This window comes from Phyllopteryx taeniolatus, unplaced genomic scaffold (genome assembly GCF_024500385.1).
Source record: "Phyllopteryx taeniolatus isolate TA_2022b unplaced genomic scaffold, UOR_Ptae_1.2 contig_39, whole genome shotgun sequence".
In the NCBI taxonomy this organism is placed as follows: Eukaryota; Metazoa; Chordata; class Actinopteri; order Syngnathiformes; family Syngnathidae; genus Phyllopteryx; species Phyllopteryx taeniolatus.
The window spans coordinates 115,755-187,843 of NW_026903327.1; the positions used below are offsets into that span (position 1 = coordinate 115,755).

The 72,089-nt window shown below is 44.3% G+C and overlaps 1 long non-coding RNA gene and 6 other non-coding genes across 9 annotated transcripts; 4 read left to right on the forward strand and 3 right to left on the reverse strand.

The window, feature by feature from the left end:
• Positions 1-569: 569 nt before the first annotated feature.
• LOC133473720 (uncharacterized) lies at positions 570-20,782 on the reverse strand. 3 transcript variants are annotated; one of them, XR_009787207.1, is made up of 5 exons: positions 20,587-20,782; positions 5,067-5,213; positions 3,144-3,243; positions 2,919-3,061; positions 570-2,311 (listed from the first exon to the last, which is right to left on the reverse strand). It is a non-coding gene; the product is annotated as an uncharacterized LOC133473720 (long non-coding RNA). The 3 variants fall into 3 exon arrangements; XR_009787206.1 differs by lacking the exon at positions 20,587-20,782 and adding an exon at positions 15,590-16,472; XR_009787208.1 differs by lacking the exons at positions 570-2,311; positions 20,587-20,782 and adding exons at positions 2,813-2,840; positions 15,590-16,477.
• On the reverse strand, positions 10,117-10,307 carry LOC133473722 (U2 spliceosomal RNA). Its single transcript, XR_009787210.1, has one exon. It is a non-coding gene; the product is annotated as a U2 spliceosomal RNA (small nuclear RNA).
• On the reverse strand, positions 11,908-12,063 carry LOC133473728 (U1 spliceosomal RNA). The gene has a single exon (XR_009787215.1). It is a non-coding gene; the product is annotated as a U1 spliceosomal RNA (small nuclear RNA).
• A 42,288-nt stretch (positions 20,783-63,070) lies between the features above and the next one.
• Positions 63,071-63,143, forward strand: trnak-uuu (transfer RNA lysine (anticodon UUU)). The gene has a single exon. It is a non-coding gene; the product is annotated as a tRNA-Lys (tRNA).
• A 1,220-nt stretch (positions 63,144-64,363) lies between these two features.
• On the forward strand, positions 64,364-64,436 carry trnak-uuu (transfer RNA lysine (anticodon UUU)). The gene has a single exon. It is a non-coding gene; the product is annotated as a tRNA-Lys (tRNA).
• Positions 64,437-64,931: 495 nt separating this feature from the next.
• Positions 64,932-65,004, forward strand: trnak-cuu (transfer RNA lysine (anticodon CUU)). The gene has a single exon. It is a non-coding gene; the product is annotated as a tRNA-Lys (tRNA).
• A 1,948-nt stretch (positions 65,005-66,952) lies between these two features.
• Positions 66,953-67,025, forward strand: trnak-cuu (transfer RNA lysine (anticodon CUU)). Its single transcript has one exon. It is a non-coding gene; the product is annotated as a tRNA-Lys (tRNA).
• The last annotated feature ends 5,064 nt before the right edge of the window (positions 67,026-72,089 follow it).

Genomic DNA, 72,089 nt, shown 5'->3' on the forward strand with positions numbered 1-72,089 from the left:
TAAGTGGAAGTTAGGTCATTTTCTTTACCCAGATTCCTTCATGCTATTTTGTTTCAAACAATAATATTCAGCGGTGGTACGCACAGGAGTCATGTCCACAGTGGTTTGGAGGCGTAAAGCGATGCAAGGGGGGTATTGGCACTTATGGATGAAACAACTCCCCTTACTGTGTCTGCTCCAGCTCTGTGGACATGACTGCCCTCCATATGTTGCCATCCATCCATCCATTTTCTGAGCCGCTTCTCCTCACTAGGGTCGCGGGCGTGCTGGAGCCTATCCCAGCTGTCATCGGGCAGGAGGCGGGGTACACCCTGAACTGGTTGCCAGCCAATCGCAGGGCACATAGAAACTAACAACCATTCGCACTCACAGTCATGCCTACGGGCAATTTAGAGTCTCCAATTAATGCATGTTTTTGGGATGTGGGAGGAAACCGGAGTGCCCGGAGAAAACCCACGCAGGCACGGGGAGAACATGCAAACTCCACACAGGCGGGGACGAGGATTGAACCCCGCACCTCAGAACTGTGAGGCTGACGCTCTAACCAGTCGGCCACCGTGCCGCTCCATATGTTGCATTGTTAGATATCCATTTGACAATTTGTTATATTATGTTTGATTTTGTTGCAAAATATTGGCAGATGTTTTTGTTTTTCCAGGAGTGTTCTGGAGCTGTTTGGGGTCCCGCTTGTATAAACCTGGATTCTGGGACTTGTTCATGTACTGTGATTGTGGACAGCGGGACCTGGGCGGAAGGGTTCTGAATTTCTTCGTTAATGTCACGAACTGTAGACCATATGGAGGGAGACCACCTTTATGAGTTTTTCTATTTTCATTTGTGTGTATTTTGATATGTTTGCTTCCACAGTTGTATTTTTGTGGTTTACTCTGTTTTTGTTCATTTATTTCAATAATTGTATTATTCTGTTGTGGATGTTTTGTCATCCGTGTCAGGGTCCCCTTGGGCGATTTGCTACAAGGGGCTCTGAAGGAGGCTTGCTATGGCTCTCTCTCTTTTCCTCGTCTCTGAAGAGAGAGGTTTTTCGACTGAGAGCCGCGAATCCTTGGCGCTCCGACGAGGCTGCACGTACAAATGCCTACATTTAGGATTGGCGAGCGTCGTGTCGTTATTCTTCGCGGGAAGGAGATTTGGTTTATTTGGCTGTTTGGTACTCACGTATGACCTCAGGAGGCGACAAGGGGACGCAGGGAGTGATTTGGCCTTATTAGGATAATTGTTTTTCCAAGTTAATGGTTAACCTTAAGTATATGCCTTGGCGCATGATAGGCTTTCTTGACCAAGTAGATTTGTCCAAATTGTAGATAATAGGTTATCTTTTTGGGCTAACGCTGGTTTGTTGTTTCTTGCCAGGTGTTAGTTGCTGCTTCTATGTCTTGTAATGAGTTTGGAGATCTCATTAAAGCGGGGAATATGTAGTTTAGCTTTGAGCTTTGATTTCTTGGCCTTTCTCTGCTGCCCAAGAGAGCCACACTGGAACAATCATTGAAGTGCAATCACTGTTGCCCACTCTCACACTGCATGAAACGGTTGAATCACTTTCCTCTTGTGGTGGTGTGTTGTATATTTCAATAGTGCCATAGTCAGAGTTCCTTTGAGAGGGCCAAATGTTTGGAGATCTGTATTCAAGCCAACCATCTTTTCTTTGTAGTTCTACATCAAAGGACTTTCTTCAACCATTTGTATGTTTATTAGGGGTTTCCTTCTCCGCCCAGACAGTAACAGGTCTTGGGTTCACAACAGGTGTCCTGGTCTGCAAAGAGGACTGTTTTGCATCTTCTAAGATAAGGGTACCGGATGTGAGTTTAGCTAGACTGTGAAGCACCAGCAGGCGGGTGTGGTTCCAAATATGGTCATGAGGAACGACCATCTTCCGGGTGCACCCAGGGAGGGGCTAATTCCACGCCCAGAGAATTAAACCTTGATAAACTGAGATCCAGGGGTTTTCGGGGGCTTTTTCGTTGTCCTGGCTTTGTACGCAGCTGCTATGACACTAAGGCTTGTTCAATAAATCAAATTAGCCCAAACGGTAAGTGTCTCGAAGTCTTCATTCATTCCTGCCCAACGGAAGCCGGAGTTCTCCCGGGTGACCTCCGACTCGGAACCACAGGCGAAAAAAAATCCACCTCAGTATCTCAAAACTTTCCAAGTCTTTCACCACCAGTGGGAGCCTCTCTCCATCCTTAATCTCAGCATCACCCATTTCCATCAAGTTGCCCTGCTGTATTTGACGGTGCTAGGCCCAAATCTTCCCGCTGGTGTCCATTGACATGGCCGGCTCCTCGCGGCCCACCTGAAGAGAAAACAAACAACAGATGAGCTCGGCAATGTTTTTTTTTGTATGCATGAAAGGAATGTGAAGACTGCTCTTATATCACCTACACGATATTGAAGAGTACTTACACTATAGTAACAAGGTACAGTGCTATCTTGATGAGTGCCCCAAATGACACGTTTTTCGAGTTACAAAGTCATGCTTGATCAACTTTTTGCTTTTAAGGTACTGTAATGCCCTTGCAAGTGAGCAAGGAGAGCCACAATTGATGATGCACTTTCAGATGTTAATTTAATATGAAAAACAGCCAAACACAAACACAAAATGAGAGCATCCATAAGGAGCTGTTGTAGGCCCCAACTCACGCCTAGAGGATCACACGCAGCGTAATCTAACCTCTAAGTCCACCCGCATTCACCATCTTGACACCAGTCACGAAGCCACGCTCCTTAAAGGCACACTTCCAACACATACTACAGTACGTACAGTAATACACTTTATAAAACCAGTTTATTTCTTCGGATGAACCTCGTACGCCAAGGTATGACTGTAACTCACATTAAGAAAATTTTACTTCCAGGAGCTGTGTGACTTCAATGATTAAAAATACTGTTCTTGGACTTACTTTGACAATGATGCTGCCGTCATCATAGCCCAGCGCTACATTGTTGTACCCCCTGAGGACGCACGCACACCACACTCGCTCCATACCGTAGTTGAGGGTGCGCTCCAGGCGGTATGTGCTCGAGTGCCAAATACGTACCGTACCTTCAGTGGGAGATAATGTTGTGCGAAGCAAAGATTAATATAGCCGTTGGAAGAGAACGGAACACGAGATATTGCAGCTCACCATCCTCTGACCCGGTGATTATGATTGGCAGCTCTGGGTGGAAGCTCACGCATGAGACATTCTGAGCATGGCCCTCCAGTGTCTGAACACAGGTCTTATTCTAGAACAGAAGTAAATTCCAGATAAATTATTTGTAGGGATGTCCTAATCACATTTTTTTTTTGCACTCAAGTCAGAGTCTTTAATGTTAAATATCTCCCAATTCTGAGTCCCGATCCGATACATAAAATTAATAATAAATCAAAATTATATATATATATATATATATATTACCAAATAGATATAATTTTGGTAATCCTAATTGACCTAAAACAGGAACATGTTTGTCTGTTTGATAAAACATTAACTCGTTCACTGCTATTGCCTGCTGTTAAATTCAAATATCCATGTTAACATGGAGGACTGGCAGTGAATTAATTTAAGTTTTCGCAGATTAATACTGTGTGTATTGTTACATTACCTATCTGTATGTGTTACTATGGAGTTTGTGTATAAATATTTGTTACTTGAAGGTAAATCCCCAGTGATGTAATGGTAACTCTACCTGGCCCTTCAATGGGGTTTTCCATTGAGTGTTGGCATTAAATTGGCAATTTCGAAAACAATCATGGGTGTCTTGTATTTAAGTATATAGTGCGTTTAATTCTTTTTGTTTCATTTAGTTTTATAGTAAACTACACTTGGGGTATCATTAAACAGTTTAAAGCACGCTCAGGGAGTCTGCCTGTCTCTTTCAGTCACTTATATTATACCAGTACTAAAAAACTGCAATTGGCTGGCGACCAGTTCAGGGTTTACACGATCAGGATTTTTGGGGCCGATCACCGATCAGCGAGTTAAAAAAACGATAACCGATCACTGATCCGATCACAAGATGGAGCAATGTGTCTATTTAAATGACTTGTTCATTTACTGTATATACTTGTGTACTTAAATGCTCAAACAATTCTATTTACAATAAATAATGCATCTTTGTTCATCTATTTATGCCAGTGAGGCATTGTGACAGACAGAACAAATGAATGGTCTTCTATTAGATGGCAGGAAGTCCATACAGTCATTAATGTATCCACTTTTTGTGACATTTTTGTTTGTTGGTGTGCCGTGAGACTTTCCAATTGTAAAATATGTTCCTTGGCTCCATAAAGGTTGGAAAGCACCGCTCTCGTCATATCATGTATTCTCATCAGTCAGGTCAAACCAACATTACAACATGACAGAAATAATGGGTGCTAACTTACTGAAGTTCAATTAGTGTATTGTAATGAAATTACTTCACCCACACCGAAACTTTAGAGCATGTTCGCTTACAACCGTTACTGCTCGCACTAGCTTGCTCGGTTACATAACGTTTTGTTGCCAGCTTGCGAGCCGTATCGTATTAAAAGTACGGGAACATACCTCAAGCAAACCTTAAACGAACGTCTTCTCCTGAGCTTCGGTGCCCACCAACAGACGTTGCAATCGTGAAAGAGCAAATTTGTCTTGTAGTCTGATCCGGGCATTACGTGTTGTCTGTGGGACAGACACGCCGACATGTTTTTTGAAAGTTTTATTTGAAATACCTTTATTGGCCGTCAGATATTTTCAGTACTACATCAAAAGACACGCGACAAGGCTAAAAATAAACTAGCTTTTGGATTCAAATATACTGTGCACGATGGCGACGCAGAGTAAATGTCTTTTCCGGAGTCGATCAATGACGTCATTGTTCGGATCGACAAATTATGACAAAGCAGCATAAAATGCTAAATCTCGGCCTATACCAATAAGATTGGTGTGAAATCTAATTATTTGTTGAGGCAATAAGATGGGACAGTCATTAGAAATGTATCGTTTAGATAGAAAAGCCTGTATCATGCTAAAGCACGTCTTACATTTTTGGTTAGCAGGACAAAAACAATAACAAAAAAGATGCTCTACCTGGTAGTCCCAGATTTTGACCTGACGGTCATCAGTCCCTGATATCAGGTAGGGCTTGTCTCCGCCACTGTAATTGTCGAGGCAACTGACCCCTTTCTCATGGCCTTCCAAAGTGAAGTTGGGAGAGGATGAGCCCAGCTGCCAAACCTGAAACAACAAAAGGACACGACTAAATAATTTCTTTCAATATTTTGATAGAACAATATGGAACAATATACATTTTGCATATATATGTATATATATATCCGCTTGACTGACTGACGGAGCATTTCCTGCCGACACGCTGCTTATATAGAGGAAAGGTGGACGTGACTAAGGACAGCATGCGGACGTTAAAGGGGGGAGGGTGCGCGTGAAAGAGGACGCTAAAGGCACACCCCCAGTCGGTATATAGCGCCGGTATGTGCATTGTGCAAAACATCGGTTTGGCTAAGAACCCCCAAAAATGGCATCTACGAAGAGACATGCTTACGAAGCACAGTTTAAACTGCAACCTATCACTACGCGGAGGAACATGGGAATCGAGCAACCGCGAGAGAATTCAAGATCAACGAATCCATGTTTCACACGTGGAGGAAGCAGGAAAACGAGCTTCGCCAAGTCAAGAAGACGAAGCTGAGTTTCCACGGAAACAAGGCGAGGTGGCCCGAGTTGGAAGACCAACTCGAGCAATGGATTAATGAGCAAAGAACAGCCGGGAGAAGCGTCTCTACAGTCACCATTCGACTTTCGGCAATAACGCTTGCAGAAGAAATGAAAATCGAACATTTTCAAGGAGGTCCGTCTTGGTGCTTTTGTTTTATGAAATGGCGTCATCTATCCATCCGGGCAAGGACTACCGTGGCGCAATCCGGCGGATTGCAAGGAAGAGCTTGCCATCTTCCGCTCCTACTGCAGTAAAAAGATTGCCGACAAACACATCCAGCGCAACCACATCAACATGGACGAGGTGTCGCTCACTTTCGACATCCCGGTGAACCACACTGTAGAGAAGAAGGGGACCAGCACGCTAGCGATACGCACAACGGGGCACGAGAAGTCGGCTTTTACTGTTGTGCTTGGTTGCCATGTTAATGGACAACCTGCCACCTATGGTGATATTTAAGAGGAAGACGCTGCCAAAAGAAAAGTTTCCAGCCGAAGTCATCGTTAAGGCCAATCAAAAGGGCTGGATGGACGAGGAGAAAATGACAGAGTGGCTGAGTGAGGTGTACGTAAAGAGGCCGGCTGTTTTTTTCCACGCGTCACCGTCCCCGTTGATCTGTGACTCCATGTGCGCCCATCTCACAGCTGCTGTGAAAAATCAAGTGCAACTAAGACTGGGAGGCAACGCTGGGTGAGTTACGCCACCATATGTGAATGGATTGTGGATGCCTGGGCTAAGGTATCTGCTTTGACTATTGTCCGAGCTTTCGCAAAAGCCGACATCATTGCTGAACAGCCCCCCCGGCAACGAGACTGAGTGTGACAATGACGAGAGGGAACCCGGCGTGTTTGTTGGAGAACTTGCCCAGCTGTTCATTTCGGATACAGAAGATGAGAACTTTGATGGATTTGTGGATGAGGATTGATCAAAAAATAACGTGAGTCCATTGTCAAATACTTAAATAAAGTACAACCGCACTCAGTTTGGCTCCCGCTGCCTTTTTAAAAACATAGTTTTAGAGTGTAATGCATGCTACCGTATGTTTTAAGCTAGCGTATGTTTTACCATGCCTGCGCCTAATAATACGGTTCGCCTTATGTGTGTGTTAAAAACAGAAATAGACCCCGTTATTGAGACTGCGCCTTTTAATACGGTGCACCCTATGGTTGTGAAAATACGGTACTTGTATCGGGTGGCACACACAATAACAACGCTCTGAGTTACCGAAGGTTCCGGGGCGTGGACAGCGTGCCCGGAGTGAACTTCCCAACCCACTCTATGTGGATATGTTGTGCATTTGTTGTGTCGGTGCGACCGAGTGTAATGCAATTACAACCTCAATTCCAATGAAGTTGGAACGTTGTGTTAAACATAAATAAAAACAGAATACAATGATATGCAAATCATGTTCAACCTATATTTAATTGAATACACTACAAAGAAAAGATATTTCATGTTCAAACTGATAAACTTTGTTTTTAGCAAATAATCATTAACTTAGAATTTTATGGCTGCAACACGTTCCAAAAAAGACTGAGAAAGTTGAGGAATGCTCATCAAACACCTGTTTGGAACATCCCACAGGTGAACAGGCTAATTGGGAACAGGTGGGTGCCATGATTGAATATAAAAGGAGCTTCCCTGAATTTGTCAGTCATTCACAAGCAAAGATGGGGCGAGGTTCACCTCTTTGTGAACAAGTGTGTGAGAAAATAGTCAAACGGTTTAAGGATATTGTTCCTCAATGTAGAATTGCAAGAAATTTATGGATTTCATCAGCTACGGTCCATAATATCATCAAAAGGTTCAGAGAATCTGGAAAAATCACAGCATGTAAGCGGCGAGGCCGAAAACCAACATTGAATGCCCATGACCTTCGATCAATCAGGCGGCACTGCATAAAAAAACGACATCAGTGCATCAAAAAATGACAATGTTTAAAGGATATTACCACATGGGCTAAGGAACACTTCAGAAAACCAAGGGCAATAAATACAGTTCGGCGCTACAGCCGTAAGTGCAACTTGAAACTCTACTATGCAAGGCAAAAGCCATTTATCAACAACACCCAGAAACGCCCCCGGCTTCTCTGGGCCCAAGCTCATCTAAGATGGACTGATGCAAAATGAAAAAGTGTTCTGTGGTCCGACGAGTCCACATTTCAAATTGTTTTTGGAAACTATGGACGCTGTGTCCTCCGGGCCAAAGAGGAAAATAACCATCCGGACTGTTATGGACGCAAAGCTCAAAAGCCAGCATCTGTGATGGTATGGGGCTGTGTTAGTGCCAATGGCATGGGTAACTTACACATCTGTGAAGGCACCATTAATGCTGAAAGGTACATACAGGTTTTGGAGAAACAAATGCTGCCATCCAAGCAACGTCTTTTTCATGGACGCCCCTGGGCTCTTTTTCTGCAAAGAGACCAGGACGACTGATCCGTGTAAAGGAAAGAATGAATGGGGCCATGTATCATGAGTTTTTGAGTGAAAACCTCCTTCCATCACCAAGGGCATTGAAGATATAACATGGCTGGGTCTTTCAGCATGACGATGAGCCAAAATATCAGCAAAAGTGTGTGAAAACCTTGTGAAGACTTACAGAAAACATTTGACCTCTGTCATTGCCAACAAAGGGTATATAACAAAGTATTGAGATGAACTCTTTAAAAATCAGACAATGTGATTTTCTAGATGGTTTTTTTTTCATTTTGTCTCCCATAGGTGAGGTATACGCATGATGAAAATTACAGGCCTCCCTCCTCTTTTGAAGTGTGAGAACTTGCACAATTGGTGGCTGACTAAATACTTTTTTACCCCACTGTACACACGCTGACGGCACGGTAACCGACTGGTTAGAGCGTCAGCCTCACAGTTCTGAGGACCCGGGTTCAATCCCCGGCCCCGCCTGTGTGGAGTTTGCATGTTCTCCCCGTGCCTGCGTGGGTTTTCTCCGGGCACTCCGGTTTCCTCCCACATCCCAAAAACATGCATTAATTGGGGAATCTAAATTGCCCGTAAGTGTGACTGTGAGTGCGAATGGTTGTTTGTTTGTATGTGCCCTGCGATTGGCTGGCAACCAGTTTAGGGTGAACCCCGCCTCCTGCCCGATGACAGCTGGGATAGGCTCCAGCACGCCCGCGACCCTAGTGAGGAGAAGCGGCTCAGAAAATGGATGGATGGATGTACACACGCATACATACACACATAAACAAAGTGGAAATTATTATTTGAGGTAATTAGAGCCGTAAATAGGTCAATAACTCAGAACAACATATGACAGATACACTTTAACCAGTAACTGAGCTGCGGCCTTGCAGGTTAGTCATGACCTGCATGTTTTTCAAAATGTCTTTGTTGAAAAAAAGGCTGAATGCAGTCTCAGGCATGGCTGCTGGTGTGAAAGTGAGCTCACCAAACTGATGAGCTTTTATGGACCTGAAGGCCCGCAACAGATAGGAGGGGATAAATTCAAACCGACCAATAAGAGTTGAAATTCAAACATCAAGCCCTCTAGTCTTTGTTATCCATAATTTGTACAGTTGCTGCATGAGGGATATTTAACTCTTAGGCCTACTACACTAGTGTATCCATTGTTGATCATTATTGTGGGACTTTAAAGTACTGTGAATATTACATTTAAATGGTTGTAGATCTTTTTCTGTTGAGTTTAGGATATGGGTTGAAATTACAATTTGGTTTGTTTGTTTTCGGGATGCGACGCGTGCAGGAATTTTCGGAGGCGAAGGTGCAACGTAGCGCAAATAGGTCTTTGATGAACTGTCACCGTGTCCTGTTTTGTGGCGACACGAGAAAAGCTTCAGTTGAAGAGCCGCCACTGTCACATAGTATGTCGGGAAAAAAAAGCTTTTGATAACTTAATGTCCCAGGTGCTGCGATGGTACTGACCAAGTTTGAAGTCAATCCGATGAAAGCTGTTGGACAAGTTCTCAAAAGTGTTACACCTGAACATTGTTCAAAAGTGTTCAAGTGTTCAAAGGCCATAGGCGGGTTTCTCTGAAGTTTAGGATATGGGTCGCGACCCACTTTAATATAAATTGAATTATTAATTTTTTTTAAACAGCCTCTCAAAACATGGACAGTATATTATATTTTTAAATGCAGTTTCAAATGGGTTAGCTGTACCGCTAAAGTCCTATTGCCTGCCATGACATCCACCAGCCAGACTGGGCTGCTTTGTGTATTTGTTTACAAAAAACAAGGAATTAACATTGTCACTTTTCTCCGATGCTCCATGTCCAAACTTAATACGCCGCCGTACAATACTGAAAGTCAGAATAACAGACAGATCCCAGAGTTACTTGTTTGCCTTCTGTTCACTGCATTAAATATAGTTCAAGTCATTGGATTGATGGCTCAATTGATATTTATTTTGACCAAATTGTGGGGGTGCAACATTCCTGGAGGTACCGCAATACCCGGTCAATGCGTGGAGTGGACAGAGCAAGCCCCTATTCCATCTCCCAGCTCCAAAAATCAATTTAATATATGGCCCCCGGATAGGGGACGTATCAGATATTAAACTGACAAGAACAGATACTACACTTGATCTTAGCCAAAAGGCCAAGAAGCGATGCCAACATAATGTCAGAAAAGACGACCTCATTCTCCAGCCTACAAGCCAAAGTTATGGTGGCACATATCGACATGATAATCACAGATGAGTCACATATGTCAACTGTGTTGTTTTTCAACGTTTATATCGAAATAATGTTGTCAGATGCCCGTGCTCCTTGTTCACGTGGTCCACGTCGACCCAATAGAATGCAGAGATATATCCTTTGCATATCCTTTCGCCGTGTATTAAGTCTTAAACAACCAAAGAAATAATGAATTATTTGTAATAACAATCGGCTGCTGATATAATGTTGTGGCCATAAGCTGAATAGCTGTTTGCTCAACATTTTGACGAAAAAACATCAATGGCCCTGCCTCGCTCAACTACTTCCTGTTTCCTGCTTCAGGAAGTGCTTCAGAATTTGGCACGATGGGTGACCCTTCGACACAGCAATATAGACCCTGTAATGCAGCTCCATGAAAATGTGGGTTTATGGTATGCCATTCTCCAAAGTTGACAAACACATTACACAAGCTGCCATGGTGATACATCTCAATAAATTATAATAGTGTCAAAAGCTTAATTTAGTGAAGCAGTTCAATTCAAAAAGTGAAACTCATATTATAGAGATGCAACACACACAAAAAAATATTTCATTTATACATGAATAATTTGAGGATTGGCGGCACGGTGGACGACTGGTTCGAGCGTCAGCCTCACAGTTCTGAGGACCCGGGTTCAATCCCCGGCCCCGACTGTGTGGAGTTTGCATATTCTCCCCGTGCCTGCGTGGGTTTTCTCCGGGCACTCCGGTTTCCTCCCACATCCCAAAAACATGCATAAATTGGAGACTCTAAATTGCCCGTAGGTGTGACTGTGAGTGCGAATGGTTGTTTGTTTGTTTGTATGTGCTCTGGTATTGGCTGGCAACCAGTTCAGGGTGTACCCCGCCTCCTGCCCGATGACAGCTGGGATCGCCTCCAGCACGCCCGCGATCCTCGTGAGGAGAAGCGGCTCAGAAAATGGATGGATGGATGGATAATTTGAGGATTGTATCTTAAAGCTAATGACAGCTCCAAATTCACCACCTCTAGAATCTAGAATATAACGTAACAAACTACTATCAAACAAGTGTTAAAAGAATCTCTATGTATGAGTACAGAAATCAATTGAGTTTTCCATTTTCTTTTCGATTTACCTGTATATGATCACTACCGTTACACACACAGAGTACGTTGGAACAATATTTTATTATTTCATGTCGACACAATATTTGATCAAACATTTTTTTTGTCATTCATAAGTCATTTCCAAGAGCCACAAAATGCAATGCATCACACAATACGTGGCCGAAGATACAGTTGCCTGTGATTATACACATGGCCAGCAGGTAGTTTCGTGTGCACATGAAGCATCAAGAAATGGACCATAACTCAAACCAATGACCGAAGCGTTACAATGTTATGAAGCTTCATTTTGTAATTACTAACTGGTTCTACGACTCAGAGCAAACCCATGTATGCTAGAAATTACATCAAACTGCAATACCATAGCATCATATGATGCACACTCCAGCTTTTACAATGAATAACATCCTCATTATTTTCAACAAATGATCAGAGGAGAGTGCCAACACAGTCCCCCACTACCAGAAATTGTGCAGTTGAGATTCCCCACATTTGGGGAATTCAGCACAACCGGAGTGCAATGGCTGAACCTCACCCTGGGTGAACCACCTTCTTGATCATGGTGTCTTCCCTACCAGGTAAGTATGAGTTGGACTCGGCGCGAGCACGCAAGTCATTCACGCGCACGCTATGTCAAGCGACGGTGTCATCATGAGCATGTGAACAAACATACACATAAGGGGCAAGCCGGAACATACGCAAGATGAAACGCTACTGTGTGCTAATACATGAACAAATATGCTTCCTATTTGAGAATTTTAGTTTAAATTGAGACAGTAAATGGATACCCATAATGCACAGCGGCATCGAGAGACGATAAAATAATTTGAAAGTGGGGTCATTAACACCCAGAAACATCTCAACCTCCCTCCATCCATCCATTGTCTTTACCACTTCTCCTCACGAGGGTCGCGGGCTGTTGGAGCCTATCCCAGCTATCTTCGGGCAGGAGGCGGGGTACACCCTGAACCGGTCGGCAGCCAATCGCAGGGCACATAGAAACAAACAACCATTCGCACTCACATTCAAACCTATTGGCAATTTAGAGTCCACCCATTCGGGTTTAAGAGAAATGATTGGACTAATTAAAAAAAATCGAAAGTAAACATAATTAGAAGTAGTTCTTGACGAAATTAATGCATTCGTCTCGTTGAATGTCAGACACTGACACTTTTTTCAGGAATATCATATCTTGGAATGATACATCATGGCCAGGGGACTACAGATGAAAACTAGCCTACTGGCTAATTCTGGCTTTTTTAACCATGTGTACTTCATGTGTTTTATGAAATTGCATTGTCCCCTTTCAAAAATAAACTGATAAACTGATATCCTTACAAAGTGCTTTTTCCACTGTCAATGCATCTGGATATTTGTTTGGGAAGATTTCTATCCATTTTGAAAAGGACTCTATGATGACCAAACAATATTTTTTCCTCACTTTGGTTTAATTCAACAAAGTCCATATGGATAATTTGAAACGGGTATTGTGGTGTAGGGAAACGTCCTCTACGTAGTCTCAAATAACCTTGTGGATTGTGCCTTGCACATGTCAAACATGCCCTACAAAAATGTTTTGAATAAGAATTAAAACCATAAGTTGTATAATATTTATGCATCTGCCCCACCATCCCTCCTGTTGAGACATGTATTACACCATGACTTAATACAGCAGGCCATTTGTATAGATTTTTTGGTAGGATAGTTTTATTATTTTTTGTCATACATAGATGTCTTTTGTAATGTTGATAAGAATTCTGCATGTGTAACCTATTTGCCTGTTGATGATATCATTCTTCTATTCTTCCAATAGTGTGCAAAGGTGTGTAGTGTGGCAAATGCATATTGACTATCTGTGTAAATACTAACATCCTTTCTTCTCATTATTTTACACACTTCTGTTAACGCTGCTAATTCTGCTACCTGAGCTGAGTAATTTCATGGTAACCGCTCAGCTTTTATGTCTATTTTGTTTGTACAAAAAGATGTGGGGTGGAGTCCGCAATCTAAACAGTGCTTCCATCTTTTCATTTCATGTTACTCCTGCAACTGCTGTACTTTCTGTATCAGTGTATCAATAAGTCACAGTGACTCTGGCTGGTGTTATTTTTGCCAATTTTCTCTCATATTCCACATCTGGACCAGGTGTCCCTTTGTACCAGAGTGTAATATGCAAATCATTCTCTGACATTTTGTCTTGTAATTTGGAGCTCACCTTTCTCCCTTCAGTCATTAATGCTGTTACTGTTTCTTTTGTCTTTTATTATTTTATTTATTTATTTATTTATTTTCCAGCATGGAGGGCGTGATTTCCATACTCCTCCAAGGTGCCTGTAGGCAGGCCAATGTAATGTTTGTTAACCCAACTGCGAATTGCGTCTTTTAAACCTGCATTGAGAGCATTCTTCAACTGCTGTTGAAATGGCTCATTTACATCTCCATCCTCCTGCAGGCTGCTGTGACTCTTGAATACAGTGGTCATTCTTACTCTGTATTCCTCAAAAAGCTCATCATCCTTTTATTTTACTCTTGCTATTTCAGTGTAATTTGCTCTCTGTTTGAATTGCTGGGTTGCTCTGTGAATTAATCCTTCCACCCGGTGTCCCAATTTGCGACTCTCATGGGCCAAAATCCCATTTTCATCTCTTGGATTCCATGGTCCTCGAATATTATGCCAATCTGGACCCATGGATCCACACTTGTTGGACTTCTACATCATTTAAGTTATATGATCGCCTTAAATTTTCCATTTCCTCAACAAACTGGTTTATGTCTGCTTTATGTGGTGTCAGTCCTTCTAATGTGGAGGCGGTGGTAATTTAGGATAAATGGGGGGCAGTTACACCTCCCCCGTTTTCACTTACTCCTCCAACTTTCTCTTCTCCTCGACACTGACCCTGTTTGATCATCCTCCTTTCTATGGAACATCAATTGTTCTTTTTCCTTCTTTACACATTCTCTGTCTTTCTTTTCACATTCTTTTCCCTTTCTTATTTTGTCTACATTCTCTTTCCGTTCTCTGTCTCCCTCTTAAATTCTCTTTCAGTATTCTGTTTCCTCAAAATAATTTTCCTTCATTTTTTAAGGTTTTTTTTTTTTCCTCTTTTTTTTTTATATAATTGATTCCTGCAACGCGGCTATTTTTTTGTGTATTTAACCAACCATTAAAGCCGTGTTCAGTTATCCATCCATCCATCCATTTTCTGAGCCGCTTCTCCTCACTAGGGTCGCGGGCGTGCTGGAGCCTATCCCAGCTGTCATCGGGCAGGAGGCGGGGTACACCCTGAACTGGTTGCCAGCCAATCGCAGGGCACATACAAACAAACAACCATTCGCACTCACAGTCACACCTACGGGCAATTTTAGAGTCTCCAATTAATGCATGTTTTTTTTGGGATGTGGGAGGAAACCGGAGTGCCCGGAGAAAACCCACGCCGGCACGGGGAGAACATGCAAACTCCACACAGGCGGGGCCGGGGATTGAACCCGGGTCCTCAGAACTGTGAGGCTGACGCTCTAACCAGTCGGCCACCGTGCCGCTCAGTTATCCATATGTCTAAATATTAAATTTTATCAGGATCCTGTTTTTTTTTTTTTTTTTTTTTTATTTAATGAACTTCCAATCTTTACACTGCAGTGTATCCCTGAGTTTTATTTGACTACTTCCTTTCCCCATTTTAAAGAATTTGGTTTGTCAACACCTAGGATGTTCTAAAAACTGGTTTCTTATCAGTAGGAGAGCAACTCAAATTTTCTGTTGTGGTAATTCTCACTTCAACCTTTTCAGGTGGAGAATTCTTGCCTTTGCATCCACACCAGTCTGCTGTTTACAATCCCACTGTTTTATACGAGATAAATACCTCGTGGTATTTTATCTCCATTCATTCACTTCTCAGTGACACAAGCGCTTTATTACTGCGATTTTCACGGAATTTAAGTGTACACAGGACTCCGCCGTCCTTTTTCTACGGAATTTATCGGACTTCGCCGTCCCTCATTTACCTGCCATTTACTAGTATTCACAGGGTTTTCCAACACGCAATGACCTCCAGTCATTAACGCACAATGAGATCCAGTCATTCACTTCCCCCCTTTAAGGAAGTTTAACTCACCACTGTTGTCTTCCCTCCATCGGAATGCCGTCAACCGTCAGATCCCAGCTGGTGGGTCGAGCTCCAGTCCTGGAAAAGGATCTCAGACTCTCTTTAGGGAGCCTGCCGTGGCCACGGTCTTTCTGGAGTCCACCACACCCGCTGGAATCCTTAGGTATTTTGGCATCCGGCTCGAAGGACCAAGTTAATGTCAGGTTCAAACAACCTAGAACATTTAATAAACAATAAACAAGGAAGGAAGACAAGAGATGTTTTTTTATACTCGCGAGGAGAGCGATTAAGAGTTGTTCGCAGTTTACAAACTCCTACCGCTCTGAACAAACTCTGTCGCTTCCTCTCTTTTTATTTTCTTAGGGCGGTTCCTAGTTACACAGCTGTTGCTGCTATAAAGTTGGGGGAGCACATAGCAGCAACATGTGAACAGACTCAAAGACAACTTCAATACACATGATACAATCAACATACTGCTAAATGCATGCTTTGAAAATACTATAAGAGTAAATATGGGATAACAAATGTACTTTTATTCTAACAATGAACATTAATTGACATTAGCAATTTGATGATGCATCTATTTGAATTTTTGAAAGGTATCGATATCAATATTGGCGATACTGGCTCTGTATTTAATTGGAATCGAATTAATACCAAAATATGCAGTGTCGCACACCAGGTAGGTGATAACTTACCTAAAGTGTTTTTTTTTTTGGTTTTTTTTAACTCCGCACCTTTCCTAGTTTACAATACGTGACAACAAAAACGCATAGTCCTTCGGTGAACGTCACCTTCAGGGATGAATTATTAACTGAAAGAGGAAGCACTTGAATGATTCCTTGAAAAAGAACTGTGAACGAACTCTTATTACTATTTTCTGATTATTTTGGTATTAGTTCACACACAAGGACTCCCGTAACCGTTAGTACCTAACACCAACCATCCATCCATCCATATTCATCCATCCATTTTCTGAGCCGCTTCTCCTCACTAGGGTCGCGGGCGTGCTGGAGCCTATCCCAGCTGTCATCGGGCAGGAGGCGGGGTACACCCTGAACTGGTTGCCAGCCAATCGCAGGGCACATAGGAACAAACAACCAGTCGCACTCACAGTCATGCCTACGGGCAATTTAGAGTCTCCAATTCATGCATGTTTTTGGGATGTGGGAGGAAACCGGAGTACCCGGAGAAAACCCACGCAGGCACGGGGAGAACATGCAAACTCCACACAGGCGGGGACGGGGATTGAACCCCGCACCTCAGAACTGTGAGGCTGACTCTCTAACCAGTCGTGGGGGCAGTCGCTTGAGCAGGGACACCCAGACTTCCCTCTCCCCAGCCACTTCATCTTTCAGCCTTGCTCCTTCTTTATCACAACAGATCGATACAAAGTCTGCATCACTGGAGACGCTGCACTGATCCGCCTGTCGATCTCCCGTTCCATTCTTTCCTCACTCATGAACGAGACCCCAAGATACTTGAACTCCTCCACTTGGGGCAGGATCTCATCCCCAACCCGGAGAGGGCAAGCCACCCTTTTCCGACTGAAGACCATGGTCTCAGATTTGGAGGCGCTGATTCTCATCCCAGCCGCTTCACACTCAGCTGCGAACTGCTCCAGTGAGAGTTGGAAGTCACGGCTTGATGAAGCCAACAGCACCACATCTTCTGCAAAAAGCAGAGATGCAATACTGCGGCCACCAAACCAGAACCCCTCTACGCCTCAGCTGCGCCAAGAAATTCTGTTCATAAAAGGGCAGCCTTGGCGGAGTCCAACCCTCGCCGGAAACGAGTCCGACTAACTGCCGGATATGCGGACCAAACTTTGACAAGGACCGAACAGCCCGTATCAGGGGGTTCGGTACCCCCTACTCCCGAAGCACACCCCACCCACAGGACCCCCCGAGGGACACAGTCGAACGCCTTCTCCACATCCACAAAACACATAGACTGGTTGGGCGAACTCCCATGCACCCTCGAGGACCGTGCCAAGGGTGTAGAGCTGGTCCACTGTTCCACGGCCAGGACGAAAACCACACTGCTCCTCCTGAATCTGAGATTCAACTTCTCGATGGACCCTCCTCTCCAGCACCCCTGAATAGACCTTACCAGGGAGGCTGAGGAGTGTGATCCCCCTGGAATTGGAACACACCCTCCGGTCCCCTTTCTTAAAAAGGGGGACCACCACCCCAGTCTGCCAATCCAGAGGCACTGTCCCCGATGTCCACACGATGTTTCAGAGGCGTGTCAACCAGGACAGCCCTACAACATCAAGAGCCTTGAGGAACTCTGGGCGAATCTCATCCACCCCCGGGTCCTTGCCAGCGAGGAGCTTTTTAACCACCTCGGTGACCTCAACCCCAGAGATAGGAGAGCCCGCCACAGAGAACCCAGACTGTGCTCCCTCATGGGAAGGCGTGTCGGTGGAATTGAGGAGGTCTTCGAAGTATTCTCCCCACCGGCTCACAACGTCCCGAGTCGAGGTCAGCAGCGCCCCATCCTCACTTTCCACAGTGTTGATGGTGCACTGTTTCCCGCTCCTGAGACGCCGGATGGTGGACCAGAATTTCCTGGAAGCCGTCCGGAAGTCTTTCTCCATGGCCTCACCGAACTCCTCCCATGCCCGAGTTTTTGCTTCAGCGACCAACAAAGCTGCATTCCGCTTGGCCAGCTGGCACCCATCAGCTGCCTCAGGAGTCCCACAGGCCAAAAAGGCCTGCTAGGACTCCTTCTTCAGCTTGACGGCATCCCTCATCGTTGTTGTCCACCAACGGGTTCGGGGGTTGCCGCCACGACAGGCACCAACCACCTTACGGCCACAGTTCCGGTCGGCCGCCTCAGCAATGGAGGCGCGGAACATGGTCCACTCGGACTCGATGTCCCCCGCCTCTCTCGGGCGAAGTTCTGTCGGAGGTGGGAGTTGAAACTCCTTCTGACAGGGGATTCTGCCAGATGTTCCCAGCAGACCCTCACAATAAGTTTGGGCCCGCCACATCTTCCCCCACCATCGGAGCCAACTTACCACCAGGTGGTAATCAGTTGACAGCTCCGCCCCTCTCTTCACCCGAGTGTCCAAGACATGCGCCCGCAAGTCCGATGACACGACCACAAAGTCAATCATCGAACTGCAACCTTGGGTGTCCTGGTGCCAAGTGCACGTGTGGACACACTTATGCTTGAACATGGAGTTCGTTATGGTCAATCCGTGATGAGCACAGAAGTCCAATAACAGAACACCGCTCGGGTTCTGATCGGGAGGGCCGTTCCTCCCAATCACGCCTTTCCAGGTCTCACGGTCATTTCCCACGTGAGCATTGAAGTCCCCCAGCAGAACGATGGAGTGCCCAGCGGGAGCGCTCTCCAGCACCCCCTCCAAGGACTCCAAAAAGGGTGGGTAGTCTGAACTGCTGTTTGGTGCATAGGCACAAACAACAGTCAGGACCTGTCCCCCCACCCGAAGGCGGAGGGAGGCTACCCTCTCGTCCACCGGGGTGAACCCCAACGTGCAGGCGCCAAGCCGGGGAGCAATAAGTATACCCACACCTGCTCGGCGCCTCTCACCGTGGGCAACTCCAGAGTGGAAGAGAGTCCAACCCCTCTCGAGAGGACTGGTACCAGATCCCAAGCTGCGTGTGGAGGCGAGTCCGACTATATCTAGTCGGAACTTCTCGACCTCACACACCAGCTCGGGCTCCTTCCCTGCCAGAGAGGTGACATTCCACGTCGGGAGAGCCAGCGTCTGTAGCCGGGGATCGGATCACCAAGGTCCCCGCCTTCGGCCGCCGCCCAGCTCGCACTGCACCCGACCCCTATGGACCCTCCCACAGGTGGTGAGCCCATGGGAAGGGGGCATTTGCCTGGAGGTGGGGCTCGACATGATAAGCACAGATGAGTCACATATGGACACGCCAAACAACAATTATGAAACGAAAGTCAACTGTGTTGTTTTTCAACGTTTGTATCGAAAGAATGTTGCCTGTTGCTCATGTTTTTTGGTCACGTGGTCCACGTCGATCCAATAGATTTAGCCGTGTATTTAGTCGTAAACAACCAAAAAATGAGTTATTTGTAATAACAATTGGTTGTTGGTATAATGTTGTGGCCACAAGCTTTATTATTTATTTGTTTATTTATTTTTGTTGTGGCCACAAGCTGAATAGCTGTTTGCTCAACATTTTGACGAAAAGAAATCAATAGCCCTGCTTCAGTCAACTACTTCCTGTTTCCAGCTTTGCTAACTGACAGTAGGACTCTAGCGCCATCGTCGCTGAGGAGGCAAATTACACCCCTTCTACTAATTTACACCCCTTTTACATCCATCCATTGTCTGAGCCGCTTCTCCTCACTTGGGTTGCGGGCGTGCTGGAGCCTATCCCAGCTATCATCGGGCAGGAGGTGGGGTACACCCTGAACTGGTTGCCAGCCAATCGCAGGGCACATACAAACAAACACACATTCACACCTACGGGCAATTGAGAGTCTCGAATTCATGCATGTTTTTGGGATGTGGGAGGAAACCGGAGTGCCCGGAGAAAACCCACGCAGGCACGGGGAGAACATGCAAACTCCACACAGGCGGGGCCGGGGATTGAACCCGGTCCTCAGAACTGTGAGGCTGAAGCTCTAACCAGCCCCCCACTGTGCCGTCTAATTTGGTTACCCAACGTTCCAATTTGTCATGCGATAAGTCTTAATAATCGACTTAAAACATGGCAGGAACGTCAAAAGACATGAATATTGGCCATTAAACATTTCAACGTATCTCCAAAAACAGTAAGCATGCCCTCCCCAAGAATTAATGCAAAAAAACGACAGTGAAAGCAAAACCAACCTCTCGTGAAATACTTAACTACTATAAGCTACTGAGACAACTGAAAACATAAAACAAAAGCAAACAAATACATATTTGTAAACAAATGTAGTTTGGTTATCATACTTAAGTATAATAATCTTAAGGTAATGTATGATCACGAGTAGGCCCCGTGTGTCTCCATTAGCTTTACCTGTTGATGTGAAGTGACATCATATCCAATTTAGCGTCCTTAAAATCTTCTGACTGGTCACTCGAAGGAGGTTGAGAACTTACAGGAGTCTGTCTTCTGTATTAACATTTTCTTTCAGTCGTTGATGGCGAAAATGCAATTTTATCATCTAATTTGTTAAGCTAACCTAACTTGACCACTCGTTTTCCAAAGTGATGTTCAAGTCACCTGGGACATCTCAGTTTTCTTACGTAAAGGCTAAATAAGTGTTGCTGTTGGAAAATGACTTCATCATAAAACGCTAAAAAATAGATACTTTTGGTGATTATTAATTGTTGATTAATTCATATTAAAATGTGCAAGTGCACATAATGTCAGAGAGCACTGAAGACTTTATCAATCATTCAGAAAGAGAAGTTACAAATTGTGAGGTAATAAGAACGTCTCACATTCACTTACGAAAACGAGAAACTGTATTTGCTAGGAGATAGTGGAGTCTCACTCTGGCAAGCGGATTCAACATTTAAAAGCTAAATTTTACTCATACGGAATCAAGATGATAGATATCAATAACGTCTGTGTGATTAGCTGTAATTACATTTTGAAATCCCAATTTGTATGAGGGTGTCAAAAATCAGAACCATCCTTGAGTTTTACTCGTATTATTAAACAAAGTTTTGAATATAATGTTGGGACAATATCATTAATTTAAACTCGATCGACCGCTCTACAACGATGTCTTTCGTACTACATCCCACTAGGTGTCACTGTATGAGAAATGAATGGATGGATGATGTATCTCAAATTTAATGGAGCTAATTTGCCACATTGTGGTGCTATTGGTTAATCGTTCTGATTCAAACAGTTTGAAAGAGAGTACTTGATATGATCCATATGAAACAATAATGAGATTACAAATGCAATTGCCTTCTTATTTCTCATTGAACAAAGTTTTATCAAAATCCCTGAATAATGTTCTTGAATGAAATGATTTCCGTTGGGTGTCTGATATGTTCGACTCCTATATGGCAAGTCCTTTTAACATGACACATTACATATTACAGCTATCTGTAATTCGGTTTTACCTACTCAAAATGAACATTTGAGAAATCCGCAACCACATTCTTCTTATCCACAATTGTCATTTCAAATTTCTTCAATGTAATGTCGCCTAAAGGAAAAATTATGTCACTTTTACCATTCGTGCGTATAAGGTTTGTCAGATATTTACAATTACTGTAGATATCGCTAACTGGAGTATTAGATTTTCCACTATTCCATTGCAGATATCCATCATTCACCAGTAGATATTGACGGCTTAATAGTAGATAAATGTAATAACAAACCCCATACACATCAATTTCAAGTGATATGATTTGTCCTTGGCAAAATGATATTGCAGATCTGTGTTCTACTTTAGGCGGCACGGTGGTCGACTGGTTAGAGCGTCAACCTCACAGTTCTGAGGACCAGGTTTCAATCCCCGGCCCCGCCTGTGTGGAGTTTGCATGTTCTCCCCGTGCCTGCGTGGGTTTTCTCCGGGCACTCTGGTTTCCTCCCACATCCCAAAAACATGCATTAATTGGAGACTCTAAATTGCCTGTCGGCGTGACTGTGAGTGCGAATGGTTGTTTGTTTGTATGTGCCCTGCGATTGGCTGGCAACCAGTTCAGGGCATACCCCGCCACCTGCCCGATGACAGCTGGGATAGGGTCCAGCACGCCCGCGACCCTAGTGAGGAGAAGCGGCTCAGAAAATGGATGGATGGATGTTCTACTTTATGTATGTATGTATGTATGTATGTCCACACGAAAAAAAAAGCTGGGTCAAACTTGTAACTCAACTGTTGATTTAGTGTAGTTGGGTCAGAGGTTTGGTAATGCAGCCCTATGGGGGGCACAAGTCAGTGCAAACTGTAGGCCGGTCCCAAGCCCGGATAAATGCAGAGGGTTGCGTCAGGAAGGGCATCCGGCTTAAAACCTTGCCAAACAAATATGAGCGTTCATCCAAAGAATTCCATACCGGATCGGTCGTGGCCCGGGTTAACAACGTCCGCCACCGGCGCCGTCAACCTGCAGGGCGCTGTTGGAAATTCAGCTACTGTGGGTCGAAGTCGAAGTCAAAGAAGAAGAAGAAGAAGAGGTGGAAAGCGGGTTCTTCGGCAGAAAGAGAAGAGGAAAACACAGAGCCTACAACTGAATGTGGGGACTTTGAATGTTGGGACTATGACAGGAAAATCTCGGGAGTTGGTTGACATGATGATTAGGAGAAAGGTTGATATATTGTGTGTCCAGGAGACCAGGTGGAAAGGCAGTAAGGCTAGAAGTTTAGGGGGAGGGTTTAAATTATTTTACCATGGTGTAGATGGGAAGAGAAATGGAGTCGGGGTTATTTTAAAAGAAGAGTTGGCTAAGAATGTCTTGGAGGTGAAAAGAGTATCAGATCGAGTGATGAGGCTGAAATTTGAAATTGAGGGTGTTATGTGTAATGTGATTAGTGGCTATGCCCCACAGGTAGGATGTGACATAGAGGTGAAAGAGAAATTCTGGAAGGAGCTAGATGATGTAGTTCTGAGCATCCCAGACAGAGAGAGAGTCGTAATTGGTGCAGATTGTAATGGACATGTTGGTGAAGGTAATAAGGGTGATGAAGAAGTGATGGGTAAGTACGGTATCCAGGAAAGGAACTTGGAGGGACAGATGGTGGTAGACTTTGCAACAAGGATGCAAATGGCTGTAGTGAACACTTTTTTCCAGAAGAGGCACGAACATAGGGTGACCTACAAGAGCGGAGGTAGAAGCACACAGGTGGATTACATCTTGTGCAGACGATGTAATCTGAAGGAGGTTACCAACTGTAAGGTAGTGGTAGGGGAGAGTGTGGCTAGACAGCATAGGATGGTGGTGTGTAAGATGACTCTGGTGGTGGGGAGGAAAATTAGGAAGACAAAGGCAGAGAAGAGAACCATGTGGTGGAAGCTGAGACAGGACGAGTGTTGTGCAGCTTTTCGGGAAGAGGTGATACAGGCTCTCGGTGGACGGGAAGAGCTTCCAGAAGACTGGACCACTGCAGCCAAGGTGATCAGAGAAGCAGGCAGGAGAGTACTTGGTGTATCTTCTGGCAGGAAAGGAGAGAAGGAGACTTGGTGGTGGAACCTCACAGTACAGGAAATCATACAAGGAAAACGGTTAGCTAAGAAGAAGTGGGACACTGAGAGGACCGAGGAGAGGCGAAAGGAATACATTGAGATGCGACACAGGGCAAAGGTAGAGGTGGCAAAGGCAAAACAAGCGGCATATGATGACACTAAAGAAGGAGAAAAGGATCTATACAGGCTGGCTAGACAGAGGGATAGAGATGGGAAGGATGTGCAGCAGGTTAGGGTGATTAAGGATAGAGATGGAAATATGTTGACTGGTGCCAGCAGTGTGCTAGGTAGATGGAAAGAATACTTCGAGGAGTTGATGAATGAGGAAAATGATAGAGAAGGGAGAGTAGAAGAGGCAAGTGTGGTGGACCAGGAAGTGGCAATGATTAGTAAGGGGGAAGTTAGAAAGGCATTAAAGAGAATGAAAAATGGAAAGGCAGTTGGTCCTGATGACATTCCTGTGGGGGTATGGAAGCATCTAGGAGAGGTGGCTGTGGAGTTTTTGACCAGCTTGTTCAATAGAATTCTAGTGCGTGAGAAGATGCCTGAGGAATGGAGGAAAAGTGTACTGGTGCCCATTTTTAAGAACAAAGGTGATGTGCAGAGCTGTGGCAACTATAGAGGAATAAAGTTGATGAGCCACACAATGAAGTTATGGGAAAGAGTAGTGGAGGCTAGACTCAGGACAGAAGTGAGTATTTGCGAGCAACAGTATGGTTTCATGCCTAGAAAGAGTACCACAGATGCATTATTTGCCTTGAGGATGTTGATGGAAAAGTACAGAGAAGGTCAGAAGGAGCTACATTGTGTCTTTGTAGATCTAGAGAAAGCCTATGACAGAGTACCCAGAGAGGAACTGTGGTACTGCATGCGGAAGTCTGGAGTGGCAGAGAAGTATGTTAGAATAATACAGGACATGTACGAGGGCAGCAGAACAGCGGTGAGGTGTGCTGTCGGTGTGACAGAAGAATTTAAGGTGGACGTGGAACTGCATCAGGGATCAGCCCTGAGCCCCTTCCTTTTTGCAGTGGTGATGGATAGGCTGACAGATGAGGTTAGACTGGAATCCCCGTGGACCATGATGTTTGCAGATGACATTGTGATCTGCAGTGAAAGCAGGGAGCAGCTGGAGGAACAGTTAGAAAGATGGAGGCATGCATTGGAAAGAAGAGGAATGAAGATTAGCCGAAGTAAAACAGAATATATGTGCATGAATGAGAGGGGTGGTGGGGGAAGAATGAGGCTACAGGGAGAAGAGATGGCAAGGGTAGAGGACTTTAAATACTTGGGGTCAACCGTCTAGAGCAATGGTGAGTGTGGTCAGGAAGTGAAGAAACGGGTCCAAGCAGGTTGGAACGGGTGGAGGAAGGTGTCAGGTGTGTTATGTGACAGAAGAGTCTCTGCTAGGATGAAGGGCAAAGTTTATAAAACAGTGGTGAGGCCAGCCATGATGTATGGATTAGAGACAGTGGCACTGAAGAGAAAACAGGAAGCAGAGCTGGAGGTGGCGGAAATGAAGATGTTGAGGTTCGCTCTCGGAGTGACCAGGTTGGATAAAATTAGAAATGAGCTCATCAGAGGGACAGCCAAGGTTCGATGTTTTGGAGACAAAGTTAGAGAGAGCAGACTTCAATGGTTTGGACACGTCTGTGTATATTCGCTATTACATATATCTAAAATGCAGTCGCAGATATCCGCAATGTGAATTATAGTTATCTGCAACAGCATTGTAGATATCTGTAACTCCAGTTTGAGATGTCTACAATTTGATTATTACTATTCATAATTCAAGTGCACCGTTACATATATCCTTAATTTACTTCAATTCAAGAGCCTATCGACTTCTCCGTTTTCATATATCTTCAATCAAGTTTTAACCAGGCAAAATTACATTGTCAATAACTATAACTTGACCTATGACTCGTCAAAATGAACATGGCTTGTAGATATTTCAAACAGGAATCACAGACAGCTATAATTCAGTTGCAGATATCCGGAATTCAACTGGTGAGATCTGCAACTGAATTGTATTTCATGAGAAACCCGAGACACATGAATGGCAAAAGAGACAAATGGACAGTCGGAGAATGAAACCACTGTACCAATCTCTCAAAATGTTGAGCAGAAGTGTGATAACAGACAGCCATTTAGCTCAACAAAGAGGACGGATGTGGACTGTGGATATGGTAATGGACCATCCAGCAGTTCTCCCTGGAATTTACTGGGAGCAAATCCCAAACATATGGGACATCTAAAAGGGAGGACACAACACCAGCAGATTACCGAGTAATCCTGCGTTGTGAGCTGCTTCAACCCCGAGTGAGCGGCCGTGGACGGTCGCTACAGCGAAGGGCAAGAAAAAAGGACGCAAGTCAATCCAAAACATTAACATCCGACTTACCAATAGATTTGAGCCACTTTTACAAGACCCTGGCCAAGAATGCTCATCCCCCACCACCACTGAAAGGTATGAAACTAAATCATACAAGAAAAAATGGCACTCCAAACGTTAATAGTTGGTGATGGAGCTGTCAAGGATGGGAAACGTTTTTGTAGTGAGAAGAAGACCAAAGTATGGTGTTTTACCAATGACATGGTGTCTGATATCTCTAAAAAAAATCCTGGAGATCGATAATTAGCACCCAACTGTGAAATCTGTCATGATACACACAGGGGCCCTGGATGTTCTCAAGCAGCAATCAGACGTACTGAGGCAAGATTTCATTGATCTTGGAGCGTATATTGGTTGAAATGAAAGTGTAATTAATTTGCAAAAGATACAAAGGAAGGTAAACGCCTGCGTTCACTTCCGGGTTAGTCCGATTCATGTTTTTGCCATTAAAATCAAACTAATTTTGTCTCATAGAGGATACCACGTCACTTTTTATACAGGAAGTCCTCGAGTTACGACTCACTCAACCTACGACGTTTCGACTTTACGACGTCCGTGCCTCGACTGCCATTTTGTCCCCAGCACCATAGTGTTTCTGCCTAGCTAGTGCATAGTGTTTGTCTGTGTTTGTGCGCCGGGAGTATCTTTGCCTTTTTCACCCTCCTTTTTTCACACTCTCAGCAGTAATGGTAAGTACAGAATCTTATTTTTTTAGTTTAATATATTTTAGTTTCTTTATACGAAGTGTTAACCTTTCCTGCTACGGTCACCTGACCGTGGTCGGGAGACGCAGGGGTTAACTCCCTTCTCTCGTTGCACAGCTGAGCTGGGTGGCGGCAACAATAAACGCACGAAGCACCGATTTGCTGCTTTAATGGCTTTATTAGCTCCTCTCCACATTCAATGTCAACGGGTCCTCCGCTAATCGGTACTCTTCCCCGGTTGCCGTTACTACACTTGCCACTGTACACTCGCACCGGCGCGCACTCCTTACTCCTTCACAGTCCCACCGGACAATGCCTGCGCAGTCCCGTCTCACTCACACATCGACGCACACGCCCACACACACTGAGCTTGCTGTCACAATCACGTGGGACAATACCCGTTGAATACCAGAAGTATTTCGACGTAAATTTCCACTTTAACGGTGAAATGATTTTACCTCTTTTGAATATCTCTGTTTTTTAAAGGTGTCCCAAAGGTGATTGTTTTAATAATTTATAGGTCTCCAAGATACAATAGAAAATTTATGGAGGATTTTTCATAACTGCTGTCAGTTATTTGTACTGACTACAACAATTTTGTCATAACGGAAGACATTAACGTTCATGTTGACAATAACATGGAAAAAAAATCTAAAGAACTCTCTGCTATACTAGACAGATTTGACCTCTCTCAACATATCAAGAGTCCAACCCACACTCAAGGTCACATCTTCGACCTGGTCATCTCAAAGGATGTTGAAATTCTATGAATTGACATAAAGGATATGGCTATTTGTGATCATTTTTGTGCATTCTTTGAATTAAAGATTCGTCTTCTTCAGTTCAGACAACCTCTATGTGTATCAAGAAAAGGTACATAAATGAGAGTACCGCGACTAAGTTTATGGAGACCATTGCTGTGCCAAAAACTGTGAATGCTGAGACACTTGATGAACTTTTGGATGATTTCACCTGTAAAATCTCAAATGTCATGAATGCTGTCGCTCCTATTAAGAGACAATCTTGAGGCGACCTAGAACACCGTGGAGGAGCACAATGATGGTAAAGACCCCTAAATCAAAGTGTAGGAAAGCAGAACGTAAGTGGAGAAAAACAAAACTCCAAATTGACGATGACCTCCACAGACAAAGTCTTTGTAATTTTAACCAAGCGTTAGTCAGAATGTTTTTAAATCCAGGTTCAAAACTCTTCTTTTTTCTCATGCTTTTTAGAGCATTTCCACTTTTAAATGATATTTCTTGCACTGCATGTTGTTTTAATTGGTGGCCGACTGGTTGGCACATCTGCCTCACAGTTATGAGGACCGGGGTTCAAATCCTGACCCCGCTTGTGTGGAGTTTGCATGTTCTCCCCGTGCCTGGGTGGGTTTTCTCCGGGCACTCCGGTTTCCTCCCACATCCCAAAAACATGCGTGGTAGGTTGATTGGAGACGCTAAATAGGTGTGAATGTGGGTGCGAATGGTTGTTTTTTTCTATGTGCCCTGCGATTGGCTGATGACCGGTTCAGGGTGTACCCCGCCGCCCGCCCGAAGATAGCTGGGATAGGCTCCAGCAGCCCGCGACCCTAGTGAGGATAAGCGGTAAAGAAAATGGATGGATGGATGTTTTTAATGTTTATAAGATGGGTTTTTATTTGTTTTTAAATGCTTTTAATCATGTAAAGCAGTCGTCCCCAACCACTGGTCCGCAGACCGGTACCGGGCCGTGAGGCATTTGTTACCGGGCTGCAGAGAAAAAAATGACCAATTTATATAATTTCTGTTGAATTGCAAGTCGCGTGTCTATGTGTTTTATTTTGAAAATCGGCCGGCTCTTCTCCGCCGCACCAGCTGCATGTCTCATTTGACACGTTGAGACTCGAACGCTTCTGTTTCCCGTCCGAGCGGGCTGGCTAACGGCGGGAAAGCTCAAAGAACGAAATCAGTTCATTACGTTTACTTTGAAGATTTGTTCTTTTGAACAAAACGTTCCTGAACGAAACAACACTATATAACTACTAAATACGGGTTTATCGCAACTCCTTTCATCCAAGCTTCTCCAGCTCAGCGTCTCACCTGCCATCTGCCAGTGGATTTACAGCTTTCTGACGGGCAGGACACAGCAGGTCAGGCTGGGGGAGGCCACCTCATCCACACGCAGCATCAGCACTGGGGCGCCACAAGGTTGTGTCCTCTCTCCGCTGCTCTTCTCTCTCTACACGAACGACTGCACCTCAGCGAACCCGACTGTCAAACTCCTGAAGTTTGCAGATGACACCACTGTCATCGGCCTCATCAAGGACGGTGACGAGTCTGCATATCGACAGGAAGCGGAGCGGCTGGAGCTGTGGTGCGGCCGACACAACCTGGAGCTGAACACGCTCAAGACTGTAGAGATGATCGTGGACTTCAGGAGGCATCCTTCGCCACAGCTGCCCCTCACGTTGTCCAGCTGCCTTGTGTCAACCGTCAAGACCTTCAAGTTCCTGGGAATTACAATCTCCCAGGACCTGAAGTGGGCGACCAACATCAACTCCGTCCTAAAAAAGGCCCAGCAGAGGATGTACTTCCTGCGGCTTCTGAGAAAGCACGGCCTGCCACCGGAGCTGCTGAGACAGTTCTACACAGCGGTCATCGAATCAGTCCTGTGTTCTTCCATCACAGTCTGGTTTGGTGCTGCTACAAAAAAGGACAAACTCCGACTGCAACGGACAATCAAAACTGCTGAAAGGATTGTCGGTACCCCCCTACCCACCCTTGAGGACTTGCACGCTGCCAGAACTAAGACAAGGGCGTGCAAATTCCTCTCGGACCCTCCCCACCCGTCACCAGCTCTTCCAGCTCCTTCCCTCTGGTAGGCGCCGATCAATGCAAACTAGAACTAGTAGACATTCCAACAGCTTCTTCCCTCTTGCAATCAACTTCTTAAACAGCTAACCTATAATTCCATTACAACAAGCTGGCAATTTTTTGACTTGAGTTCGTTGTCACATTTCTGTGGCGCCAATTATGTATTACTCGTGCACTCACTGTAGTTGTCTCGCCATGCTGCACTATTTGCATATACTGGCCACTCATGCCAGAGTAGCATCTCCTCCATTTGCACGCTGATTGAGGAGTATCTGTAACATTTGCACAACCATTGTCCCAGATTATCGCACTACTCGTCACTTTAAACCGCATACACTCCTTGAAGTCTCAGCGCCCTTTGCACAATGGTCATTGCACCGGACTATTGCGATATTAGTCATTTGAACTGCTATAAGTGCAAGAGGACTCTGCATCTTTTTGCACAATATTTTTTTGTCAATGTCTTTATGTCTCCAAAGTGTTCTGTAAATTGACTGTCGGTTGTACTAGAGTGGCTCCAACTACCGGAGACAAATTCCTTGTGTGTTTTGGACATACTTGGCAAATAAAGATGATTCTGATTCTGACTAACTCTCATGCACCAAGTCCGCTCTGATACAGATACAGTCGTAGGTTGCTGCTCGACACAGGCAGAACTACTTTTACGGAGTTAAAAGTCTACTCTCATTGAGGAGCTACAGCAGTCTTGTCTGGCTGCCTACAATAACTCCGACTCCCACTCCTGCATCGCACCCACAGTGGACGCACCACGAACGGAGGAGGAAGCAGAAGCGAGGCAAGTGTGTGTGTGTGTGTGCGTGTGTAAAATATGTTCTAAAAATACTTTGGTTTGGCTTGTACTGCTAGACTGTATTTTCAGCTGATGGATACCATTGTTATTGTCGTCGTAGCGGAAACGGATGCACTATGCGCTCAGAATTACAGCATAAAATTGAAGGTAATTTAACAGGGAATATATGCGCACTTAAATGACCCCTTTCACTGTGGTGTTTTTATGTGTGTTGCATTGTATTTCAACAACTTTAACAGTTAAGTCAAATATATACTTAAGGATCCAAACCAAAAGTTGTGCTTTTTAGCTAGCTGGACGAGATCCTTCCTGTTTTCTACAATTTCCTGACGTTTACTCAGGTAAAAAAAAAAAAAAAAAAAAAAGACCGAATTTACTTTCCGCGCACATTATATAATTGTGCACCATTGTTGTTTTAGGATTTCCAAAGTATACATCATGAATGTGGACACTCGAGACGTAAAACGTTACAACCAATAAGAGTTACTGTCGAGTCACTTAACGTAAATGGTCTTGAAAAATTATTTTCTTCCAGTAAATTCGTCGTTGTCATGAACGGAACAGAGGATACGAGCCAAAAATGCACGACTCCAAAACAAAGTGACAGTTTCAAAAAAGAGAGGTTTAATTTACGGGCAGAGGTCGGTACACAGGCAGGCAATCCAAAAAAGGCAACATTAACCAAAAACATGAGGCAAAAAGGAGAGGTTGATAATCGGAACAGGCTCAAGTCTTACTGTGAGTCTGTGACGTGGAAACAAGGAATGCTGGAACGCGACGACAAGGTACAACGAACTGGCGACGAGAGAGAATGAGATAAGGGGTTAAATACAAGGGGTAATTCGGGTGAACGAGGCACAGGTGGTGAAGATGCTCTCAGGAGCAGGTGTGTGTGAAACAGGGGGAAGACAAAAACCAGAACACACACCGATGACGTCCCTAGCGCAGCAGCATCTGGCGGGCTCGCTCCTAGGTCCTCCTGCAGTATCTCACCAAGGTCATTGCCGCTGAACTGTGGACTCAGGGGCTATGGCAGGAAACAGAGATGGTTGGTAACCATGCACAATGTGAAAAGGCGATAGACCAGTGGATGCAGAGGGGAGGGAATTGTGGGAGAATTCGCCCCAAACCAGTTTCTGAGACCAGGATCGCGGCTCCTGTGAAGCGAGACATCGAAGCCCAGTCTCCAGGTCCTGGTTCAGCCTCTCAGTTTGGCCGTTGGTTTCAGGGTGAAACCCAGATGACAGACTGACGGTAGCACCTATGAGATTGCAAAACTCCTTCCAAAATTGCGAAATGAATTGGGGACCCCTATCAGACACCACATTCTTGGGGAAACCATGGAACCTGAATACCTGATTAATTATTAACTCTGCAGTATCTTTAGCTGAGGGGAGTTTCAGGAGTGCAATGAAGTGAGCCATTTTCGAGAACCGGTCAACAACTGTGAGAATTGTGGTATTTCCTTTCGAGGCCGGAAATCCTGTCACAAAGTCTACGGAAATGTCTGACCAAGGACGTTGTGGTATTGGCAGGGGTCGCAACTCCCCAGAAGGACGTTGACGAGAGGGCTTGTTAGCAGCACATACCTGGCAAGCATTGACGTAATCAATAACATCCCTCCTAACAGTAGGCCACCAAAAGCGCTGTTCGACCACTGATTGCGTTTTGGCAATGCCTGGGTGACATACAGTACGGTTCGTGTGAGCCCAGTGGATGACTCTTCCCCTTAAGGTCGGAACCACATAAAGCCTGTTTTCAGGGCAATCTTCAGGGCTAAGTGTTTTTCAGAGCCTCTTTAACTGCAGTTTCAACATCCCAAACAAAAGCGGAAATGAAACATGACTTGGGCAAAATAGTCTGAGGGTCGGACTAAGAATTCTCTTCGCAGAAAATACGTGACAAAGCATCTGGCTTACCATTTTTAGAACCAGGTCGGTAGTATAACATGAAATTAAATCTAGTGAAGAACAGAGCCCATCTAGCTTGCCTCGCATTTAATCTTTTAGCAGATTTAATATATTCAACGTTCTTGTGATCTGTCCATACTAAAAACGGAGTCTGTGCCCCCTCTAGCCAGTGCCTCCACTCCATCAAAGCCATCTTGAGTGCCAGCAGTTCACAGTCACCAATGACATAATTTCTCTGTCTGTCTGTCTGTCAGTGAGGAACTGTCAGTTTGGGAATATAAAGCAAAGAGAAGGAAAACGTTGGACGGAGCCCATGGTTCGATCACAATTAAGGGATGGAGAAGAGGTGAATTCTGTGAGAGAATTGTTTCTTGAGGAAGTAACCACTGAGCTAGACCAGCACAAGAAGACTACCGAAAGATTGAAACATAACTTTAGTTGTACGTCATGAACTCGCAAATCCAAATGAATACGCATTGGACGGGGATGAAATTAGTTGGTTTAAATGCACTGGACGGGGCCAGTTGTTGGATCCCGAAGAAGGAATTGAGAAGAGCCGAAGACTGCATCGAATTACTTCTTGAGGAAGTAACCGCTGAGCTGAGTTACATTTTCTTTGAAATTAGGAAATATATTGTATTTCAGTGTCGCTCCTGGCGAGCGCACATGCATCTGCAACGCAGCACTGCACACTTGAAAAACGTTCTCGTCTTGACCAAACAAGTAACACTAGAGGATGCCATGTTCCTGATGAAACAGTAAATTAAACAGCTGCAGCTCGGGTTCTGACCAGAACAAAGAGGTCAGAGCATATTACTCCAATTCTAAAGTCTTTACACTGGCACCCAGTCAGCTTTAAAATAGATTTTAAAGTTCTGTTACTGGTCTATAAATTATTAAATGGTTGCAGTCCTGAATACACGACAGAAATGCTAATCGGATATAAACCCAGTCGGGCTCTGAGATCTCCAGACTCAGGTCAAATAATGGAGCACAGAGTCCAAAGTAAACATGGTGAAGCAGAATTTAGCTATTAGGCTGCACACAAATGGAATAACTTGCCAACAGAAGTGAAGTCAGCCCCAAGTGTGCATGTTTTTAAGTCCACTCTTAAACTCTTCTTTTTTCCCATGCTTTTTAGAGCATTTCCACTTTTAAATGATATTTCTTGGACTGTAAGCTGTTTTCATGGTACTTTAATTTTTTTCTCTTTGTTTTAAATGTTTATGAGCTGTTTTTCTTTGTATTTAAATGCTTTTAATCATGTAAAGCACATTGAGTTGCCTTGTGTATGAAATGTGCTATATAAATAAATTTCCTTTGCTTTAAATGTCGGCTTAATTCTCTAAAATTACAACAGCTATAACAAAACATTTATATTATCAAATTCACGATCACAAAGAAAATCAAAGGTGTCTATATATATATATAAATATATTAAAAGCACTGGACAGCACCCATGGTTCGATCTCTTAGAAGGGATTGAGAAGAGATGAATTCTGCAGTAGAATTATTTCAAGAGGAAGTAACCACTGAGCTCCACCAGTGCAGACCAGCAATGGGAAAATTTTATCCTAATATAAAACCCAAGTTCCGTGACCCAAAATTGGGTTTGGACGTGAGACATTCTATGGCACACAAACGCACAGTGGTTACGTAATGTATATAAACTACTGATTGGTCACAATAGATAAATATGCTAAATATTGCAGTCCAATTGTACTACTCTGCGTTCGAAGATAATGACGGGAATAATTATGTTGGAACCTATTTCGGAAGTCAAAGCAAGATGCTGGATGTGCGCCTTTCCTATAAATATCAAACAGCTTATAGAGTCTTCTGCTTATCGGCATACTACCCTGAGAATACCTGATCTTGGAAGCTAAGCAGGGGTGGGTCTGGTTTGTACTTGGGTGGGAGGCTGGGTGGTCATACCAGGTATTGTAAGCAGTTTGTGCCAGATGGACGGATTCAGGGTTAAAACAATGCCCACTTTTTGGCTCTGAGATCTACAGACTCAGAAGCAGAACCATCTTTATTTGCCAAAAATATAAAAAACACAGAAGGAATTAAAATTATTATTATTTTTTTTACAATTGTGCAAATGATTCAGAGTCATTAGCAATTTAGAGCAGTTTGAAATGACTAATCGAGTGATAATCTGGTACAGTGACGATTGTGCAAATGGTGCAGACACTTCAAGAAATTTAAGCAGTTTAAAGTGACGAGTAGTGCAATAATCTGGAACAGTGTCAATTGTGCAAATGATGCAGATGCTTCTCAAGCACATGAGTGTCCAGTATTGGTTAACAAAAGATATGCCAAAAGTGCAGAGTGACGAGACTACAATAATGAGTGCGCAAATAATGTATAAATTGGCCCGACAGAGATGTGACAACAATCTGAAGACAAGATTGGCAGCATGTTACAATGGAATCAGAATCATCTTGATTTGCCAAGTATGTCCAAAACACACACAAGGAATTTGTCTCCGGTAGTTGGAGCCGCTCTAGTACGACAACAGACAGTCAATTGACAGAGAACACTTTTGAGGAGTGTATGCACTTTAAAGTGACGAGTAGTGCGATAATCTGGGACAATGTTGATTGTGCAAATGTTGCAGGTACTCCTCAGTCAGTGTGCAAATGGAGCAGATGCTACTCTGGCATGAATGACCAGTATTGGTCAACAACAGATATGCAAAGACTACTACAGTGAGTGCAAAAGTAATATATAATTGGCCCCACAGAAATGTGACAACAAACTCAAGACAAAAAATTGCCAGGAAGAGGGAAGAACCTGTTGGAATGTCTGCTAGTTCTAGTTTGCAGTTTGCATTGATCGGTAGCGCCTACCTGAGGGAAGGAGCTGGAAGAGCTGGTGACCGGGATGTGGAGGGTCCGAAAGAATTTTGCACGCTCTTGTCTTAGTTCTGGCAGCGTGCAAGTCCTCAAGGGTTGGTAGGGGTGTACTGACAATCCTTTTTGAGGACGGAGTTGAAGTTGGTCGCCCACTTTAGGTCCTGAGAGACTGTAATTCCCAGGAACTTCCCAGACAGCTGGACAGCGTGAGGGGCAGCTGTGGCGAAGGATGCCTCCTGAAGTCCACGATCATCTCTAGAGTCTTAAGCGTGTTCAGCTCCAGGTTGTGTCGGCCGCACCACAGCTCCAGCCGCTCCACTTCCTGTCGATATGCAGACTCGTCACCGTCCTTGATGAGGCCGATGACAGTGGTGTCATCTCCAAACTTCAGGAGTTTGACAGCCAGGTGCGCTGAGGTGCAGTCGTTCGTGTAGAGAGAGAAGAGCAGCAGATAGAGGACACAACCTTGGGGCGCCCCAGTGCTGATGCTGCGTGTGGATGAGGTGGCCTCCCCCAGCCTGACCTGCTGTGTCCTGCCCGTCAGAAAGCTGTAAATCCACTGGCAGATGGCAGGTGAGATGCTGAGCTGGAGAAGCTTGGCGGAAAGGAGTTCAGGGATGAGGGTGTTGAACGCTGTGCTGAAGTCCACGAACAGGATCCTCGCGTAGGTCCCTGCACTGTCAAGGTGTTCTAGGATGAAGTGCAGTCCCAAGTTGACTGCGTTATCCACAAACCTGTTCGCTCGTTAGGCAAACTGCACGGGGTCCAGCAGGGGACCTGTGACGCTCTTGAGGTGGTCCAGCGCGAGACGTTCAAAGCACTTCATGACCACAGATGTCAAGGAAACAGGCCTGTAGTCATTTAGACCCAAGATTGCAGATTTCTTGGGGACTGGAATAATGGTGGAGCATTTGAAACAGGATGGTACTTCGCACAGTTCCAGAGATCTATTGAAGATCTGTATGAAGACTGGAGCGAGCTGGTCCGCGCAGACTTTGAGGCAGGATGGGGAGACATGGTCTGGGCCTGCCGCTTTGTTAATCTTTTGTTGTTTGAAGATGCGTCTCACATCCTCTTCATGGATGGTTAACGCAGAAGTCAGAGGTGTGATTGTGGTCGGGGGTGCGGCCGGGTGGGTGTGGGGTGTGAAAGTGTCCTTTTCAAATCTGCAGTAGAAGGTATTCAAGTCGTTGGCTAGTGTGCTATTGTTCTCAGCTTGGGGGGATCGTCGCATGTAATTAGTCAGCGATTGGAATGCATGCCAGACTGATTTAGTTTAGCGCTAAACTGTTTTTCCAACTTTGCCGCATAGTTCCTCTTCGCAATGTTAATTTCCTTAGTCAGCTGGTTTCTAGCGCGATTATACAGGGCCCTGTCCCCGCTCTGATATGCGTCCTCCTTAGCTTGGCGAAGCTGCTTAAGTTTAGCCGTGAACCACGGCTTGTTGTTGTCGAATGTGCGAAATGATTTTGTTGGTACACACACATCTTCACAAAAACTGATATTGTCATGAACGGAACAGCGGATAGGACCCAAAAATGCACGACTCCAAAACAAATGGACAGTTTCCAAAAAGAGAGGTTTAATAGACGGGCATTGGTTGGTACACAGGCAGGCAATCCAAGAAAGGCAACAGTATCCAAAAACATGAGGCAATGAGGCAAGGTCGATAATCGGAACAGGGTCAAGCCTTACTGTGAGTCTATGACGTGGAAACAAGGAATGCTGGAACGCGACGACAAGGTACAACGAACTGGCAACGAGAGGGAATGAGACACGAGGTTAAATACAATAGGTAATTAGGGTGAACGAGGCACAGGTGGTGAAGATGCTCACAGGAGCAGGTGTGTGTGAAACAGGGAGGGGAAGACACACACACATGACAGTACCCCCCCCTTAACGGCCGGCCCCAGACGGCCCTGGGGCCCCTGGATGTGCAACGTGGAAGTCCCGAATGAGCGAATCATCCATGAAAAATGCAGACGGTACCCATGAACGTTCCTCAGGCCCATAGCCCTCCCAGTCCACCAGATATTGAAACCCCCTCCCCCGCCGACGAGATGACAACAGCCGCTTCACAGAGAAGACAGGGCCCCCATCCACAAACCGGGGGGAGGAGGGGGCCTGGAAGTCGGGACCAGAGGAGACTCCCGGGCTGGCTTGAGTAGGCTGACGTGAAAAGCAGGGTGGACCCGCATCGACCTTGGGAGCCTCAGCTTCACGGTGACAGAGTTGATGATTTTTGTGATGGGGAAGGGCCCAATGAACCTGGGAGCGAGCTTCTTGGACTCCACCCGGAGTGGAATATGCTTGGTCAAGAGCCAAACTCGCTGACCCACTTTGTAGTTCGGGGCCGGTGTCCTCCGACGGTCAGCAGCGGCCTTGTAGGACCGTCCCTGGCGCAGCAGCATCTGGCGGGCTCGCTCCCAGGTCCTCCTGCAGCGTCTCACCAAGGTTAATGCCGCTGGAACTGTGGATTCTGAGGCTATGGCAGGAAACAGAGATGGTTGGTAACCATGCACAACGTGAAAAGGCGATAGACCAGTGGATGCAGAGGGGAGGGAATTGTGGGAGAATTCGACCCAAACCAGTTTCTGAGACCAGGATCGCGGCTCCTGTGAAGCGAGACATCGGAGCCCAGTCTCCAGGTCCTGGTTCAGCCTCTCAGTTTGGCCGTTGGTTTCAGGATGAAACCCAGATGACAGACTGACGGTAGCACCTATGAGATTGCAAAACTCCTTCCAAAATTGCGATATGAATTGGGGACCCCTATCAGACACCACATTCTTTGGGAAACCATGGAACTTAAAAACCTGATTAATCATTAGCTCGGCAGTGTCTTTAGCTGAGGGGAGTTTTGGAAGTGCAATGAAGTGTGCCATCTTAGAGAACCTGTCAACAACTGTAAGAATGGTGGTATTGCCTTTAGAGGCCGGTCATCCTGTCACAAAGTCTACGGAAATGTCTGACCAAGGACGTTGTGGTATAGGCAGGGGTCGGAACTCCCTAGAAGGACGTTGATGAGAGGGCTTGTTAGCAGCACATACCTGGCAAGCATTGACGTAATCGATAACATCCCTCCTAACATTAGGCCACCAAAAGCGCTGTTCGACCACTGATTGGGTCTTGGCAATGCCTGGGTGACATACAGTTCGGTTCGTGTGAGCCCAGTGGATGACTCTTCCCCTTAAGGTCGGAACCACATAAACACTGTTCTCAGGGCAATCTTCAGGGCTAGGAGTGTCTTTCAGAGCCCCTTTGACCGCAGTTTCAATGTCCCAAACAAACGCGGAAATGAAACATGATTTAGGCAAAATAGTCTTAGGGTCGGACGAATGCAGCCCTATGGGGGGCACAAGTCAGTGCAAACTGTAGGCCGGTCCCAAGCCCGGATAAATGCAGAGGGTTGCGTCAGGAAGGGCATCCGGCTTAAAACCTTGCCAAACAAATATTAGCGTTCATCCAAAGAATTCCATACCAGATCGGTCGTGGCCCGGGTTAACAACGTCCGCCACCGGCGCCGTCAACCTGCAGGGCACCGTTGGAAATTCAGCTACTGTGGGTCGAAGTCAAAGAAGAAGAAGAAGAAGAGGTGGAAAGCGGGTTCTTCGGCAGAAAGAGAAGAGGAAAACACAGAGCCTAGAACTGAATGTGGGGACTTTGAATGTTGGGACTACGACAGGAAAATCTCGGAAGTTGGTTGACATGATGATTAGGAGAAAGGTTGATATATTGTGTGTCCAGGAGACCAGGTGGAAAGGCAGTAAGGCTAGAAGTTTAGGGGCAGGGTTTAAATTATTTTACCATGGTGTAGATGGGAAGAGAAATGTAGTCGGGGTTATTTTAAAAGAAGAGTTGGCTAAGAATGTCTTGGAGGTGAAAAGAGTATCAGATCGAGTGATGAGGCTGAAATTTGAAATTGAGGGTGTTATGTGTAATGTGATTAGTGGCTATGCCCCACAGGTAGGATGTGACCTAGAGGTGAAAGAGAAATTCTGGAAGGAGCTAGATGATGTAGTTCTGAGCATCCCAGACAGAGAGAGAGTCGTAATTGGTGCAGATTGTAATGGACGTGTTGGTGAAGGTAATAGGGGTGATGAAGAAGTGATGGGTAAGTACGGCATCCAGGAAAGGAACTTGGAGGGACAGATGGTGGTAGACTTTGCAACAAGGATGCAAATGGCTGTAGTGAACACTTTTTTCCAGAAGAGGCACGAACATAGGGTGACCTACAAAAGCGGCGGTAGAAGCGCACAGGTGGATTACATCTTGTGCAGACGATGTAATTGGAAGGAGGTTACCAACTGTAAGGTAGTGGTAGGGGAGAGTGTGGCTAGACAGCATAGGATAGTGGTGTGTAAGATGACTCTGGTGGTGGGGAGGAAAATTAGGAAGACAAAGGCAGAGAAGAGAACCATGTGGTGGAAGCTGAGACAGGATGAGTGTTGTGCAGCTTTTCGGGAAGAGGTGATACAGGCTCTCGGTGGACGGGAGGAGCTTCCAGAAGACTGGACCACTGCAGCCAAGGTGATCAGAGAAGCAGGCAGGAGAGTACTTGGTGTATCTTCTGGCAGGAAAGGAGAGAAGGAGACTTGGTGGTGGAACCTCACAGTACAGGAAATCATACAAGGAAAAAGGTTAGCTAAGAAGAAGTGGGACACTGAGAGGACTGAGGAGAGGCGAAAGGAATACATTGAGATGCGACACAGGGCAAAGGTAGAGGTGGCAAAGGCCAAACAAGAGGCATATGATGACATGTATGGCAGGTTGGACACTAAAGAAGGAGAAAAGGATCTATACAGGCTGGCCAGACAGAGGGATAGAGATGGGAAGGATGTGCAGCAGGTTAGGGTGATTAAGGATAGAGATGGAAATATGTTGACTGGTGCCAGCAGTGTGCTAGCTAGATGGAAAGAATACTTCGAGGAGTTGATGAATGAGGAAAATGATAGAGAAGGGAGAGTAGAAGAGGCAAGTGTGGTGGACCAGGAAGTGGCAATGATTAGTAAGGGGGAAGTTAGAAAGGCATCAAAGAGAATGAAAAATGGAAAGGCAGTTGGTCCTGATGACATTCCTGTGGAGGTATGGAAGCATCTAGGAGAGGTGGCTGTGGAGTTTTTGACCAGCTTGTTCAATAGAATTCTAGAAGATGCCTGAGGAATGGAGGAAAAGTGTACTGGTGCCCATTTTTAAGAACAAAGGTGATGTGCAGAGCTGTGGCAACTATAGAGGAATAAAGTTGATGAGCCACACAATTAAGTTATGGGAAAGAGTAGTGGAGGCTAGACTCAGGTCAGAAGTGAGTATTTGCGAGCAACAGTATGGTTTCATGCCTAGAAAGAGTACCACAGATGCATTATTTGCCTTGAGGATGTTGATGGAAAAGTACAGAGAAGGTCAGAAGGAGCTACATTGTGTCTTTGTAGATCTAGAGAAAGCCTATGACAGAGTACCCAGAGAGGAACTGTGGTACTGCATGCGGAAGTCTGGAGTGGCAGAAAAGTATGTTAGAATAATCCAGGACATGTACGAGGGCAGCAGAACAGCGGTGAGGTGTGCTGTAGGTGTGACAGAAGAATTTAAGGTGGACGTGGTACTGCATCAGGGATCAGCCCTGAGCCCCTTCCTTTTTGCAGTGGTGACAACAGGAAGCAGAGCTGGAGGTGGCGGAAATGAAGATGTTGAGGTTCGCTCTTGGAGTGACCAGGTTGGATAAAATTATCAAGATGGCGCCTACCAGTGTGGTCGCCTCGGTAACGCGCTCTCTAGTATTGTCTTTGTTTTTGTGTTTTTTGTCCGTCTTTGGAGACCTTACACGACTCACTTACACAAGGGGAGACCTGCTAACCATCAAAGAGTCTACTCCGGACTTTCTGTCACCAACTTTCGAATATCCGCTCAGTTTTTTCCCCGAGTTACTCACCGGAGCGGCGTCCGCGGTTTTCGGCGCATGGAGACGGAAGCGTCGCCACAGAGGGAAGCGAGCAGGCATTCAGGTGAAACTCCGCAAGAGAGGACACAGATTGGCGTTCCCGTCGATCCACCTCGCGAATGTACGCTCCCTACCCAACAAAATGGACGAGCTTCATCTTCTGTTAAAGACCAGTAAAGACTTCGGACGTTCCGCGGCCATGTGCTTCACGGAGACCTGGCTTTGCAACGCTGTACCCGATGGCGCTGTTATGCTTCCCGGTTTCCATATTCATCGAGCGGACCGCGACATGGAATCATCGGGGAAAACAAAGGGCGGCGGGATATGCCTCTATATCAACGAAAAATGGTGTACGGACGTCACGGTGCTCAGCACACACTGCAGCCCGCATTTGGAGTCGCTATTCGTAAACTGTAAACCATTCTACTCCCCACGTGAGTTTGCATCATTCATTCTCGCTGGCGTCTATATTCCGCCTCAAGCTAACACGAACGTCGCATTGCTAACGCTCGCCGATCAAGTCAACGAAATTGAAAAAAAACACCCCGACTCACCCCTCATTATTCTTGGGGACTTTAACAAAGCTAAACTCAACCACGAACTCCCTAAATACAAGCAGCACATCGACTGTCCTACCAGGGAAAATAATACTTTAGACCACTGCTACACCACGGTAAAAAACGCATACCGTGCTATACCTCGTGCAGCCTTGGGCTCGTCTGATCACTGCTTAATTCACTTAATACCGACGTACAGGCAAGAACTTAAATGTGCGAAGCCTACAGTGAAAACAGTCAAAAAGTGGACAAATGAAGCCAAGATGGAACTTCAAAGCTGCTTAGACTGCACAGACTGGAGTGTCTTTGAAAATTCAGCTGGCAGCCTGGATGAATATACGGACACTGTTACATCCTATATCAGTTTCTGTGAAGAGGTCTGTGTTCCAACAAAATCATTTCGCACATTCAACAACAATAAGCCGTGGTTCACTGCTAAACTTAAGCAGCTTCGCCAAGCTAAGGAGGACGCATATCAGAGCGGGGACAGGGCCCTGTATAATCGAGCTAGAAACCAGCTGACCAAAGAAATTAACATTGCAAAGAGGATCTATACAGCAAAGTTGGAAAAACAGTTTAGCGCAAACGACTCTAAATCAGTCTGGCATGCATTCCAGTCGCTGACTAATTACAAGCGACGATCCCCCCAAGCTGAGAACAATAGCACACTAGCCAACGACTTGAATACCTTCTACTGCAGATTTGAAAAGGACAGTTTCACACCACACACCAACCCGGCCGCACCCGCGACCACAATCACACCTCTGACCTCTGCGTTAACCATCCATGAACAGGATGTGAGACGCATCTTCAAACAACAAAAGATTAACAAAGCGGCAGGCCCGGACCACGTGTCTCCATCCTGCCTCAAAGTCTGCGCGGACCAGCTCGCGCCAGTCTTCACTCAGATCTTCAACAGATCACTGGAAATGTGCGAAGTTCCATCCTGCTTCAAACGCTCCACCATCATCCCAGTCCCCAAGAAACCTGTAATCTCGGGTCTGAATGACTACAGGCCTGTCGCTTTGACATCTGTGGTCATGAAGTCCTTTGAACGTCTTGTGCTGGACCACCTCAAGAGTGTCACAGGTCCCCTGCTGGACCCCCTGCAGTTTGCCTACCAAGCGAACAGATCTGCGGATGATGCAGTCAACATGGGACTGCACTTCATCCTAGAACACCTCAACAGTGCAGGGACCTACGCGAGGATACTGTTCGTGGACTTCAGCTCAGCGTTCAACACCATCATCCCTGAACTCCTTTCATCCAAGCTTCTCCAGCTCAGCGTCTCACCTGCCATCTGCCAGTGGATTTACAGCTTTCTGACGGGCAGGACACAGCAGGTCAGGCTGGGGGAGGCCACCTCATCCACACGCAGCATCAGCACTGGGGCGCCCCAAGGTTGTGTCCTCTCTCCGCTGCTCTTCTCTCTCTACACGAACGACTGCACCTCAGCGAACCCGACTGTCAAACTCCTGAAGTTTGCAGATGACACCACTGTCATCGGCCTCATCAAGGACGGTGACGAGTCTGCATATCGACAGGAAGCGGAGCGGCTGGAGCTGTGGTGCGGACGACACAACCTGGAGCTGAACACGCTCAAGACTGTAGAGATGATCGTGGACTTCAGGAGGCATCCTTCGCCACAGCTGCCCCTCACACTGTCCAGCTGCCTTGTGTCAACCGTCGAGACCTTCAAGTTCCTGGGAATTACAATCTCCCAGGACCTGAAGTGGGCGACCAACATCAACTCCGTCCTCAAAAAGGCCCAGCAGAGGATGTACTTCCTGCGGCTTCTGAGAAAGCATGGCCTGCCACCGGAGCTGCTGAGACAGTTCTACACAGCGGTCATCGAATCAGTCCTGTGTTCTTCCATCACAGTCTGGTTTGGTGCTGCTACAAAAAAGGACAAACTCCGACTGCAACGGACAATCAAAACTGCTGAAAGGATTGTCGGTACCCCCCTACCCACCCTTGAGGACTTGCACGCTGCCAGAACTAAGACAAGGGCGTGCAAAATCCTCTCGGACCCTCCCCACCCTGGTCACCAGCTCTTCCAGCTCCTTCCCTCAGGTAGGCGCTACCGATCAATGCAAACTAGAACTAGTAGACATTCCAACAGCTTCTTCCCTCTTGCAATCAACTTCTTGAACAGCTAACTTACAATTCCATTACAACAAGCTGGCAATTTTTTGACTTGAGTTCGTTGTCACATTTCTGTATTATGTATTACTCGTGCACTCACTGTAGCTGTCTCGCCGTGCTGCACTATTTGCATATAGTGGCCACTCATGCCAGAGTAGCATCTGCTCCATTTGCACACTGATTGAGGAGTATCTGTAACATTTGCACAACCATTGTCCCAGATTATCGCAGTACTCGTCACTTTAAACCGCATACACTCCTTGAAGTCTCAGTGCCCTTTGCACAATGGTCATTGCACCGGACTATTGCGATATTAGCCATTCGAACTGAGGACTCTGCATCTTTTTGCACAATTGTTGTTTGTTGTTGTTTTTTGTCAATGTCTTTATGTCTCCAAAGTGTTCTGTAAATTGACTGTCTGTTGTACTAGAGCGGCTCCAACTACCGGAGACAAATTCCTTGTGTGTTTTGGACATACTTGGCAAATAAAGATGATTCTGATTCTGATTAGAAATGTGCTCATCAGAGGGACAGCCAAGGTTCGATGTTTTGGAGACAAAGTTAGGGAGAGCAGACTTGGATGGTTTGGACACGTCCAGAGGAGAAATAGTGAGTATATTGGTAGAAGGATGATGAGGATGGAGCTGCCAGGCAAGAGAGCTAGAGGAAGACCAAAGAGAAGGTTGATGGATGTCGTGAGGGAAGACATGATGGCAGTTGGTGTTCGAGAGGAGGATGCAGGAGATAGGCTCTCATGGAAAAGGATGACGCGCTGTGGCGACCCCTAACGGGACAAGCCGAAAGGAAAAGAAGAAGAAGTCTTAGGGTCGGACAAAGAGTTCTCTTCGGAGAAAATGCGTGACAAAGCATCTGACTTACCATTTTTAGAACCAGGTCGGTAGGATAACGTAAAATTAAATCTAGTGAAGAACAGAGTCCATCTAGCCTGCCTCGCATTTAATCTTTTAGCAGTCTTGATATATTCAAGGTTCTTGTGATCTGTCCATACTAAAAACGGAGTCTGTGCCCCCTCTAGCCAGTGCCTCCAATCCATCAAAGCCACCTTGACTGCCAACAGTTCACGGTCACCAATGTCATAATTTCTCTCAGCTGGGGTCAATTTTTTGGAGAGAAAAGCACAAGGATGTAACATATCATCCTTGAGAGATTTCTGGGAGAGCACTGCTCCTATTCCGGCATCAGACGCATCGACTTCTACCACAAACTGCTGTTTGAGATCTGGCAAAGTAAGGATGGGAGCAGAGGTAAAGCTCGACTTAAGTTTTTGAAAAGCTGCCTGACAAAGCGGGTTCCATACAAAAGGTTGGTGTGGCGAGGTAAGATCATGCAAAGGAGAGGCTATTGAACTGAAATTTCTACTGAATTTTCTGTAGAAGTTTGCGAACCCTAAGAACCTTTGTACATCTTTGCGTGACGTGGGAGTAGGCCAATTAATAACTGCATCGACTTTGCAAGGGTCCATCTTGACTTCACCTTGAGCCAGGACGAAACCCAGAAAAGAAACGGAAGCCTTGTGGAACTCACATTTCTCAGCCTTGACATAGAGTTGATTCTGCAGTAACTGCTGCAAAACAGAGCGGACATGAATAATGTGAGTCTCCTCATCCGGGGAGAATATCAAAATGTCATCTAGATAAACAAAAACATAAACATTCAACATGTCACACAGGACATCGTTGACAAGGTTCTGGACACACACACATGACAGATATAGGATGTAACAGTATCCGTATATTCATCCAGGCTGCCAGCTGAATTTTCAAAGACACCCCAGTCTGTGCAGTCTAAGCAGCTTTGAAGTTCCATCTTTGCTTCATTGATCCACTTTTTCACTGTTTTCACTGTAGGCTTCGCACATTTAAGTTCTTGCCTATATGTTGGTATTAAGTGAATTAAGCAGTGATCAGACGAGCCCAGGGCTGCACGAGGTATAGCACGGTATGCATTTTTTAGCGTAGTGTAGCAGTGGTCTAAAATGTTATTTTCCCTGGTGGGACAGTCAATGTGCTGCTTGTATTGAGGGAGTTTGTGGTTGAGTTTAGCTTTGATAAAGTCCCTGAGAATAATGAGGGGTGAGTCCGGGTGGTTTTTTTCAATTTCGTTGACTTGTTCAGCGAGCATTAGCAGTGCGGCGTTCGTGTTAGCTTGAGGCGGGATGTAAACGCCAGCCATTATGCCATCCATTTTCTGAACCGCTTCTCCTCACTTCGGTCGCGGGCGTGCTGGAGCCTATCCCAGCTGTCATTGGGCAGGAGGCGGGGTACACCCTGAACTGGTTGGCAGCCAATCACAGCCAGCCAGTATGAATGATGCAAATTCATGCGGCGAGTAGAATGGCTTACAGTTCAAAAACAGCGACTCCAGATGCGGGCTGCAGTGTGTGCTGAGCTCCGAGACGTCCGTACACCATTTTTCGTTGATATAGAAGCAAATCCCGCCGCCTTTTGTTTTCCCCGATAAAACCCGGAAGCCTGACGGCACCATCGGGTACAGCCTCACAAAGCCAAGTCTCGGTAAAGCACATGGCGGCGGAACGTCCGAAGTCTTTTCTGGTCTTTATCAGAAGATGAAGCACATCCATTTTGTTAGGTCGGGAGCGTACATTCGCGAGGTGAATGGACGGAAACGCCAATCTGTATCCTCTCTTGCAGAGTTTGACTTGGATGCCGGCTCGCTGCCCTCTGTGGCGTCATCTCCATTTCCATGCGCCTCGGACCGCGGTCGCTGCTCCGGTTAGTAACTCGGGGAAAAAACTGAGCGGATTTGCGAAAGTTGGTGAAAGAAAGTCCGGAGCAGCCTCATTTATGGTTAGCAAGTCTCCCCTTGTGTAAGTGTGTCGTGTAATTTCTCCAAAGACGAACACACAAAACACAAAAACAAAAATAATACTGGAGAGCGCATAACCAAGGCGACCACGCTGGTAGGCGCCATCTTGAATTGTAAGTTAACTGTTTAGGAAGTCAATGGCAAGAGGGATGAAGCTGTTGGAATGTCTTCTAGGTTTAGTTTGCATTCATCAATAGCGCCTACCCGAGGGAAGGAGCTGGAATAGGTGGTGACCAGGATGTAGAGGGTCCAAGAAGATTTTGCATGCTCTTGTCTTAGTTCTAGCAGTGTGCAACTCCTCAAGGGTGGGTAGGGGGGATTCCGGCAATTTTTTCAGTAGTTTTGATTGTCTGTTGCAGTCTGAGTTTGTCCTTTTTTATGGCAGCACCAAACCAGGACGGATCAACACAGGACTGATTCGATGACTGCTGTGTAGAACTGCCTCAGCAGCTCCTGTGGCAGGCCGTGCTTCCTCAGAAGCCGCAGGAAGTACATCCTCTGCTGGGCCTTTTGGAGGATGGAGTTGATGTTGGGGTCCTGAGAGACTGTAATTTCCAGGAACATGAAGGTCTCGACGGTTGACACAGGGCAGTTGGACAGCGTGAGGGGCAGCTGTGGCGAAGGATGCCTCCTGAAGTCCAAGATCATGTGTGTTCAGCTCCAGGTTGTGTCGGCCGCACCACAGCTCAGCCGCTCCACTTCCTGTCAATACGCATACTCGTCACCCTCTTTGATGAGGCAGATGACTGTGGTGTCGTCTACAAACTTCAGGAGTTTGACAGCTGGGTGCATTGAGGTACAGTCTTTCGTGTAGAGAGAGAAGAGTAGCAGAGAGAGGACACATCCTTGTGGCGCCCCAGTGCTTGTGGTGTGTGTGGTAGAGGTTGTGTCACCCAGCCTCACCTGTTGTGTCCTGCCCTTCAGAAAGCTGTAAATCCACTGTCAGATGGCAGGAAAGACGCTGAGCTGGAGAAGCTTGGAGGAGAGGAGTTCGGGGATGATGGTGTTGAACGCAGAGCTGAAGTCCACAAACAGGATTCTCCCGTCAGTCCCCGCGCCGTCAAGGTGATCTATAAGATTATGTGCAGTCACATGTTGACTGCGTTATCCACAAACCTGTTTGCTCAGTAGTCAAACTGCAGGGAGTCCAGCAGAGAACCTGTGACACTCTTGAGGTGTTCCAGCATGAGGCGTTCAAAGGACTTCATGACCACAGATGTCAGGCGAAAGGCCTGTATTCATTCAGACCCGGGATTGGAGGTTTCTTGGGGATTGGGGTGTCATGGTCTGTGTTTTGGTTTGGGTTGTGTTTAGTTTTGTTCAATCTTTTCCTGTGTTCCATGTTTGTCGTGTGCTCATTAGGTTGTTGTGTCCACCTGTTCTCGTCTACTTTGTGTCGACCAATCAGCTCTCTCTAGCCACTCGTCTTGTCCAGGTGTTCCTCATTGTCTCGTCAATTTGTTTGTATTTAGTTCCCTGGTTTCTTTCAGTTCTCGTCGGTTCATTGTCGTTGTCACATGTCTTGCCATGTCATTGTCGCTCAGGTATTTCACCAGTCATGTCTTGTTTCTTGTTTTGGGTTCACTCAAGTGTTTCTTTGTTACTTTGTGTTTAGATTTTGGACTTTGTTAATTTAGCATTTAGACTTTTTCATGATCTTTGTTTTCCTTTGTTTTTGGAATTAAATATAATTTTTTGAGATTCCCGCACTCCTGCCTTGCCTCCCTGCTTCCCTGCAATTGGGTCCACCATGTTCTTGCCTTGCGTTCCTCGCCTTCGCCCTAACCACGTACGTGACATGGGGTGATGGTGGAGCGTTTGAAATAGGATGGTACTTCACACAGTTCCACAGATCTATTGATCACTGTGAAGACTGGAGCAAGCTGGTCCGCGCAGACTTTAAGGCAGGATGGGGACACACTCAGGTCAAATAGTGGAGCACAGGGTCCAAAGAAAACATTGTGAAGCAGCATTTAGCTGTTATGCGGCACACAAATGGAATAAGTTGCCAACAAAGCTTCAATCAGCCCCAAGTGTAAATGTTTTTAAGTCCAGGTTAAAAACTATTCTTTTTTTTCCTCATGCTTAGGACATTTTCATTTTTAAATGATCTTTCTTTCACTGTACGTTTTTAGTAATTTTTGTCTCTTTGTTTTCAAATGCTTTTTAGCTGTCTTGTATTTTTTTGTACTGTTTTAAAATGTTCTTTTTTGAAAACTGTTTTCAATCAAGTAAAGCACATTGAGTTACCTTGTGTATGAAATGCACAATATACAATAACTACATTTCATAGGGCTTTTACAGTAACTTACTGGCAACACTGTTGTCAGTAAATTACTGACACCACTCACTTTGTGTGGGGGTGCGGCATCCCATATTTGGAAGTGGTGACGCAACAGACTCGAATAGGTGTGTCAAACATAAGGCCCGCGGGCAAGTACCGGCCCGTCAGGGGGTCCTATCTGGCCCGTGGGGGATGGTGAACACATTAACTGCTATTTTTCAATAAAAGTAACTTTTGTTGCTAATTTTGTCCACTGCACTGACAACACTTAAATGAAACTGATCCACTTGTGAAGGCCAAACCATGCCAAGTTTCACTGTTATTGACCTTTATGTCTTTCTCACCCAAGCAAACAATATAAACATCGAGTCATCCATTTTCTGTCGTGCTTATCCTCACCAGTGACGGTTATTTTGCTAATATATTGTCTTTCTGCTATGGGACTTTATTTTAAAATTTATTTTGGAAAAGCGACCTGGTCCGGATGTCAGTACTATCACTGGTTTTACGCTATTGCGGATTTGACAAAAAATCCTTCATTTCCTGACATTTACTTCGGTAAAAAAAAAAAAGGCCGAATTTACTTTCTGCGCACATTAAATAATTGTGCACCATTGTTGTTTTAGCGTTTCCAAAGTATACGTAATGAATGTGGACACTGCTCCCTGCCCACTCGAGACGTAAAAAGTTACAATCAATAAGAGTCGCTGTCGAGTCACTTAATGTAAATGGTCTTGAAAAATTATTTTCTTCCGGTAAATTTGTCGTGGCGTATGTATTAATGATAATGTAGTTACATGAACTCTGAATTAACAATCAAGAGTAAATGTTTTAGTACATCCATCCATCCATCCATTTTCTGAGCCGCTTCTCCTCACTCGGGTCGCGGGCGTGCTGGAGCCTATCCCAGCTGTCATCGGGCAGGAAGCGGGGTACACCCTGAACTGGTTGCCAGCCAATCGCAGGGCACATATATACAAACAACCATCCGCACTCACATTCATACCTACGGGCAATTTAGAGTCTCCAATTAATGCATGTTTTTGGGATGTGGGAGGAAACCGGAGTGCCCGGAGAAAACCCACGCAGGCACGGGGAGAACATGCAAACTCCACACAGGCGGGGCCGGGGATTGAACCCGGGTCCTCAGAACTGTGAGGCTGACACTCTAACCAGTCGGCCACCGTGCCGCCTGTTTTAGTACAATGAGAGTAAAATAAATTCAGTTGACAATCAAAAAAAGAAAAAAGAAAGACTGGACGGCCGGCAATGGGTCGATCCCATCATGAGAATATTGAATTCTCAGACAGAATTCAGCCGAAGTAACCACTGAACTACCCTAGAGTATTGCACATTCAGCGAAAAGATATTTTTATAGCTACATTACTCTAATTCCAAGGTTTAAAGAATCATATGTCATAGTACGAAGATGGTGTGACTTATACAATTTGGGTTCAATTGACGAGGAAGTGTCACTTTGGGAATATAAAGCAAAGAGAAGGAAAACGCTGGACGGCGCCCGTGGTTCAATCCCAAGTAAGGGATGGAGAAGAGGTGAAATCTGTGAGAGAATTGTTTCTTGAGGAAGTAACCACTGAGCTAGACCAGCACAAGAAGACTACCGAAAGATTGAAACATAACTTTAGTTGTACGTCATGAACTTGCAAATCCAAACGAATACGCATCGGATGGGGGTGAAAATAGTTGGTTTAAATGCACTGGACGGGGCCAGTTGTTGGATCCCGAAGAAGGAATTGAGAAGAGCCTAAGTCTGCGGTCAAATTACTTCTCGAGGAAGTAACCGCTGAGCTGAGTTACCTTTTTTTTTTTTAAATTAGGAAATATATTGTATTTCAGTGTCGCTCCTGGCGAGCGCACATGCATCTGCAACGCAGCACAGCACACTTGAAAAACGTTCTCCTCTTGACCAAACAAGTAACACTAGAGGATGCCACGTTCCTGATGAAACAGTAAATTAAACAGCTGCAGCTCATTCAGAATGCTGCAGCTCGGATTCTGACCAGAACAAAGTGTTCAGAGCATATTACTCCAGTTCTAAAGTCTTTACACTGGCACCCAGTCAGCTTTAAAATAGATTTTAAAGTTCTGTTACTGGTTTATAAATCACTAAATGGTAGAAGTCCTGAATACACGAAAGAAATGCTAATCGGATATAAACCCACTCGGGCTCTGAGATCTCCAGACTCAGGTCAAATAATAGAGCACAGACTCCAAAGTAAACATGGTGAAGCAGAATTTTGCTATTAGGCTGCACACAAATGGAATATATATATTATCAAATTCACAATCACAAAGAAAATCAAAGACGTCTATATATATATATATATATATATTTTTTTTTAATCACTGGACAGAGGGCGGCACGGTGGACGACTGGTTAGAGCGTCAGCCTCACAGTTCTGAGGTGCGGGGTTCAATCCCCGTCCCCGCCTCTGTGGAGTTTGCATGTTCTCCCCGTGCCTGCGTGGGTTTTCTCCGGGCACTCCGGTTTCCTCCCACATCCCAAAAACATGCATGAATTGGAGACTCTAAATTGCCCGTAGGCATGACTGTGAGTGCGAATGGTTGTTTGTTCCTATGTGCCCTGCGATTGGCTGGCAACCAGTTCAGGGTGTACCCCGCCTCCTGCCCGATGACAGCTGGGATAGGCTCCAGCACCCCCGTGACCCTAGTGAGGAGAAGCGGCTTAGAAAATGGATGGATAATCACTGGACAGAGCCCATGGTTCGATCCCTTGGAAGGGATTGAGAAGAGATGAATTCTGCAGTAGAATTATTTCTAGAGGAAGCAACCACTGAGCTCCACCAGTGCAGACCAGCAATGGGAAAATTTAATTCTTATACAAAACTCTAGTTCCGTGACCCAAAATTGGGTTTGGACGTGAGACATCGCACACAAACGCACAGTGTTTACGTAATGTATATCAGAATCAGAATAAGAATAAGAATCATCTTTATTTGCCAAGTATGTCCAAAAAACACACAAAGATAAATATACTAAATATTGCAGTCCAATTGTACTACTGTGTTAGAAGATAATGACAGGAATAGTTATGTTGCAACCGATTTCGGAAGCTGGATGTGCGCATTTCCTATAAATATCAACCATCTCATAGGGTCTTCAGCTTATAGGCATACTACCCTGAGAATGCCTGATCTTGGAAGCTAAGCAGGGGTGGGTCTGGTTTGTACTTGGGTGGGAGGCTGGCTGGTCATACCAGGTATTGTTAGCAGTTTGTGACTTTTGACCAACAGATGGATTCAGGTTTAAAACAATGCCCACTCTTTGGCTCTGAGATCTTCAGACTCAAGCAGAATCAGAATCATCTTTATTTGCCAAAAATATAAATGTATGTATTAATGATAATGTAGTTACATGAACTCTGAATTAACAATCAAGAGTAAATGTTTTAGTACAATGAGAGTAAAATAAATTCTGTTGACAATCAAAAAAAGAAATAAAAGAAAGACTGGACGGCTGGCCGTGGGTCGATCCCATTATGAGAATATTGAATTCTCATACAGAATTACTCACACAGTAATTACTCATATAGTAATTTACATAAAGTACTGAATGGTCACAATTGATAAATATACTAAATATTGCAGTCCAATTGTACTTCTCTGGGTTCAAAGATAATGACAGTGAATAATTATGTTCCAACCAGTTTCGGAGGTCATTTTGACGTACAGATATGGTCTTTGACCGACCGACGTGATACTGACATGATCTAAGCGGTCCACCGGACGTCGGATTTTTACTGCGAAGACGGTAACACCAGTTGAAAAGACAATGGGGGAAAACCCATGATCACGTGTATAAGATGACATTGATTAGGATATATTGGCATTTATTAAGATATATGGTGTAGTTACATGATGTAAAATAATGTGATAAAACGCAGTAAAATAATGGATATTGTATTAATGCTAGTTATGAAAATATTTCTGCCGTTCAACTTTCGCCTTCAAACTTCACACAGTTGACCGTTGCGGTGGGCGGGACTAGTACTTTATGGACCTTTGATTGGCTGAGCAAAGGTTGTTTGGTTGCGACGCATTCTCACTGTGAAACCCGCAAAAGTACGTTGATCCATTTTCTGTACCGCTCATCCTCACGCGGGTCGCGGGCGTGCTGGAGCCTATCCCAGCTATCTTCGGACGAGAGGGTGGGTACACCCTGAACTGGTCGTCATCTAATCACAGGGCCCATGTAAAACAACCATTCGCACTCAACATTCACACCTATGGGCAATATCATCATATATCTTTCAATCAACCTTTTTATTTTTTGGGACATGTGAGGAAACCGGAATGCCCGGAGAAACCCACACATGCACAGGAAAAACATGCAAACTTCACACAAGCGGGGGTGGGATTTGAACCCCGGTCTCCAGAACTGTGAGGCAGATGTGCTTACCAGTCGACCGCCGTGCTGCAAAAAAAAAAGCATGTAAAGTAAAATTAAGTAGTCGTGACTGCCAAAGGCACAAACCCGTACGTGGGCATCCAGGTCCTAGATGTGAGTTTTTTTCCTATAAATATCAAAAGCTGCACCTAATCTTCTGCATAAGGCCATACTATCCTGAGAGCACCTCATCTTGGAAGCTAAGCAGGGTTTGGCCAGATCAGTATGTGGATGGGAGTTTTATGCACCTTTAGACCAACAGAGGCTGGTGTTCTCGCTTCTATTCAGGAATCAAACTATGCCCACTTTTAGCCTCTGAGATCGACAGAATCAGAATCATCTTTATTTGCCAAGTTTGTCAAAAACACACAAGGAATTTGGCTAAGGTAATTGGAGCCGCTCGAGTGTGACAACAGACAGCCATTTGACAGACACCATACAAAACTAATAAACAAACGCTATTGATATACACTTGTCTCATCTTAAAATTACAATATTAAACCTTCACCAAAAAAAAAAAAACCACCAAAAATTTCACCAATATCCATCATCTTTAAACCCCAAACTCTCCAAAATCCCATCCACCACTATTAAACAAATTAATCATACAATACTCCCATTTCCATCTACTTCAAAAACCTCCTAATCCCTACCACTACATTCACCACATTCCCTATACCCAATCTCCCTCAATCTTCATAACACATTCCAATACCCAACCATCATCCCACCCTACCATTCCTCTTTCTCCAAAACTACACACTCACTAAACTAAATCATAACCTCATATCACATCCTTTCCTTCTATCCTCCTCCCCCCCCCCCATTCAAAAACCTTAAAACTCAATACTCTTATACCCCACTTCCCCCCCCCCTTACAGCTGAGTAACCAGGATAATGCAGGAGCGCGTCCCAATGCAGGATTTATGCATCCTCTTGTCTTAGTTCTGGCAGTGTGCAAGTCCTCAAAGGCGGGTAGGGGTGTGCCGACATTTTTTCCAGCAGTTTTTATTGTTTGTTGCAGTCGGAGTTTGTCCTTTTATGTGGCAGCACCAAACCACAGTGATGGATGAACACAGGACTAATTCGATGACTGCTGTGTTCAACTGCCTCAACAGGTCTTGTGGCAGGCTGTGATTCCTTAAGGCTTCTTCATACTCGCGCGGACGGCGACCTCGCTGACGTCACCGCGCGTCCCTCGCGTAGTTTGCGCACACTACACAGTCCTTGTGGGTCACATTAGCAGCTTGTTCTACCATAAGCAACCAATTATTATTCTGTCCTGAAACTCCTGTAATGGACTGAATTTCCCAATAAAAATCACTTTGTGATATTCGTTTTACTACCACCCTTGCTTGGTTGGTGTACTGACTCAATTGGGGGTTCTCTAATAGAGTCATAGTTTTATTTTCGCAAATTATTATTGGGAAATAGGGGTCTGTTCTAGTAGAATATGCCCACAAGAGAAAACCCCAACAGGATGTATTGAAAACAGCCGCGTTAGGCGTTCTAAGAGGGTCACTTCCCATGGTCACTTTCATATTTAACATTGATCCTTGTTTTCCAAGTGTTATCTTTTTATGAAAGTACTTTGCCTCGTGACTTTGTCCTATGGACCAATAGTCACCCTCTTGGGTAGTAATTAGAGAATTCCAACTCAAATCTAATACATGTCCTGTAAGGTACCACCAATACGTCTCATAATCTTTTCCAGTTATCTGTTTGGTGTTTGCAAATCCCTTTAAATTAGTAATTTGGAGCCTCAATTTAGTCGTTGTGTTTGGTGCTATGGTTACCCTAATTGAATTATTATATGCCCATGAGACTATCCAGGGAATGACAGGAATTGGTGTTCCTGACTGTCCGCTACTATGTCTAAACTTATGTAAGAGTAAGGGTTTAGTGGTTACTTTATGGTCCATTCATTTAACCTTGGGTGGTTCCCACAAATACCATACTAACAGAAAAATCAAAATAAACAGATAGCGTTGACATCCAACACCCCATAGCTGATTTTAAACACTTAGGGGTCATTCTGGTTGAAATATCCCCTCTACTTTAGTTTGGTGTCTTATAAAATCTTCACTGACTTTCAGGTCTTCCCAGATTCTAAACGTCTGAGACCACCCTATTATCAGACTTTTGCTCACCTCCCTTGTCGGAGTTTTCAACCAAAATGACCTTTTTACAATGTGTCAAATGAATCCAAGTTGACCTTTCTGCTATTTTTATAGCTGTGAGGGTTGTCAAAAATACTTGAAATGGGCCTTAATTTAGTCGTTGTTTTTCTAACATTTTCCACATGTAGTCAGCTAAATTAGCTTCATCATTGGTTTCCCATTGGTTCTTAAATTGAGGTAGTTTATAAGGCCTTCCAAACAATGTTTCATAGGCTGTTAGCCCTGAAATACTTATGTTTATCCATCCATCCATTTTCTGAGCCGCTTCTCCTCACTAGGGTCGCGGGCGTGCTGGAGCCTATCCCAGCTGTCATCGGGCAGGAGGCGGGGTACACCCAGAACTGGTTGCCAGCTACTTATGTTTATATACAGCTTTACTAATTCCAAACACTGTGTCCATGGCCTTCCTGTTTCTTCAATGCACTTTTTAAGTCTGTTTTTTATTGTTCCATTCATCCTTTCCACTAATCCAGCGTTTTGAGGATGGTAAGCACAATGATTCTTTAGATCAATGTGAAACATTACTCCTATCTTTTTCACAATTTGGTTAACAAAATGGGCACCGTTATCACTGTATATTTTTTCAGGAATACCATATCTTGGATTGATATCCTTACAAAGTGCTTTTTCCACTGTCAATGCATCTGGATATTTGGTTGGGAAGATTTCTATCCATTTTGAAAAGGCATCTATGATGACCAAACATATTTTTTTCCTCACTTTGGTTTAATTTAACAAAGTCCATATGGATCATTTGAAATGGGTATTGTGGTGTAGGGAAATGTCCTCTACGTAGTCTCAAATTACCTTGTGGATTGTGCCTTGCACATGTCAAACATGCCCTACAAACATTTTTTGAATAAGAATTAAAAACACAAGTTGTATAATATTGATGTATCTCCCCCACCATCCCTCCTTTAAGACATGTGTTACACCATGACTTAATATAGCAGCCCATTTATATAGATTTTTTTGGTAAGATAGTTTTATTATTTGGTCATACATAAATGCCATTTTGCAATTTTGTTAAGAGTTCTGCATGTGTAACCAATTTGATATCATGCCTCTATTCTTCCAATATTGTGCAAAGGTGTGTACTGTGGCAAATGCATATTGACTATCTGTGTAAATAGTAATATCCTTTCCTCTCATTATTTTACACGCTTCTGTTAATGCTGCTAATTCTGCTGCCTGAGCTGAGTAATTTGATGGTAACCGCTCAGCTTTTATTATAGTGTCTTTAGTCACTACTGCATAACCTGTTTGTGTTTTCCCGAGTTCATTTTTCTTAGATGAGCCATCTACAAATAGGACCTCTCCTTTTTCGAAAGGCTGATCTTTTCAGTCACTTCTGCTTTTGGCTGTTGTTTCTGCTAACTCTTGACAATCATGTTTTATTTCACAAAAAAACGTTTTCTGCTTCATCAATCCACTTTAAGGGTGATGTCATTTTGAGGTCTTCCTCATACATCATTTTACTCAGGTGCGCAGTGATTTCCGCATTATTTTGAAACTCAGATTCAACAATAGTTTGTTATCTTCTATTGCTCATACGTCTGTCCTGCAGCTGCTTCTTTTATTAAGGCTTGAGTAGGTGGTATCACATTCCACGACCTTTTAAGGATGTGGTCAATGCCTAGAGGTGTGGGGGCTTTATTGCCTTGTGGCAATCTAGTAAAAGTGTATCCCCATCCTCCAAACGCAAATGCAAACCAAAACTGACCATCCCCATCTATGGGTACAGAAAACAATGCATTGCTGATATCTACTACAGTAAAGACTGTAGCATCTGGCCTGAGTGTATTCAACAAAGTGAAAGGGTCAGGCACACATGGAGCTCTTTGAATTACTGCATTATTTACCGCTTGTAAATCAGATTGTGGCGCTTTCTTTAGTGGGAATATTGGAGTGTTGCATGGCGAGTCATCACATTTTACTTTTACTCCAGCAGCAATCAAATCTTTAATTACTGGTTTGATGCCTTCGTATGCATCCTGTTTCAATGGATATTGTCTCTGTATTCAGTTTTCGGCCTGATTTATACTGGTAAGGTTCCTTTTATTAACCCAACATCCGTAGGTCCTTTAGACCATAACTTTTCTGACACTTCCTTCAACAAATCTTCCTCATCCTCAGTGAGCATTAAGTCTCATTTTTGCTGAGAATGGAGGTGTATCCCTTCTTGTGCCTGAATTGTCCAAAATAGTACCTTTCGTTCTATTCCTGTTGAGGCTCTTATTTCTGTATTGGTTGAAAAGGTAACCCAATCAGTTGATTTCTCAAGTCTTTCCATTTTTTATGTCTATTTTTTGTACAAAAAGATGTGGGGTGGAGTCCACATTCTAAACAGTGCTTCCATCTCTTCATTTAATGTTACTCCTGCAACTGCTGTACTTTCTGTATCAGTATATAAATAAATCATAGTGACTCTGGCTGGTGTTTATTTTGCCAATTTTCTCTCATATTCCACATCTGGACCAGGTGTACCTTTGTACCAGAGTTTAATATGCAAATCCTTCTCTGACATTTTGTCTTGTAATTTGGAGATCACCTTTCTCCCTTCAGTCATTAATGCTGTTGTTGTTTCTTTTTATCTTTTATTATTTTATTTATTTTTTCAGGATGGGGGGCGTGATTTCCATACTCCTCCAAGGTGCCTGTAGGCAGGCCAATGTAATGTTTAACCCAGCTGCGAATTGCGTCTTTTAAACCTGCATGGAGAGCATTCTTCAACTACTGTTGAAATGGCTCATTTTCATCTCCATCCTCCTGCAGGCTGCTGTGAGTCTTGAATACAGTTGTCATTCTTACTCGGTATTCCTCAAAAAGCTCATCCTTTTGTTTTACTCTTGCTATTTCAGTGTAATTTGCTCTCTGTCTGAAACGCTGGGTTGCTCTGTTAATTCATCCTTCCACCCGGTGTCCCAATTCACGACTATCATGGGCCAAAATCCCGTTTTCATCTCTTGGATTCCATGGTCCTCTTATATTATGCCAATCTGTACCCATGGCTGCCATCCACACTTGATGGATTTCCGCACCATTTAAATAATATGATCGCCTTAAATTTTCCATTTCCTCAACAAACTGGTTTATGTCTGCTTTATGTGGTGTCAGTCCTTCTAATGTGGAGGCGGTGGTAATTTAGGATAAAGGGGGGCAGTTACACCTCCCCCGTTTTCACTTATTTCAACAATTCTTTCTCTTCTCCTTGACACTGATCCTGTCTCATCATCCTCCTTTCTATGGAACATTAATTGTTCTTTTTCCTTCTCTACACATTCTCTGTCTTTCTTTTCACATTTTTCTTCCTTTCTTATTTTGTCTACATTCTCTTTCCATTCTCTGTCTCCCTCTCAAATTCTCTTTCAGTATTCTGTTTCCTCAAAACCATTTTCCTTCTTTTTCTAGGGTTTTTCTTTTTTTTCTTTTTATGATTGATTCCTGCAACGCGGCTATTTTTTGTGTATTTAACTAACCATTAAAGCCGTGTTCAGTTATCCATGTGTCTAAATATTGAATTTTATCAGGATCCTGTTTTTTTCTTTTTTTTTAAATGAACTTCCAATCTTTACACTGCAGTGTATACCTGGGTTTTATTTTACTACTTCCTTTCCCCATTTTCGAGAATTTGGTCCAGTTTGTCAACACCGAGGATGTTCTAAAAACTGGTTTCTTATCAGAAGGACAGCAACTCAAATTTTCTGTTGTGGTAATTCTCACTTCAACCTTTTCAGGTGGAGAATTCTTGCCTTTGCATCCATACCAGTCTGCTGTTTACAATCCCACTGTTTTATATGAGATAAATACCTAGTGGTATTTTATCTCCATTCATTCACTTCTCAGTCACACAAGCGCTTTATTACTGCGATTTTCACGGAATTTAAGTGTACACAGGACTCCGCCGTCCTTTTTCTATGGAATTTATCGGACTCCGCCGTCCCTCATTTACCTGCCATTTACTAGTATTCACAGGGTTTTCCAACACGCAGACCTCCAGTCATTAACGCACAATGACATCCAGTCATTCACTTCCCCCCTTTAAGGAAGTTTAACTCACCACTGTTGTCTTCCCTCCATCGGAATGCCGTCAACTGTCAAATCCCAGCTGGTGGGTTGAGGTCCAGTCCTGGAAAAGGCTCTCAGACTCACTCTAGGGAGGCTGCCGCAACGTAAAACAATAACATATATGACTCATTGCACAGTCCTCTTCATAGATGTCAACTTTTATGATACAATCAACATACTGCTAAATGCATGCTTTGAAAATACTGTAAGAGTAAATATGGGATAACAAATGTACATTTATTCTAACAGTTTTCATATTTATTATAGTATATTAGCTGTGTTAGCTGTATCTGGGGTGTAGTAGTAGTACCCAAACAGTAGAAAGCAGGAAGATTGGGTGGCTTTTCAATGTGGAGGCACTTTTTTTTTTCTTTTAAATAAAAAATAGTGGACATAACCGTGCTCGATGCAGTTTTTGCTTGCGTCATAACAAGATCCTGTTTTGGCCCTTCTATTTCGGCGACAAAACCAAAACTGTACTTTTTGACCATTCGAGGCTGACATTTTTCGGCGGTCAAAAATTCAGTGCATCATTATATTATACTGTCTCCCGGTGGCCAAGGCGGGCACACCAGAAGAAGCGGCACAATGAATTGAAGCATTAAATTATGATGCACTAACTGTTTGTTAAATGTTATTACTCTATTTTATTAAGTACAGTATTATAGAGTACTATTTTCCTTTTTAAAAAATGAACAAAAATGTTTTCAATCCTTTTACCAGTTATACGTTAAAGCCAAAGATCATATATCATGAATGCATGAAATGAAGCCTCGGGTCAAATTGTTTCATACAGCAGTATACTTCCAAATGAACAGAAAAACCATAGTGCTCATCTTCTGGTTGACCTTGGCCAACTCGGAGCACGGCTGAGGCGAAGAAACAAGCAGGGCACATCGAGAAGCAGCCGAGGGCCCCGGCAGGCTCCCCGTGGTGCTAGCAGCTGTTGTGCCGTGGTCCTCCCTCGGCACCTTTGAAACGCTTCTCTAAATGACAACATAATTTTCACTGACAGTTACTGCTACTTCAGATGCTAATTCACTGCAGGTGAAAATCAAACTTTTCAACATCAGTTTTAAAATTATTTTTTTTCACCTTTCATTTCTTAGATGCTTCTTTGCTATATATTCACAAAAACAAACGAATACAGATAGAAATATACAGTATTAGATATAGAGGAATAAAACAAATCTGTTTAAATTTGGAAATAAAAACATGAGAAACAACCTGATTTAAACTTTCATATTTTAATGACTATGCATTAGAAATAATTGTATTGTATAATGCTGAATGGCTGGTAATGTTCTTTAACTCTTTCACTGCCAGCTTTCCCAGTTAACATGGTTATTTGACTTCTAAAGCCGTCAATGGCAGTGAATGATTTTTAAACACTTGAAGTTTGGTGGTTACAGTTGAACAAATCACAAAGAAAGGCACAAGAACAAGCTAATGACAGGCTGTCATATTTATGTATACTGCACATGAATAGGCTGATGCAGTTGGCTGGGCTGGCTCGAGTGGGTCAAATACTTCATGACAGGCCAAGGGAAAGCTGATCATCCTGCTGCTGAAGTTATGGTTTCTCTTTAGTGGTTGCGGTTTTAAGGACTGCCATAGGACCAGTGATGCCGGTAATGCAAAAAAAAATTTAAAATAATAATAAAACCCGCCATTTTGAGTAACGAGCAAAGTAACACGTTACTTTCCTTAATTAGACGACAGTTGCTACTTCTCACCAACAATACTTCCATGTTGCGCATCCGTCTGGGGCCGGCCGTTAAGGGGGGGGTGCTGTCATGGGTGTGTGTTCCGGTTTTTGCCTTCCCCCTGTTTCACACACACCTGCTCCTGAGAGCATCTTCACCACCTGTGTCTCGTTCACCCTAATTACCTATTGTATTTAACCTCGTGTCTCATTCCCTCTCATTGCCAGTTCATTGTACCTTGTCGTCGCCTTCCAGCATTCCTTGTTTCCACGTCACAGACTCACAGTAAGACTTGACCCTGTTCTGATTATCGACCTCGCCTTTTTGCCTCATGTTTTTGGATACCGTTGCCTGTTTTGGATTGCCTGCCTGTGCCCCGATCTATGCCCGTATATTAAACCTCTCTTTTTTGAAACTGTCCATTTGTTTTGGAGTCATGCATTTTTGGGTCCTATCCTCTGTTCCGTTCATGACACTTTTGCATCATTAATGTCTCTCGCGAAGTGCTACTTTGTAGCTGGTGATTTGAACAAAGAGCAGTTCAGCTGTGCAGAAGCATTTAACTGGGTGCGCTCTGTTTTATAACAACAACTAATCAAGATAGCGATTGCGAACTGATTGTTTATTACACAATGCACAGTGACGGTGCAGAACCATAAAAGTGCAAAGAAATGCACAATTTCACTGTCGCCACACTATTTTTTATTTTCCTTTTTATTGACGCATTAAGATGACAGTTGAACTGGCGTGTTAAATGCGCAATGCATCGTGGGTTAATTATTCATATCGGAGTGTGCAGTCATAAATCGGTCATGGAGGGTAAGGACTGACTCACTGAAGGACTTACAATACTTAATATAATTAATATTTCCAAAGTGAGAACTTTCAACTTCGTCTGGTTTCACGTGCTGCACGGCTGACGTCACGGCTGCTGAAAGTAACTCAAAAGTGACTTGTTTATAAATGAGTTAATTTTGAAATCAAGTCAAGTAACTAACTTACTTTTCAGCTCAAAAAGTAATCAGTAAAGGAACTAAGTGACTTTTTCAAGGTAACTGGCAACACTGCATAAGCCAGTCTGAACTTGCTGTATGAATAATACGTGTAATTGTTATGCCTGTCACTATAAAGTCATGGGAAAGCAAATATTCGACCACCCTTGTTTCTTCCATTTCTTGTTCACTTGTAATGTCTGGCCGGTCCAACTAAAGGTACAAATTGAAGCCCGTCAAATAGGACATACAGTATTATGGAATCAGCTGCATTTTTGTCGCGTTCGTCATATTCTTGAGGTAATATACCTTTATAGAGGAGACAGAGACCGATAGAGCAGAGAGACAGGGAGAGAAGAGAGAGATACAGAAGAGCGAGAGATAGAGGAGAGAGACAGGGAGATAAGAGAGATATATAAAAGAGAGAGAGATAGAGGAGAGAGACAGGGAGAGAGACGGGGAGAGAAGAGAGAGATATAGAATAGAAAGAGAGGGAGATGAGAGATAGAGGAGAGAGACATATTCTCGATGCACCACACACTCTCACTTTGACCTTGGGTATCTTGGTCAATAATTTACCAGGGTTTTAATCTGATGTTCTGTCTTTCGAGTACCTGTTTAGTCAATTTTGTTCTCGCTTGCGCTGAATTGGCACCTTGTCTCCTCACATCACTCCTTCATTGACCTTACAACCTGGAGAGCTCAGTCGGTAAAGCATCAGACTTTTAATCTGAGGGTCCAGGGTTTAAATCCCTGTTCAGGTGACAAAATTCTTCAGAGGTTGTTCACTAAATATCACGCAGCTACTTTCAGTCAGATACTTGAACACTTCAAAACACCCACCACATGTTCATCGATGCACCACACACTCTCTCTTTTACCTTGGGTATCTCGGTCAGTAACATACCAGGCTTTTGTTCTTTTTCGAGTAACTGTTTAGTCAGTCATATTTCTGCACTTAATTTGAACCTCGTCTCCTCACCTCACTCCCTCCCGAATTGATTTCGGGAGGGAGTGAGCATCACTTTTAATCTGAGGGTCTAGGGTTCAAATCCCTGTTCAGGCAACATAATTCTTAAGAAGTTGTTCATTAAATATCACGCAGGTACTTTCACTCAGACATTTGAACACTTCAAAACACCCATCGATGTTCATCGATGCACCTCTCACTTTCTGACTTTGACCTTGGATATCTCGGTCAGAAGTATACCCTCTTAATTTGATGTTCTATCTTTCGAGTACCTGAGTCAATTGCTCGCTTGCGCTTAATTGGAACCTCGTCTCCTCAGCTCACTCCCTCAATGATTACAGATCCTGGATAGCTCAGTCGATAAAGCATCAGACTTTTAATCTGAGGGTCCACGGTTTGTGTCCCCTGTTCAGGCAACATATTGCTGAAAAAGTTGCTCATTAAATTCATTTTAACCAACCATCCATTTTCTGAGCCGCTTTTTCCTCACTCGGGTCGTGGGCGTGCTATCCCAGCTATCATCGGGCAGGACGCGGGGTACAACCTGAACTGGTTGCCAGCCAATCGCAGGGCACACACAAACAAACAACCATTCGCACTCACAGTCACACCTACGGGTAATTTAGAGTCTCCAATTAATGCATGTTTTTGGGATGTGGGAGCAAACCGGAGTGCCCGCAGAAAACCCACGCAGGCACGGGGAGAACATGCAAACTCCACACAGGCGGGGCCGGGGATTTAACCCATGTCCTCAGAACTGTGAGGCTGACGCTCTAAGCAATCGACCACCGTGCCGCTTCACGAAATTCATTCATTCAATTTCACACAGGAACCTTCACTTGAAAACTTCAAAACACCCACCACATGTTCATTGATGCACCACACACTCTCACTTTGACCTTAGGTATCTCGGTTATTCGCATACCAGGTTTTTAATCTGATGTTCTGTATTTCGAATACCTGCTTGTGCTTAATTGTAACCTTGTCTCACCTCGCCCCCTCATTAACTTTAGAACCTGGATAGCTCAGTCGGTAGAGCATCAGACTTTTAATCTGAGGGTCCAGGGTTCAAGTCCCTGTTCAGGCAACATTAGTTCTGAAGAAGTTGTTCACTAAATATCACTCAGAAATTGGAACATTTTAAAACACCCACCACATGTGGCTGACTTTGACCTTGTATATCTCGGTCAGAAGCATACCCTTTTAATCTGATGTTCTATCTTTCGAGTACCTGATTAATCAATTGCTCGCTTGCGCTTAATTGGAACATGGGTTCCTCACCTCACTCCTTCAAAAGCTATACATCCTGGATACCTCAGTCGGTAGGGCATCAGACTTTTAATCTGAGGGTCCAGGGTTCAAGTCCCTGTACAGGTAAAATAATTCTTAGTAAATTGTTCACTCAATTTCACACTTCAAAACACCCACCACGTTCATCTTTGCACCACACACTCTCACTTTGACCTTGGGTATCTCGGTCAGGAGCATACCAGGTTTTTAATCTGATATTCTGTTTTTCGAGCGTTTTTCTGTGCTTAATTTGCACCTGGTCTCCTGACCTCACTCCCTCGTTGGCTGTTGAACCTGGATATCTCAGTCGGTAGAGAATCAGACTCTTAATCTGAGGTTCCAGGGTTCAAGTCTCTGTTCAGGCAACATACTTCTTAGTAAATGGTTCACTAAATTTCACACAGGTTCGTTCACTGAAACACTTCAAAACACCCACCACGTTCATCGATGCACCTCTCACTTTGACCTTGGGTATCTCGGTCAGTAGCATAACAGGCTTTTAATCTGATGTTCTGTCTTTCGAGTACCTGTTTAGTCAATTGCTCGCTTACACTTAATTGGAACCTCGTCTCCTCACCTCACTCCTTCATTGACTGTAGAACCTGGAGAGCTCAGTCGGTAAAGCATCAGATTTTTAATCTGTGGGTCCAAGGTTGAAGTCCCTGTTCAAGTTACAAAATTCTTCAGAAGTTGTCCACGAAATATCACGCAGGTACTTTGACTCAGACACTTGAACACTTCAAAACACCCACCACGTTCATCGATGCACCACACACTCTCATTTTGACCTTGGGTATCTCGGTCAGTAGCATACCAGGCTTTTAATCTGATATTCTGTCTTTCAAATAACTGTTTAGTCAGTCATTTCTGCGCTTAATTTGCACCTTGTCTCCTCACCTCACTGCCCCCCTCATTGACTGTAGAGCCTGGATAGTTCAGTTAGTTAAGCACCAGACTTTTAATCTGCAGTTCCAGGGTTCAAGTCTGTGTTCAAGTTCCAAATTTCTGAAGAAATTGTTCACTAAATATCACGCAGGGATTTACTCAGACACTGAAAATTTGTCTCCTCAGCTCACTCCCTCAATGACAACAGGTCTAGGATAGCTCAATCGGTAGAGCATCAGAAGGTCCAGGGTTCAAGTCCCTGTTCAGGTAACACAATTCTTAGTAAATTGTTCGATAAATTTCACACAGGTACTTTCACTGAAACACTTCAAAACACCCACCACGTTCATCTTTGCACCACACACTCTCCCTTTGACCTTGGGTATCTCGGTCAGTAGTAGGTTTTTAATCTCACGTCCTGTCTGTCGAGTACCTTTTAACTCACTCGATGGCACTTAATTGGCACCTCGTGTCCTCACCTCACTCATTCACTCACCATAGAACCTGGAGAGCTCAGTCGGTAAAGCATCGGACTATTAATCTGACGGTCCAGGGTTCAAATCCTTGTTCAGATGTCAAGGTTCTTCAGCTGTTCACTAAATATCACGCAGGTACTTTCACTTTGACATTGGAACAATTCAAGACCCACTACATGTTTGTTAATGCACCACACACTCTCACTTTGACCTTGGGTATCTCAGTCAGTAGCATACCAGACTTTTAATCTGCTCTACTTTTTGAGTAACTGTTTAGTCAGTCATATTTCTGCACTTAATTTGCACCTCATCTCCTCACCTCACTCCCTCCCTCATTGATTTAGGGAGGGAGTGAGCATCACTTTTAATCTGAGGGTCCAGGGTTCAAGTCCCTGTTCAGGCACATAATTCTTAAGAAATTGTTCACTAAATATCAAGCAGGTACTTTCACTAAGACACTTGAACACTTCAAAACACCCACCAAATTCATCTATGCACCACACACTCTCACTTTGACCTTGGGTATCTCTGTCAGGAGCATACCAGGCTTTTAATCTGATGTTCCGTCTTTCGAGTACCTGTTTCGTCAGTGTCATATTTCTTGCGCTTAATTTGCACCTGGTCTCCTCACCTCACTGCCTCCCTCATTGACTACAGATCCTGGATAGCTCAATTGGTGGCGCACCAGACTTTTAATCTGCGGTTCCAGGTTTCAAGTCCCTGTTCAAATTGCAAAATTGTTAAGAAATTGTTCACAAAATATCACGCAGGTACTTTGACTCAGACACTTGAACACTTCAAAACACCCACCACACACTCTCACTTTGACCTTGGGTCCCTCGGTCAATAGCATACCAGACTTTTAATGTGATGTTCTGTCTTTCGAGAACCTGCTTTGCTTGTGCTTAATTTGAACCTGGTCTCCTCACCCCACTCCCTCATTGACTATTGAACCTGGATAGCTCAGTCGGTAGAGCATCAGACTCTTAATCTGAGGGTCCAGGATTCAAGTCCCTGTTCAAGCAACATACTTCTTCGTAAATGGTTCACTAACTTCCACACAGGTACTTTCACTTAAACACTTCAAAACACCCACTATCTTCATCGATGCACCACACACTCTCACTTTGACCTTGGTTATCTCGGTCAGTAGCATACCAAGGCTTTTAATCTGATGTTCTGTCTTTCGAGTAACTATTCGGTCAGTCAGATTTCTGCGCTTAATTTGCACCTCACTGCCTCCCTCATTGACTGTAAATTCTGGATAGCTCAGTTGCTTAAGCACCAGACTTTTAATCTGCAGGTCCAGGTTTCAAGTCCCTGTTCAAGCTCCAAATTTCTTAAGACGTTGTTCACTAAATATCACACAGGTAGTTTTACTCAGACACTTCAAAACACCCACCACATGTTCATCGGTGCACCACACGCTCTCACTTTGACCCTGGGTATCTCGGTCAGGAGCGTACCAGGCTTTTAATCTGATGTCTGTCTTTCAAGTACCTGTTTAGTCACTCGCTTGCGTTTAATTGGCACCTCGTCTCCTCACCTCACTCCTTCATTCACCGTAGAATGTGGAGAGCTCAGTCGGTAAAGCATCAGACTTTTAATCTGAGGGTCCAGGGTTCAAGTCCCTGTTTTGGCGACATAATTCTTATATTGTTCACTAAATATCACGCAGGTACTTTCACTCAGACACTTGAACACTTCAAAAAACCCACCACATGTTCATCGATGCACCACACACTCTCATTTTGACCTTGGGTATCTCGGTCAGGAGCATACCAGGCTTTTAATCTGATGTTTTGTCTGTCGAGTACCTTTTGTCACTCGCTTGCGCTTAATTAGCATCTCCTCACCTCACTCCCTCATTGACTATAGCACCTGGATAACTCAGTTGGTAGCGGATCAGACTCTTAATCTGAGGGTCCAGGGTTCGAATCCCTGGTCAAATGACAAAATTCTTCAGAAGTTGTTAACTAAATATCACGCAGGTACTTTCACTCGGATACTTGAACACTTTAAAACACCCACCACGTTCATCTATGCACCACGCACTCTCGCTTTGACCTTGGGTATCTCGGTCAGTAGCATACCAGGCTTTTAATGTGATGTTATGTCTTTCGAGTACCTTGTTGGACCTCGGGTGGCGCCCCTCACCCCCTGTCTCTCATCCCACTAATCAGCACCACCTCGGCCGCGCAACTTGTCAATCAGCCTTCGTCATCATCTGCATTGAAGCCTGCCAGATCCAAGACTCCACTCCCAGAGAGTTAACGTTCACCCGAGGTACACCGGCTCGCAACTTACACGTAAGCTACGCCGGTCCTCGCAATATTTCTGACCTCCCAGCGTGTTCTTCCTTGTCCTCAGTGCTCCCTCCCTGTTCCCCGCCTTGCTGACCTCTTCCACCACGCCGCCAAGCCATCCACCTACTCACACCACCGCCTGCCGCACGCTCCCTGTCTCGACGACCCGCCGGTACGCCTCAAGGATCCACCACTGAATCTCTTCTCATTCCACCGTTCGCCACAAACTTCTTCAGCCTCCACCTGCTTCTGCCTCCAGTTCAAATGAACACTGTCGTATCGTGACACAAATATACAACCCCAATTGCAATGAAGTTGGGATGTTGTGTTAAACATAAATTAAAAACAGAATACATTGATTTGCTAATCATGTTCCACCTATATTGAATTAAATACACTACAAAGACAAGATATTTAATGTTGAAACTGATAAACTTCATTTTTTTGAGCAAATAATCATTAACTTAGAATTTTATGCCTGTAACGCATTCCAAAAAAACTGGGACAGGTGGTAAAAAAGACAGAGAGTTAAGGAATCCTCATCAAACACCTGTTCGGAACATCCCACAGGTGAACAAGCTAATTGGGAACAGGTGGGTGCCCTGATTGGGTATAAAAGGAGCCTCCCTGAATTGCTTAGTCATTCATAAGCAAAGATGGGGCGAGGTTCACCTCTTTGTGAACAAGTGCGTGAGGAAATCGTCGAACAGTTTAAGAACAATGTTCCTCAACGTACAATTGCAAGGAATTTAGGGATTTTGTCATCTATGGTACAAGATATCATCAAAAGGTTTAGAGAATCTGGAGAAATCAATGCATGTAAGCGGCAAGGCCGAAAACCAACATTGAATGCCCGTGACCTTTGATCCCTCAGGCGGCACTGCATCAAAAACCGACATCAATGTGTGAAGGATATCACCACATGGGCTCAGGAACACTTCAGAAAACCAATGTCAGTAAATACAGTTCAACGCTACATCCGTAAGTGCAACTTAAAACTCTACTATGCAAAGCAAAAGCCATTTCTCAACAACACCCCGAAACGCCGCCGGCTTTTCTGTTACATTGTACGAGTGAGGCACCAAAATTAAAATTCTTTGCCGAAACTGAAAATTAGTAACCCAAGGCCGAAAAGCAGAACACAGAAAGAAATTAATATGCCCTCTTAAAATTATGTTAAGATCATCACTGAAAGACAGTTACTGCAGTATATTATGAAATAGGATAAAAATAATTCTGCATGCTCTTCAATTGCATAGCATAATCATTACTCTAGAATCGTACTCGCTAATAATGAAAGATCAATAGAAATCAAAAGATCAATATTTGTAATTTTAACCCATTTATTGCATCAACATTGTCATGGCGGACGCAGTTGCAGCCAATTGTCTTCTCTTGCATGCTATTTTGGGATAGGTATATTTGCACTTTTAAACTGAAAGGCCGCTTTTCTCAGGTGACGTAATAATTCATTTCTAGTTTTCACTTGCGGTCCTGTGAGGCTGTGTATTATTTTCTCTCTAGACACTTATTAATTTGTCTCCTATTTTGCTCTTCAAAGTTGGTTACTGACCGCGATAACACGGTTCCAGCCAGACATATGTGACAAGTGTACTGTATCACCCAATCGCTTATTTCGGTGTTTTGGACTTCATGTCACGATAGCTTAGCAATTAGCATGTCTTCTATGTCTTTCACCTGTGAATTACTCATCATTTGCCCTTCCCTTGTCAGAAGTGTAGTTTATTCGCTGGCATGGAGGCGATGATTAGTGACTTATGCCGAGTTGACACCGGATGTGAACCGTACGTTCACCACCGCGGCTCAGCAACGTATTATTTATCATCGTGTTATTATATGAGTTCTGTTAGCTGTAGCTTGTAGGTAGCTGGGGCAGCACGAAATAGTGTGCAACAAGCATTCCCCCATTATACCCAAACATCGGAAAGCAGGGAGGTCGGGTGACTGTTCAGTGTGGAGGCACCTTCTTTCGGGCCAAAACCAAACATGCACTTCTGGACCATTAGAGGGCAAAAATGTTCAGTGGCCGAAAATTCGGTGCATCATTATATTATACTAACTCCTGGTGGCCAAAGCGGACACACCAGAAGAAGCATCACTATGAATCGAAGTATTAATTCATGATGGTCTAAATGTTTGTTCAATGGTATTACTCTATGTTTTATTAAGAACAGTATTATAGAGTACTATTTTCCTTTTTAAAACAAAAAATAAATTTGTTTTACATCATTTTACTAGATACAAGTTAAACCCAATGAAATCAGACATCGTAAATGCACTAAGTGAAACTTAGGGTCAAATTATATATTACCGCTATATACTTCCAAATGAACAAACCATAGTCCTCATCTTTTGGTTGACCTTGGCCAAGTTTTCCAAGAGTCTGACCACACGGGACACCTGGCTGGCCAGGTAAGTGTGAGCCAAGAAAGCAGCTTGGTTGGTTCTTATCAAAAGCTCCAAATACTACTGCCGTTTCGTTCGCGAACATTTCATTCTGAAGAATGAATCTTTTTTTGTGAACGAACTGAACCGAATCAGTTAATCAAATGATTCATTCTTTTATCTTGACCGCCACCCGGCAAGCGAGTCGGCTGGTGAACTGCTGCAGCATTCTGTCACTCACTTGTGCATCTTTGGCGAATGACCAATGAGCAGCCAGCGTCAGGCAGCACCGTGCAGGCGCGGGAGGGACTGAATTTAACTGAATGTACTGAAGTGCACTCAATGTACTGATGAATTGAACGTCAACTGAATGTACGATTAGCCACGAGTGATTCGTTCGTTGAACTTCTTCATTCGCGATCAGCTAATGTCTGGATCAGACTACAAGACAAATTTGGTCTTTCCCGATAGGACTATGTTAGACTACTGCCATTAAATCTTGCCGTATCTCAGTGGCAACAGTACACGACATGAATTCTGTATCTTGTCAAATCAAACACAGTCAGCGAGGCGGAACCAGAATACGTGACACCGGTCAACGCGACCGGATACGTTCATTACCATGGCAACGACAACAACTATGCGCCGCACTAATGTATTGTGTGTGTGGGTGGGGGGTACAAAATGAGGAAAAATTGTGGTGGTTGTCACTGGTTCTCAGGAGAGGACGTTCATTCAAGGATTGCTTGAGGTGTGTTCACAAACTTTGAATACGGTATGACTACGACTCACAGGCAGGCAACAAAACGATATGTAACCTAGCAAGCTAGCGATAGTACTAACGGTTGTACGTAAACATGCTGGCGTTCTGTCGAATCATGCTCTAAAGCTTTGGTTAACACTGGTTGGTGCGCGTGAATAAATGTTGACAACGGCAAGCACAAGAGGCTATGTGCCGGTCACAATCCTATTGGTCGACGTCAAGGTGCGCTGTCGGAGAGTTGACGTTGATATGTCACACGACAGGGAAGATATCCCAAAAAAACTTTGAATTTTGGAGTTGTAGGGCGACCGTAGGGCCAAATCGTTGGTCGTGGATTATTTCACACTACAAGAAGTTTTGTTGTTCCCAACAAAATATGTCGGGCCCGTTCTGGGAAATCGGCTGCTATAGCTAATCAGGCCAATATCGGGGTTAAAATCATGTAGTCTGATGTAGGCATAAGAAGTAGTAATAGTAATATTCATTTTCAAATTTAAACTGTATTTTAATGAATTGACCCAAATAAAAAATATAAATTATGCTCAGACCTTAATGTATGTGTAATACCATGGAATTTACAGTACATTAAAATCTTATTTAAATGAATACATTTA